The 63629-nt window shown below is 42.5% G+C and overlaps 3 protein-coding genes across 7 annotated transcripts; 2 read left to right on the top strand and 1 right to left on the bottom strand.

The window, feature by feature from the left end:
* The first annotated feature begins 7254 nt into the window (after positions 1 to 7254).
* On the top strand, positions 7255 to 26892 carry LOC125464983 (keratinocyte differentiation factor 1-like). Of its 5 annotated transcripts, XM_059654340.1 has the most exons (6): positions 7255 to 7398; positions 9643 to 9773; positions 15150 to 15268; positions 21984 to 23081; positions 23444 to 23518; positions 24100 to 26892. In XM_059654340.1, exons 4-6 carry the CDS (start codon positions 22001 to 22003, stop codon positions 24174 to 24176), a joined length of 1233 nt encoding a protein of 410 aa, XP_059510323.1. In that variant the 5' UTR covers positions 7255 to 7398; positions 9643 to 9773; positions 15150 to 15268; positions 21984 to 22000; the 3' UTR covers positions 24177 to 26892. The 5 variants fall into 5 exon arrangements, with proteins under 5 accessions (XP_059510323.1, XP_048413948.1, XP_048413944.1 ...); XM_048557991.2 differs by lacking the exon at positions 9643 to 9773 and having other exon boundaries at positions 21984 to 22982; XM_048557987.2 differs by lacking the exon at positions 9643 to 9773.
* A 2245-nt stretch (positions 26893 to 29137) lies between these two features.
* On the bottom strand, positions 29138 to 43333 carry nudc (nudC nuclear distribution protein). Its single transcript, XM_048557992.2, has 9 exons — positions 43125 to 43333; positions 39773 to 39850; positions 39396 to 39605; positions 37364 to 37450; positions 36356 to 36475; positions 34777 to 34971; positions 34208 to 34291; positions 32350 to 32468; positions 29138 to 30123 (listed from the first exon to the last, which is right to left on the bottom strand). The coding sequence occupies exons 1-9, from the start codon at positions 43203 to 43205 to the stop codon at positions 30072 to 30074; spliced, it is 1026 nt and encodes a 341-aa protein (XP_048413949.1). The 5' UTR covers positions 43206 to 43333; the 3' UTR covers positions 29138 to 30071.
* Positions 43334 to 48332: 4999 nt separating this feature from the next.
* On the top strand, positions 48333 to 50763 carry nr0b2a (nuclear receptor subfamily 0, group B, member 2a). The gene is given in 4 exon segments (XM_048557993.1): positions 48333 to 48805; positions 48808 to 49197; positions 50396 to 50415; positions 50417 to 50763. Coding segments are annotated over 4 exon segments (756 nt in total). The 5' UTR covers positions 48333 to 48675; the 3' UTR covers positions 50633 to 50763.
* The last annotated feature ends 12866 nt before the right edge of the window (positions 50764 to 63629 follow it).

Below are 63629 nucleotides of genomic sequence, written 5' to 3'. Positions count from 1 at the left end.
CAAGTTTCAAATCCAACACAAATTGATGAATTAAAATCTCTTGGCACTGACAGCTTCATGTATTGTGTATTATAAATATTAACATTGGGACTTTTTCAAGTGAATTTACAAGTTTACTATTGAAGCGTGGTCTAATGAGTCTCCTCATATGTTCAATTGGGATGGAGCAGGGTCCCAACCTGAAACATCAGCTTTCCTGCTCTTCTGATGCTGCTTGGCCTGATGTGTTCCTCCAGCTCCATACTGTTTTACCTCTGACTCCAGCATCTGCAATTCTTGCTATCTCAGGGTTTAAATTCTGCTGTTTTCCATGATACCATATGCGGTCAATGCTCCTTCCAGCTGTTCATAATTTGTACACGTCGACAGGGGCCCACATTACTTATTCCTCAGCAATAAAGTAACCCTTACATATGTTGTGCCTTTCACAACCTAAGGATTTGTTGCAGTACTTCACAGACAGTATTAAAGTGTGATTTAATTACTGTGCCGATGTAGGAAACACAGAAGGCAGAAGCCACAAACAGCAATGTGACTATGCCAGATAACCTGTCTTAGTGATGTTATCTAAGGAACAGAAATTGCTCAGACCACAAATCTGATCATCTCTGAAGCATCTCTTCAGTACAGCACTGAAATGTTAGTCTGGATTATGTGGTTCAAATCTGAGGACTAAGTCTCAAACCTACAACTTTCTAATATAGAGGTGAAAGAGAACTAGTACCGAGATACAGCTGACAGCTGTAACTGTGATCGTTAGAATGTATTTAACCGAGGGTTTCATAAAATGACATCAAGTTATACAAGAGATATTAGGATACATGACCAAATGATGGATCAAAGAGGGAAGTTTTAAGGAATGTCATAAACGAAAAGCAACATAAAGAGATGGAGGGGTTTATGGAGCAATTTCTGATCCAAAGGTTCACATTTGAGTCAAGAGATAGGGCAAAGCGGAAATGGCAAGAACCAATATGATATCAGTACAATATACAGCAATTGAGAATGTAACATTAATCCCATGGGACGTTCACCTACACATGGTATGAATACTGTTTCAAAGAGAGAAGTTTGTTCCCCTGGTCTCTCTGTTGTGAAAACACAGGGTAAAACACGTTCTATTAAACCGTCTTCACCACCCAAGTTAATTGAATTGATAACCACCTAGTGTGAGTTCACATTAATGCCATTTTACAGATATAGCCCAAGATTCAGAGATTTGAGAATGCAGAAAAACCAGGAATCTTAACGCAGCAATTCTGCATGAAGTCAATTTAATTACAGTTTAATGAGCTTTTGCTAATTCCCACAGACTGATCTGAAGTTTAGCCTTGGAATATTCACAAGCTAAACTCTAGTGTTTTTGTTGCAAATGTGCCCTCTATTATTTCAGTAGCAGCATTAATAGTAAATTGGTTTTAGCTGCCTACCACAGTAAAGGGAGGAACTTTGGATGAACTCATCAAATTGGTGGATATTCAGCAGCAGCTTAGAGAATGTTATTACTCCACTCTGAGAGGAATGTGAGGAATGTTGACTATGCCTGGAGGACCATCAATTCAATGAAAGAAGCTCTTTGGTTTGCCCGAAACTTATTGGTTTCCCAAAGCAAGGAGTTGACTTTGACCGAGTGTTGCAGACTGGCACATTTCCAAGGTCCAGGCCGACGTGCTGAGGGATGCACTAAAGCTTAGGGCAGCTGCCGCTAAGGTACAGAGGGGAAAGACCACTGTCTATGGTCTTTTCGCTAAAGTTAAGAGGGGGTCCATTCAGTTATCAGATCCTCTTGGTGCCACAAATGTATGTAAATATAAACCTTTACAAGTGAAAATTGTCTTTGGATAGAGTCAAACTCTGTTTGTTACTGTACAAAACTAAGCTGCTTTAGTGACTATGTGTGCATATGAAGGTGTTTTATAAATAAAGTATATTTTTGAAAAAAGTGTGGTTGGTGTTCACAGAAACGTTTGCTCAGCTTAACCAAGATTTTTCTCTGCGTAAGGGGATACAGACTTTAGAAACATGAATGATGTTGGGCTGAATCTTACTTTTTTTTGAGTTGCATTGACATTTTTAGAAGGATTTCCATCACGAGCAAGATATTTTTGCTGCATCTTACCAAACTCACCTCATTAACTACCAAACCCCACTCCATGGCATTCCTCACACCCAATTCCTACCCCATCTCACAATGCACCATTCTCAGAACAATTTCCCACTCAGGATATCCAGAATTCACCAGCATCCCTTGTACCTGCGCCAGCTTTAAAAGCCTGCTGCACAGATGGGCAAGCACTGTCAATCTGCATCTACCCTGCACAGTTCCTGACATTTGTCCTGGATAAAGCAGAATCAGCTTCCTGCTTTTAGGTGGGGTCCTGGAGGTCTTGCTGGATGGGGTGGTGCTGACGTGGGACTTCATCCTCCCCCAGGACAGTAGCACAGGCCGCGACACATGACCATGCCCAACGTGTTCGGAGGATTCTCCCTTCCACCACATCAGTGCAGGCTTAGCCTCTTGGAGAAATGTTCATCACTGTAGAAAGAAGGTCAATGACCCTCTTCACTCTGCCAGTGTAAGTGCAACCACCTTCTTCCCAATACCACCATTCACTCTATCTCTGCTACTGTACCCACCTCCTACTAAGGCTTGTGCTCTACCACTCTCACTGATGCCTGCATAATCTTCCCTGACTTACTGTCACCTACCTCAACCCCCAAAACCATTAGCCTTGCATGGCCCCTGCACCGTCCACTCACTCAGGACACTCACCACCTGTACTAACAGTAACAGCTGTGCCACCTGCTTCCTATAATCACCTATAACACCTGCCTCTGTTATTTCGGGGGTTAAATAGCCCGCAAGAGGCAGAATGAGTCAAGGCGAGTGATGGGCTGACTGCTATTGAGACCCTCCCTCTTATGTATTGACCATCCTGACTCTGACTGTTCCAAGTGGCTAACTGGCTATTTCCAACCCCCTGGGGGGATATCAGAGGGTGCCCTTGATTTACTGCACCAAGACCTCCTGAGTGAAGGCTAGCTCCCTTGACTTGACATAGCTGCTGACATCCATGATAAGCTTCCTTCCTCTGTGTCTGTACCAAATGGTACTGCAAGACAGAAGTAACTTGAGTCTTGTGATTCTGGCTAAGGGGGCAAAGCACAAAAAGGCAAACCTGGGATTCTATTAGCATTCAGATAGGCTCAAAGTGAGTGTGCTCTATGATGGCAAGCAAAGAACCTGGTGAAACAGCCTTTTCCAGTCTCTGAGTTAGGTTTATACCCTGAGCACACAGTGTTGCAACAGCAGCATTAAAATGATAGTTGCTAGTGCAGCCTGAGGAGCAGCATTTATGTGCAGAAGCAACTTGTAAGTGGATTGGAGATGCGCCACAAGCTACTTAAATGCTGACACGTCAGGTGGCAAATTTTGTGGACGTGGAGTACATGTGGCCAGTGCCCATTAAGTGCGCACTGAGATGTTGGCAGCCAGCATCCATCATGGAGATCTCCAGAGTAATGGGTGAGCTGGGAGGGTCCAATGACTAAACCACATTTAACTTTGGCAGAAAGACCTTAGATGGTGGTCTTTCCCCACCGCACCGGGGCAGCAACTGTCTCAAACTTTAGTGCATTCTTCAGCATGTAGTCCTAGACCTTGTCGCTTAGCACATCCATCTGGACAAATGGGAGTGTATTTCATCACATTCCTGGCTTGTGTTTGTGGATTGTGAAGTTTTGGGGAATTAGCTTCCTTCCCCGTCATATTGATTGTGGGAAATTTGATGGTAGTATGATTATTAAATGTAATCATTGGACTCTCTCTTATTGTAGATAATAATAGCCAGACAAGTTTGTGGCATGATTATTTGCCACTTACCAGTTCAAACACAGCTGTGTCTTGGATTTGTGCCATGTTGGCATGCACTGCTTCATCACTGGAGAATTTACCATTGATTACTAGCATCCTCCCTGTCTTTTGGGGGAGTTGAAGGGATAGTGGTAATGATACTGAACTAGTAATCAAGAGGCCCAAGCTAATGGTCTGGGGTTTGTATCACACCATGTCCATTGGTAGAATCAAAATTAAATAAGTAAAACAAAATTGGAATTGAAAGTTGGTCAGAAGGACTAGGTAGTCATCAACTCCCACCTACTGTTAGGGACGGATTTGTGGCAGATGCATTAGTGAGGATGAGGTCAAATATCTTATCCACTGTGTTGATTCTCACAACATGTATCGCAAACTACATTCATAACCACTCAGCCAGTTTGATCAGTGATTGTATTTCACCTTTTAGAGAACTAGGAAAAATATATTATAAAAGAAAGAGATTTAACAACAAAAGGTTAGAAATAGAATCCATACAGAATGAAATGAAAGAGTAAACAAAAGGGATTGATAAAGCTAACTGGAGACATATTACTGACCACCTAATATTGAAAAGGTATGGAAGCAAAAATCTCTGAGATGAGTAGAAGACACAGAACATTAACCATCTGAGATATTTACTATATCCAAAGGAAGAGATGGTGAAAGTGGGTACAAGTTGTGGAAATTTTACAAAATGTGCAAGACTCCTTTCTTGCTCAGAATGTAAAAGGGCCAATAAGGGAGGGCGCACTGCTGATTCTAGTAATGGAGAAATGAAATGGAGCAAATGAGAAGTGTTGGGAATATCTAGGCAACAGTTGTCAAACTAATAAGTTCAAAGTAAAGATTGAGGACACGAGCAAGACCAAAATAGTAAGTTGAAATAAAACAATTTCTAAGGAAAGGTAAGAGAACCCACATAAATATATTAGCAATAAATGCAATTAAGAAATAGTAAGGTTTTCTACTGACAAAATATAATCATTGAAATGGAAGAAATATCAACTACTCATTTTTGGTTAAATAATTATGTGGGAAACTAACATCGAGAATACAACATCAGAAAGAACAAATAAGAAGATATAAAGATATGCCATGTTGCAGCTGGACAGGATATTGGTGAGGCCATTTTTGGAATACTGCATAAAATTCTGATTGCCCTTCTCTAGGAATGATATTGTTAAACTTGAGAGGGCGCAGAAAAGTTTTAAAAAGATGGTGCCAGGACTGGAGAGTTTGAGTAATTGGGAGAGCCTGAGTAAAGTGGGCCATTTTCCTTGGAGTGTTGGAGACTGAGGGGTGACCTTATAGGCTTTTATAAAATGGTGAGGGGCATGGATAGGATAAATAGCCAAGGTCTACTTCTTCAGGTGGGGGAGTCCAAAACCAGAGGACGTAGGCTTCAAGTGAGAGGGGAACGATTTAAAAAGAATTTGAGGACTAATGTTTTCATCTAGGGGTGCTGTGTGTGTGGATCAAGGTGCCAGAGGAAGTGGTAGAGGCTGCTGGTACAATTATAACATTTAAAAGGCATCTGGATGGATTTATGAATAGGAGGAGTTTAGGGGGATATGGGCTAAATGTCAGCAAAAAGAACTAAGGTCTGATTGGTATGTCTGGTTGATGTGGATGAGTTGGACCTAAGGGTCTGTTTCCATGCTGTATGAGTCTGAGGTTCTATGAGATGTAGGATAGAAATGCGGGAAATGACATACAAACTTACCAAACATTAAAAAAATTTGCAAGAGATTTGGGAATTAGCTAAGGTTATTCCTGTAGCTGAAAAAAGATACAATTCCAGGAATGCAGATCAGTTAATGGTAGGATATATGATGGAATCTCTACTCGAAGATATAACAGAAAATAATCTAGATTTTAAAAAAGGGAAAGTGATGGTTAATTAAACATACTGAATTTTTTGAAGCAGCAGCAACAATGGAGAAGGGTACTGTAGCATATGTAATATATGAAGATTTCCAAAACATCTTTGAAAAGTATTACACGATTGATTCATCATCAAGGTCTTTACATGTGCAATCATGAGTTAATTATAGAATGGGAAGCAAATGTGGTTACAAAACAGAAGGCAGGGGTAGAAGGTAGATTGCAAAAGATGGGAATTGGTATTTCACAAAGATCGACATTGTTGTTCACCATTCACAAATGATTTCTACATGGGAATCACACACCGAATCCCTACAGTGTGGAAACAGACTATTCAGCCCAACAAGTCTACATAAACCCTCTGAGGAGCATCCCACCCAGACCCATCTCCCTACCCTTTCCCCGTAACCTTACAGTTCCCATGGCAAATGCACCTAACCTATACATCGCTGAACACTATGGGAAATCCACCTAACCCGCACATCTTTGGTCTGTGGGAGGAAACCGGAAACCCACGCAGACACAGGGAGAATGTGCAAGCTCCACACAGACAGGGGTGGAATTAAAACTGGGTCCTGACGCTGTGAGGAAGCAGTGCTAACCACTGAGACATCGACTTTGGAGATGATAACAAATTAGGGGTGTCATGATTGGCTCCCCTAAAATATAGCAGATATTACTAAGTGGCAGAATGTGTGTGTGGCAAAATAACATCAAAATGGAGATTTCTGAGGTGGTATATTTGTAAGAAATTTCACAAGCTCCTTGGAATCAATTGGAAAAGAGATCTGGGACAGATCAAATCATAAAAGTAGCAACATTATTTAATGAAACAGTGAGCAATGCACTGAGCTCATTTCCAGAGGGATAAAATTGAAAAACAAGCAAATTACTCTAAACTTGTAAGGAATCTTGTTAGACTATTCGTGGCGAACTAAGCACAGTTCAGGTCTCCACATAAGGATCTAAAGGTAGCTGCAATAGAAAATTCAAAAATATTGATGGGAGTGAATCTATTGTTGAGAGATTTTACCTGTCAGAAAATACTGGGATTGAGTCTCTTGCCACTAAAGAAAGAGAAAGTGGAATGCTGACCTAGAAGTTTGTGGATTTTGAAGAATATGGTAGTTAAAAGTGGAAATTTGCTGGCCAGATCAGATCCAGGGATGCTTACTAATGTATTCTTAGGAGAAATTTCTTTGCTCAACTGGAGGCCAGACTGCGGAACGTATTACCATGGCTGAGGCAAACTTTCTGGACATAGTTAAAAGTCAGACAAAATTTCAACAAGGGGTAATGGAAATGATATGCCGAAAGGTGTTCACACGGATCCACGGAGATGGAGCAGTTTGACCCAATGAATTGTTTTATTCCATAAACAGTGTAATATTTTCTACAAACTGCTCCTCTTTTACCGGGAGGGGGGGGGGGTTAAACACTGAATCGCGCTTCCTGTTTCATTTGTCCTTCCTGGAGCAGTGAGTGACGTCAGGGTTTACCTGGCCCAGGTGAGGATCCACCGGGATTGGGATTAGCACCGGGAGGCCGGCGTTTGGTTCGCGGTCACCCTCCGGGGCTAGTGCCAGGCACAGGCGGTGGTGGTCCGAGCGAAGCCCCGGCACTAGCACCGTGTTATGGTAAGCAACCGGAACCCGAGGCCCCGCCACAAACTCCGGCAAGTTTTGCTTCTGCTGAAAAGTTTTCGCTCTCAGTTTGAATGTGAGCAACGACGGTGGAAGTGTCACTGAGGGAGAAGGAAGGAGGAGGCCGGAGGGGAAAGAGGGTGTGAAGATCACAAATAAGTAAATGGGCCAGGCCACTCGGCTCCTCGAGCCTCCTGCCAACCCTTCCTCCCTAAATCAGGTGAACTGCTTGTGGTCTGAACTCTTGTCTGTTCGCCTTGACTCCCTTGTAAATCAAAATTCCATCCCAACTGTGAATGTGTACATCACTGCACTGTCTGGGGATACAGAATTTTAGGACTAATAACCCTCTAAGACAAGCAATTCCTCTTCATTTTGGTCTTAAATGACTTAATTTTAAATTGTAACTTCCAACTTTAGACCATCCCCTTCCCTCCTTACCAGAGAGGACATATTCTGCCAGCATCTATCCTGTTAAACTCCTTCAGAATGTTACAAATTTCAATAAGATCACTTCTAGGTTTTGTAAACTCCAGTGTCTAACCTTTCCTCATAAGCAAAAGGCCTCATCCCATTTTCTGAACTAGTCTCACCAATGTCCTGTACAGTTTTAGCTGAATTTCCCAATTTTATATTCCATCCTCCTTGTAGAAAAGACCAATGTTCTGACAAATCTATACTGCACTCTTTCCAGTATCATTTTCTAATTATTTTTGACACTTATGTGCTTACTTTCAGTGATTCCAGCCTTTGAATCCCACAAGTTTTAGCCTGTCACCATTTTGAAAATAACAGGAGCACTTCCTTTACAAATCATAGGCAGGGATTTTATATCCAGCTTACCAAGGGAAGCTTATTCATTTGCTGGTGCTCAGAGAGATTTTGATGAGTTGGTGTGTACAAGTGAATTATACATTTAGAGCTATTTTTGCCAGTTTGGGAGAAACTGTCTGGTTACTTTAGAGAGGGGAAGCTGGTGCACAACAAGTTTGGGAATTTATTGATAATACAGTGTGGAGCTGGAGGAACACAGCAGGCCAGGCAGCATCAGAGCAGCAGGAAAGCTGATGTTTCAGGTCGCGACCTTTCTTCAAAAAGACCCTTCTTCTGAAGGGTTCTGACCTGAAACATTAGCTTTCCTGTTCTTCTGAAGCTGCCTGGCCTGCTATGTTGCTCCAGCTCCACGCTGTGTTATCTTAGCACGAACTGCTGTCGCTGGAGTCTATCTCTGGGAATTTATTGATGATGTTTACAACTGGAGGCAGACAAAAACTCTGAATCCAGTCTTCTGTCTTTTGACTCAATGTGGCTATATGCACTTTCAGTCAGAATTCTAAGGCCAGGTAGTGTCTCCTTTGTACAGCATATAAATAGGTCATTCAATCCATAGATTTATACTGAACATTACACTTCAAACAAGACTTCTTCATCTAACTCGATTCTGGCTCCTGTTTACCTCGTTCCACTTGATTGTATCTAAGTCATTTGCCTCAACTACTTCCAGTTTGCGTGCAATTCTGGCCCTCCTGCAACAGGAATGATGTTGTGAAACTAGAAAGGGTCCAGAAAAGATTAATGAGGAAGTTGCGAGGGTTGGAGGGTTTGAGCTATTGGGCTGGGGCTGTTTTCCCTGGAGTGTCGGAGGCTGAGGCTGATCTTATTGAGATTTATAAATTCACAAGGGGCATAGATTGGGTAAATAGGCAAGGTCTTTTTCCCAGGGGTGATCATAGATTTAAGGTGAGAAGGGAAAGATGTAAAAGGGACCTAAAGGACAACTTTTTTTATGCAGAGGTTGGTGTGTGTGGGAGAATGAGCTGCCAGAAGAGGTGGTGGAGGCTGGTACAATTACAACATTTGAAAGGAACCAGGATGGGTATATGAATAGCAAGGGTTCAGAGGGATTTGGCCAAATGCTGGCAAATGGGACTAGATTTATCTAGGATATCTGTTCGACGTGTACGAGTTGGACCAAAGGGTCTGTTTCTGTGCTGGATGACTCTATAACTAAGGCCCGCTTTCAAACCACTCTGAATAAACAAGCTTTTTTTGTGAATTTCCCCAAATAAAACACAAAATTCAAGAAATTGTGTGGAGATTGAAAAACAGAGGTAACATTTCATGTCATCAGACTCTTTTTATCATGAACGATCATCATGACCTGAATCTCTGTATTTCTCCGCAGATGTTGCTTGATCTGCAGATTACTTTGATCTTTTTGTTTTGTTTTAATTTCAGATGTCCAGCATCTGCAGTATTTTGCTTTTGGTATATTCGTGACCTCTAATGCTGGTCATACCCACAATTGGACACAACTTCTTTGCATCTACCTGATTAAACCTTTTCAAAATCCTGAAGACTTCTATCAGGTTAACTCTCAAGTTTCTCTTTTCTATATTAAAAAAAGCACAGGCTGTACAATCTTTCTTTGTTGTGTAACTTTTCAGACAAGATTATCATCCAAATGAATTCATTTTTTGTGCCTTTCCCAGTTTGGTAATGACAGTAGCCTATGGCTGGGATCTGTGGCAGAACTGGATATCTGTGACAGGGTCTAGACTTCGGAGCCCCAGGGACCAGTACCTGAGTGACTATGACATCTCATAATGTTTCCATCTGCCTGTCTATCCATTTGAAATGTTGAAATTTGAATACCTGTTATCTTAACCCCATCTGTTCTTTTACCGCACTCTGCTTTGATTTCCATGTCTGGTTTCTGAAACTAGCCTGTCAATTTGATCTGATATTTGAAATAATTTTCTAAAGGCACCTGTTTGTTGACGGCGTTACATAAATATAACTTACTGCTATTATTGTTACAAGTGTTGAACCAGCTGAAATATTGTGGAATTTGATGAGAGAATCATTCTAAGAGATGGACAAAAATACTCAGCTCCTGAAGTGTCCTGCATGTTTAAATTGAATCACATCACCTTACACAAGAGGGTGAGACTACTAAAGCTTTGAAATATATATAGTATTGATCCATGCTGTTGGTGCTGCTCTATTTTGGAAGAGACTGGGAACTACACGTTGTAACTTGGTCATTGGCTGTTAAGACCTTTTGGATATACTGAGATTGTGAAAAATGCTGTATAAGCTATCTAATGTAAGTTTTTCTGTCTCTTTAATTGGATTATGAATATCTGTAAATATTTTAATAGGAGACAAGTACCATGAATGATAAAGTCTGAAATAACAGTAGACAATGCTAGAAACACTCAGCAGGTCAGGCAGTGTAGTAGGTGAGAGAGAAATACAGCTAATGTTCAGGTTGATGACCTTTCATGGATCCTCATAAGAAAACCTAGTCGACATCTCTATTCTACTGATCAGTAAATGATGGGCACTTGCATGGCAGAGCAATATCATTTGTTCCCCTGATGGAGATGGGGTCTTGATGTTGACTGTGACTAACTGAAACAAGGATGAATTTTTGAAAGATTAATAATGGCCTCTTGGGGTAGGATGGAATGGTAAATATAACCCTTAACCTGATGAGTATATCTGATGCACTGGGAGATGGAAGGGTGCAGAATAGTTTGTCTTTTGAAACACAGGATCAGAAATTACACCAGAAGTGTTTGATAGTCCCCAGCTCCTCATTTCACTCAGCCCATATCCATTGCCAGTAAACAGAAAGTACAGAAATGGGGTAACTGACGCAGGCTGAGACTCGGTGGGTAGTCTTCGAGTCAGTAGGTTCTGGATTCACGTATAAATCCATAGATTAGAGTGCGTAATCAAGGTTGACACAACAGTGTAGTATGGATGTAGCATTGCATTGTGTTAAAAGTGGTGCCTTTAAGGTGAAACATGAACTGAGACTACAACATCCCTCTTCAGTAGATGTAAACTATCTCACTGTCATTGGGATTGCTTCAGCTCTTGAGCATTCCAGGTAGGTCTATTCCCCTTATCCCTAATGTATTTTCCTCTTTCAAGTATTTATTCAATTTCCATTGAAAGTAGTTATATGTCTTCCACACTGTCAGGCAATGCCTTCAAAATTCTACCTTTTTTCTCGTTGCTTCTGACCCTATTGCCAATCACTTTGAATCTATAATCTGAATTTCCATTCCTTCAGTCTTTGGAAATAGTCTCTTATCTACACCAGCTAAATTTTTCATGATTTTTAAATACACACATCAAACCTCCTCTGAGTTTGTTCTACGAGGAGCAATCCTATCTTCTCTACTCTGTCCATGTAACTGTAATTCCTCTTTCCCAGAGCCACTGTAGTAAATCTCCAGAGCTCCCATGTCTGTGTGAAAGTATGGAACGTAACGTTGGACACAGGAGTCTGGGGGGTTGCAAACTACTGTTTTGCAAGTTTAATATAACTCCTGGGCTCTTACACTGTATGTCAGCTTCAAAGATTTGTATGAAAACCCTGCCCGTTTGCCTGTTCTTTCAAAAATGTGCCATTTATCATACATTGTCTATTCTTTTTTAATCTCCTAAGATGTATCACAAATCCCCTGTGCATGAATTTCATCTAACGCATGTCCATCTGTTACACCTACCTGTCAGTTTATTATTGTCCTCACTATTTGCTGCAGTTCCAATGTTTGCATCCCCTGTCAATTCAAAATTGAGCCCTGTATCCCAAAGTCCAAGAGCTTAATATACATTTTATTGCAAAGTCACTTGATCTCAAACCTTCTAATCTCTGCCTTGCTCATAAGATCATAAATAAGCTCAGGAGTAGGCCATTTGGACCCTTGAGCCTACTCTGCCAGTAAATAAGATCACGGCTGATCTGATGTAGCCTTGACTCCATTTTTCTGTCTGCCCATTGATTCCCTTATTCATTTCTTAGGGTAATACCCTGAACAATCAGGGTCAACGTTTTAAACAAAGGCTGCTGGTTAACTCTCAATAAGCATTAATCATGCATTATCTCCAGCAATACCTTTTCAAATCAGAGTACACTTGCTAACCGATCAACACACTCCTCTCATGCAATAGAAATGTTGCATTTGTCCTTACTTACTTACAAATTGACAATTTCTTACAAATTATCCCGATGAGTGCAAGATGAAAAGCTTGGACAAAATATGCATTTTATTAATAATGCTCAAGATCTGTACTACCAAACAACTATTTGTAAATTTCTTACTTCTAATCACCACTTTCTCCAGCCCCACACTTCAACCTGAGGTTCTAGGTTCCCCCACAAGGGGAAATACCATCTCAGCATCTATCCTGTTATGTCCTCTCAGATTCTTTTGTCTTTCAACAGGATCACCTCTCAGTCTTCTAAATTCCAATAACTACAGGCTTAACCTGCACAACCTTGCATCATAAGAAACCCCTTCATTCCAGGAAGCAACTTAGTGAATCTTCTCTGATCTAAACTGCCTCCAATTCGAATGACAGCTCCTTAAGTTCAATTCTTTTTCCCCCTGGCTGTAGATCTAAATGCCTTGGGACATTCAAGCCATTTCCCCTGTCAACGAGCTCCTGGCCTCAAACAGAGTCGCAGATGACATCCTATGTGATTGTGTCCCTCCTTATTTCCCTTTCCATTGTCCAGTCCAATGGATTCATTTTTACAAGTCTGATCAAACTGTCAATTATGACTGAAGGGACCTCAAGGATCTATACTTGGCCAGTCATCTGCCTGTTACCCCTCAGCAAAATCTTCTTTTACCATCTGGCAACTTTCATATCCTAACTCACAAAAGTCTTATTCTCTCAGTATTCCTGTGCTTACTGACCTACAGTGCCTATTGTTTGAGCAAAGTCTTGATTAAAATTCTCATCATTGCCTTCAAATCCCTCCCTGGCCTCATTGGTCCCTGTCTCTATAACTTCCTCCAACCCCTCAGATCTGCACTTCTCCCATTGCCCCATGCTCCACTATTGTCTCTGCCTTTTAACTTTTCATCCCCTCCTTAAAACCTATACATTTGCCATTCCCAAAATCTTTCTTTGATTTGGTGTCCACATTTTGTCTGTAGGGTTCATGCAGTTTTTTTTAACACATTAACAGTGCTATTGAAATGTAAATAGCTGTTGAGTGGGAAGCTGATTTGCTGTAGTTTTCCTTTGTGTTTTCGAATCTTTGTGTTATTAAAACAACAGTGAGTAACAGCCTTGATTGCCCGGGGCATGGATTAGAATTTTGAACAGTCTGTATGTATATTAGTCATCAGAAACCGGTTTAGTAACAAATGCCCACAGGTTAGAATCATACAATTATACGGTACAAGAGGAAATCGTTCAGTCCACAATAATGTCTGTGCCAGCTCTTTGAATGATCTGTCCATTTCGGATCCATGCCTCTCTTTTGTTTACCCCATTACCCTACAAGTTAGTCATCTTTAACTTTACATACAATTGCCTATTGCAATCTCCTGTGGAAGTTGCTTCTACTACCCTTAAGTCCAGATAACATCGAACCTCTGTGTGAAAACATTTTTCTTAATTTCTTCTCCTCATAGTTACATATAGCTCTTGGGGCTAAAGGGATCAAAGGGTATCGGGGACAAATGGGAAGATGGCAATGAATTAAATGATTAGCCTTGATAATCTTGAATGGCGGAGCAGGCTTGAAGGGCTGAATGACCTGCTATCGCTTCTGTTTTCTTAGTTTCATGTTTCCTGTCTAGCAGTATGCCAATTATTCTTAATCTGACAATTCTGGTCACTGACTTACCAAAGGAAATTATTCACCCCTCTTTCTCTACCAAAACCACTCCACATTTTGAATTCTTCTGTAGATCTATAGGCAGCACGGTGGTTCAGTGGTTAACACTGCTGCCTCACAGCACTAGGGACCCAGGTTAGATTCCACCCTTGGGTGACTGTCTGTGTGTAGTTTGCACATTCTCCCTGTTTCTGCGTGGGTTTCCTCCGGGTGCTCTGATTTCCTCCCACAGTCCAGAGATGTGCAGGCTAGGTGAATTGGCCATGCTAAATTGCCCGTAGTATTCAAGGCTATGTAGATCAGGTGGGTTATAGGGGGATGGGTCTGGGTGGGATGCTCCAAGGGTCAATGGAGACTAGTTGGGCCGAAGTGCCTGTTTCCACACTGTAGGAATTTGATCATGATGATGATTTCCCCTTGTCGTTCTTTGCTTTAAAGGGAAGAATACCATTTTGTTCAATCACTACACATAAAGTCCCTCAACATTGATATCATCCTGGTGAATCTCTTTTCTACTTGACTGGGGGCTTCCAGAACGAGGTGTCATAGTCTTGTGATGCACATGGGCCATTTCAGATCGAGATGAGGAGACATCCCTTTGCTCAGAGAGTGGTCAACCTGTGGAAATCTTTGCTGTCAAAGGCTGTTGGAGGCAAAGTCATTGATTTAAAAAAAAAAAATTTCATGGGATGTGAGCATCGCTGACCTTGTTTATTACCCATCCCCAGTTGCCCTTGAGAAGGTGGTGGTAAACTGCCTTCTTGAACATGCTATCAGTAGATCCACAATGCTGTTAGGGAGGGTGTTCCAGGATTTTGACCCAGTCATACTAAGGGAACAGCGATATCTTTCTAAGTCATGATGGTGAATGTCTTGGAGGGGAACATGCAGGTGGTGTTCCTATGTATCTGCTGCCCTTGTCCTTCTAGATGGAAGTGATTGTGGGCTTGAAAGGTGCTGTCAAAACAACATCTGCACAATTTCTGCAGAGTGTCGTGTAAATGGTACTCACTGCTGTTACTGAGTGGTGGTGGTTGAGGAAGTGATATTTGTGAATGTGATGCCATTCAAATGGACTGTTTTGTCCTAGATGGTGTCAAGCCTCTCGAATGACGTTGAAGTTGCACCCATCCAGGCAAGTGGGGAGTATTCCATCATGCTGTTGCCTTATGCCTGGTAGTTGGCAGACAAGCTTTGGGGAGTCAGAAGGTGAGTTAATTATTACAGTATTCCTAGCCTCTGACCTGCTCTTGTAACCAATATATTTACATGGCTAGTGAATATATTTAAGCAAGAAATATATTCCGAGAGATTCCTAGAGAGCAAAGATGTTAGGCGGTATGGAGAGAGCGAGAGAGAGAGAGAGACGTGAAATTTGGCATTTTAAATAGACCATCAGCCAGATGAATGCCCACCTCCTGCACCAGTTTTTCATTTTGCTGAAGTATGGGTGTCTAGAGTTGTGAAATAATCCGTGTAAAGCCCTGGCCAGTAATTTTAGCACGTTTGTGCATTTTCAACTTCAGTTTACAAATCTTGTATGATTTCTCAACTGCCTTATAATTTAGCTGCCGTCTTCAAACATCAGTGAAAGGACAAATGCAAAATGGGCTATCTGAGTATTTTACTGTTCAGTGAGCAAGCACCTGGGATGCTGGGGATTTGAAGCAGTTAGGCTACTCCACAAATTAGTATGGCTGTGGGAAGACAGTATAACTCAAGGTAGGCAATGAGCAAAAACAGAAATTGCCGGAGAAACTCAGCAGGTTTGGCAACATCTGTGGAAAGAAAACAGAGTAATGTTTCAAATCCAGTGACGCTTCTCCAGACACAGTTCTGAAGAAAGGTCACTGGACTCAAAAAGTTAATTCTGCTTTCTGTCTGCAGATGCTGCCAGACCTGCTGAGTTTCCCCAGCAATTTCTGTTTTCGTTTCAGATTTCCAGCACTTCCTGTGGCAACTCATTCCATACACGCACCACCCTCTACATGAAAAAGTTGCCCCTTTTAAGTCCCTTTTAAATCTTTCTCCTCTCACCTTAAACTGTGCCCTCTAGTTTTGGACTCACTCACCCCAGGGACATGATCTTGTCTATTTACCCTAACCATACCCCCTCATGATTTTATAAACCTCTATAAGATCACCCCTCAGCATCTGATGCTCCAGGGAAAATAGCCCCAGCCTCTTCAGCCTCTCCTTCAAACACAAACCCTCAAACTCTGGCAACATTGCTGTAAAAGTTTTCTGAATCCTTTTAAGTTTCACAACATCCTTCCTATACCAGGGAAACCAGAATTGCAAAAAGTATTCCAGAATTGGCCAATCAATGTTCTGTACAGTCACAACGTGACCTCCCAACTCCTATACTCTATGCTCTTATCATTAAAGGCAAACATACCAAAAGCCGCTTTCACTATCCTATCTAGATACGACTCCACTTTCAAGGAACAGTGAACTTGCACTCCAAAGTCTCTTTGTTCAACACCACTCTCCAGGACCTTACCATTAAGTGTATAGGTCTGCCCTGACTTGCCTTTCCAAAATGCAACATGTCGCATTTATTTAAATTAAACTCCATCTGCCACTCCTCAACCCATTGGTCCATTGGATCAAGATCCCATTGTACTTCTTCAGTGTCCACTACACCTCCAATTTTGGTTCAGATCCCTTTTAAATGTTGTAATTGTACCAGTCTCCACCACCTCCTGTGGCAGCTCATTCCATACATGCACCATTCTCTGCAAGAAAACATTTCCCCTTAGAAATCTTTCCCCTCTCCTTAACCTGTACTTTCTAGTTTTAGACTCCCCTACCCTAGAGAAAAGACCTTGACTGTCCACCCTACCCTGATGTGGAAAGGAAAGGTTGTCCCTGCTTTGATGGAGAGTCCAGGATGAGAGGACATAACGTCAGAATAAGGGATTACCCATTTAAGAAAGAGATGAGGCAGAATTTCTTCTTCAAGGGTTGTGAATCTGTAGAATGCTTTACTACTAACAGCAGTTGAGATTGGGTCATTAAATATATCCAAGACTGAGAGAGAGAGATTATCAATCAGTAAGGGGTTTCAGGGTTATGGAGAAAAGGCAGGAAAATAGAGTTTGTCAGATCGGCTATGATCTCTTTGAATGGCAGAGCAGACTCACTGCGCTGATTGGCCTATTCTGCTAGTATGTGTTAGGTGTTGTGATCTTAAGATTGATTTTAAATGTAGATGCAGTTATTTGGTTTCAGTTTGCAACATCATTAATGTCTGCACTAGACGTTTATCACAGTTTGAGTGTGAATGGAGAAATACTGTTGTGTGTTAACTTGCACAAGTCCCATTCACCCATGACCCCTGTTCTCACTGATGTATTTTGGATTTTAAAATGACCAACCATGTTAACAAATTCTTCCATGGCCTTATCATTGACTCATCGAGTCACACAGCAAGGAAACAGACCCTTTGGTCCAAATCGTCCATGCTAACCAGACATTCCTATCTGACTTGTCACATGTGCTGAGATACAGTGAAAAGTGTTGTTTGGCATGCTATGTAGGCAGATCATACCATACCTGCATCAGGATAGCAGAACAGAGTGAAGAATACAGTGGTACAGCTGGAGAGAAGGTGCAGAGCAAGATCAACATTAATATTTGCGAGGTTTGTTCGAAAGCCTGAAAACAGCAGGGAAGAAGCTGTTCTTGAATCTACTCATACTTATATTCAAACTTCTATATCCAATGGAAGAGGGTGGAAAAGAGTATTACTGGGGTGGGAGGGGTCTTTGATGCATTGGTGCTTTCCCGAGGCAACAGGAAATATAGATAGATGGAAGGCTGTTTTTCATGATGGATTTGGCTGTGTTCACGACTCTCTGTAGTTTGTTAAGGGCGTGGGAAGGTCAGTTGCCATACCACGTTGCGATGCATCTAGATGAGATGCTTCCTATGGTACTTTTATAAAAAATTGTAAGTTTTTTTTAATGGACATGTCAAATTTCTTTAGCCCCCTGAGAAGTAGAGGCATTGTGCTTTCTACACTGTTGCGTCAACGTGGATGGACGAGGACAGATTGTTAGTGATCATCACTCTCTGGACCTTGATGACTGAGACAGACAGAGGCATAGCTTCCACTCCGCTTCCTGAAGTCAATGACCAGCTCCTTTGTTATGTTGCCGTTGATGGAGTGATTATTGTCTTTACACCTTGCTGCTAAGCACTCCATCTCTTTCCTGTAACTCTGTCTCATCATTGTTTGAGATTCAACTTCAATGGTGGTGTCGTCGGCAAACCAGTAGAGGGAGTTGGGACAGAATTTGGCCACACACTTTTGTAAAAGGAATATGGGGGCTGAGGATATAGCCTTTTGATGCGGCTGTGTTGAGGATTATGGTGGAGGAGGTGTTGTCTCCTATTCTTACTGATTGTAGTCTACGGGACAGGACGTTGAGGATCCAGTCAGGCAGGGACCTATGTCTTGGAGTTTAGAGATGAGTTTATTTGGAATTGTGGTGTTATTAATAAGTAGGAGCCTGACGTTCCTGGGAATGAGTGTAGGGCCGGGGAGATGGTGTCTGCTGTGGACCTGTTGCTCTAGTAGGTGGATTGCAAAGGATCAAGGCAGTTTGGTAGGTTGGAGTTGATGTGAGCTGTGACTAACCTCTAAAAGCACCACGTAATGATGGAGGTCAGCGCCACTGGGCATTAGTCTGTGAGACACGCTGCATGATTTTTCTATGGCACCAGGATGATGGTTGTCTTCTCAAAGCAGGTGGGACTTCAGATCATAGTAAGAAGAGGTTAAACAATAATAACATTCAAAAGACATCTAGGTGGGTAAATGATTAGGAAATGTTTAGAGGGACATTGGCCAAATGCTGACTAGGTCAGATTGGGATGCCAGGTCGATGGTCTGTGTAATTCTTACTCCTGCCAGCTGGTCCACACAGGATCTGAGTGTCTGGTTGGGGACTCTATCTGAGCCAGTCACTTTCCGCAACTTCACTCTCAAGAAGGCAGATCTAACATATGCAGTGGTGACTGTGGGCACAAGTGTATCCCAGGCTTTGGGATAGATGATATTGTTTCACTGATCTTCTGTTCAAAGTGAGTGCAGAATGCATTGCATTCACCAGATAGGGTTGTACTGTTGCCCGTGATTCTCTTTGACTTCGCTTTGTAGCCTGTTATACCATTGTAAACCTTGCCACAAATAATGGGTGTCCGAGTGGTTGGTCTGGGTCTCAAGTTTGGTTTGGTATCGCCTCTTGGCATCTCTGACGATGTTGTGAAGGTCATCCTGGATTTTCTGTACAGGTCGGCATTGCCCAACTTGTATGCCTCCAACTTGGACTTCAGTTGGGAGTGAATCTCTCTGCTCATCCATGGTTTTCAGGGGAGGTGCATTCATACTGTAGTGTCCTCCACACTGGGGTGGCCTTCATGACACAGTCTCCTGTACTTGAGAAGACAACTGCAAATTGGAATAATGCTTTACTGTACACTCCAATTTGTTCCACAATCATAGTACCAATTGCAATCATTTCTCCACTGCAAAGCAATCATGACCCACTCTGACTTCACCCTTCAGTACTGATTTAATAGAATTCAGTACAAACTCATGATCTGTTGATTAGTCAGTTTGCAACCTTACGGTCTCCAGCTTGAGTTTCACAGCTTCAGAGAATAGCCTTGCTTCCATCTTCATTGCAACTGTTGTTGTTAATGTTTTTACTTTGGCATTTACAGCTCACCAGGATCGAACTCTGTTTTTCTTCAGAACAAAGTGTGGGGCTGGATGAACACAGCAGGCCAAGCAGCATCTCAGGAGCACATCCAGCCCCACACCGTTATCTTGGATTCTCCAGCATCTGCAGTTCTCATTACCTCTGTTTTTCTTCACATTTGTTCCATGACTGTCCCATTTTGCTCTATTGCAACATAATACCTTTGCCATTTAATCACTGCTGTGTTTCCCATTCTATCATAGACCTTGCCCTTTGTTCTGTCCTTACAACTCCTCCAAGCAACACTTAATCTCTTCCTCTGCCTCTTATCAATGTCAATCCCTGTTTGGTACTAAAATAGGTATGTCAGTCCAACATCATCCCTCGCCTGTCAAACCACTTAATAATTGGCTCAAGCCAGTGTTTATTTTCCACAATAGCTTTCCAGTCTACTTCACCTCTAATTATCACCATATTTCTTTATTCTTTCCTCTGTCAAGTTTAGTCAGTGTATCAATTTTGTTCTCCTTTGACTTCTCTTCTTGGTAGTCAGTTCTACATTCTAACTGCACACTGAGTAAAGAGGTTTCTTGTTATCACTAATAAATTGTCAGAAATTACATCCATCACATTACCCATGTCTACTTTGTTATATCAAAGAAATCAGTAAGACTGGTCTTCAAAGAATCATGGAATCCCCTATACGTTATAAAACGTATAACGCTAGTTTTGTTCACATGTGGAAACATTTTCTTAACATTTAATCTATAAAGCCCGTATGTTATCTTAAAGACCTTTATCACATGGCCCTTTAGTCTTCTCATTTCCAGAGAAAAGAGCCCCTGTGGGGGCCAGAATTGTGCATCGTGTGCCATATGTGTGACCTAAGGTTCTGTATATGTCCCAGTGGAAATGAACCAGTGTATTGCATCCCATTTTATGGCTTTGTTATAATTTGCCACTACTTTTAATGATTTGTGCATCTGAATTCCAGATTCTGTTGTTTTTGTCCCCAGCTTAGATAATTGTTTAGCAAGAAGCATGTGATTTCCTTATTCCTGGTGAAATGTGACATCCTCAGGATTAAAAATACTGAAGCTTATTTGCTGATAATATCATATTCCTAGTTTATTAATGTCTTCACTTAATTTGTCACAGTCCTTTATATTAATAGCACCCCAACGTGCTGTCATTTGTGAAATTTCAAATTGAATTTCAATTCTGAAATCATTTATGTGAGTAGTGAATAAGAGTGACCTCACTATCAATCCCTGTAAAATATCACTTGCTCTGTTTTGTCAGTGTGATTAACTACTTTTAACCCATATCTCTGATTTCTGTTTTGTACCCAGCCTCCCTTACATTCTGTTACTGACCCCTTACTCCACATATTTTGATCTTAGTCACGAGTTTCTTGTGCTGTAGGTTGTCAGAGTTCTTTTGGAAATCCAAATATATTACATCCATCACATTACCCATGTCTACTTTGTTATATCAAAGAAATCAGTAAGACTGGTCTTCAAAGAATCATGGAATCCCCTACAATGTGCAAACAGGCTATTTAGCTCATCAAGTCCATACTGAACCTCTGAAGAGCATCCCACCCCCACCTACTACCCTGTAATTCCCACAGCTAATCCATTTAGCCTGCACATCCCTGGAGAATATGGACAATTTGGCATGGCTAATCCACCTAACCTACACATCTTTGCACTGTGGGAGGAAACACACACAAACATGAGGACAACATGCAGACTCCACACAGACAGTCATCCAAGGGTGGAATCAAACCTGGGACCCGAACATTTTGAGGCAGCAGTGCTAACCACCGAGCCACCATGATGCCCTTCTGTCCTGCAATCCTTCACTTTTGAAATCTGTGCTGACTACTCTTGAATTTCTTTTTCACATTTTTGTAGCTGGTCAGTCAGTTCAAACTGCTTTCTAAAGGTGTCGCTAGTTTGACTGGCTGACACCATACAGTTCCTGCCTGGGTTCTGCATGTCACATTCAGAGAAGGGGATAAAACACCTTCAGATTGTATCCTGCGGTTCACTGTGCTTGCAGGTTATTATGGTGCCCTCTCAACATTCCTGGGGCTCTTCTAGATATCCTTGGGTTTACTCTACACATTTTGTCATCTTCTTTTGGTGGTAATGTGTTGGTCCAGTAGCCATGTGTGTTGTGTGATGCTTGTCCTCTCTATTCCACAGGTCCTTCAATCTAAGTCATGCAAGGAACTGGACGGAGAGCTGCTCCACAGCAGGCTGACAAGCCTGTGGCCAAACCTAGCCTTCTGGCCTCTCCAGTTCTGCTGCCAGCCTCTGTGGACTCGCTGAACCTGGAGGTTTATGAAGGCTCAACGCCAGAAAGTAGACGAGCTGAAAGGAAGGAAAGGAAATCACTGGCAAAAAGTCACAGGTGTAAAGCCGATCCAAGAGATTCAAATGGGAATAACTCGGAAAACATTGGGTTCATCCCAGGGTCAGTTGAAACCACAGAGGAGGCAAGTGTGTGCGAGTCATGTGGGCTAGGAAACTGTGTTACCTGGCAGACGGTTAAAGCAGTTTTCTGCTGTGTGGTGACCTGTGGAATTTATAAGGCTGACACTGGGGTTTATAATCCATGTACCAGGACCACAGAGCCACCGACACATGCTAAAGACATTGACAGTAACACTTTGCGGTATATTGAAAACCCAGTGACTCCCCCGAACTCTAAATCCAGGCCCACGAAGAAGGCTAATCTTGCGGGCAACAGTTTTAATTATTATGATGTCAAGTTGGGAGGACAGCAGGTAATCTGGAAAAATAACAGTCATACTCTGTCCACAGACTCATGCCACAAGGACACCCACCACAACTCTCAGCCATCAGAGAGCCCCAGCAGCATCTCACCAATCTCTCACAAACGAATTTCCGATGAATTCCCCTCCTTCCTGGAGGAAGATTTGGAGAACAACGAGCTAAACGTGTCTATGTCGAGTGCAGAGCTGGACGAGTACATCAACAAGAAGCTATTGGAGCTGTTCAGCATTCACCAGATCGACATGTTGGCCCAGTGTACCTCCGATACCACATTCATCAGCAAAAGCAGTGAAATCACTGAGCTCATTGATAGCATCACCAAAGGCTATAAGATCAATGAGAAGGATGCGGAATGCCGGATAGTGACCGGGATCGTTCGGATCAGCACCCGGAAACCCAAGAAAAGTAAGAAAAGGGGACCAGAAGAGCCAACTGAGGAAAGATTGATCTCTCCGACTCCTGCTGACCCCAGACCTCAAACTGAGACTATTTTGCCCAGTGAAGGTGAGGCAGCAGCTGCATTGGAGTTGCACTGTGTGGAGGGAGAGGAATGCACTGGAGCTGCCTTGAGAGGGAGGGTATTGCACAGGAAATGCACCCAGATTGGGGGGAGGCATGGATGCACTGAAACTGAATTTGGGGAGGGGCCAGAAATGCATTGGAGCTCCACTTGGGTGGAATAGAATGCGAGGGTGCTTATGTGGGGTTGTACTGGGCTTGGGCTATGCTGGCTATCTTTGCACCTGGGACACTTGTGGAGGGCTCTATTTATCTGCTGGTGGGCAGAGATGTGTTTTTGTGAGAGATTTGGCTGGAAGATGTTGTGATTGCAGTGCTGTGATTTCTGATCTTCCTCTTTTGTTAAGACCTTAACCTGGAGATTTCAGTGGTGGACTCGCTTGATGAGAGAGCAAGACAAATTCAGCGGCTGTGTTCACCTGGTAATTTCCAAATTACCTCTTACCCTTTTTTCTCTGTGTCTCTGCCCCAAATCCCCTGCCCGAACCTCATCCCTCCCTTTCTGTGTGTCTATCCCTGTCTCTCTGTACACCAACATCCTTGTCTTCCTCTCTGACTCTCTCTCTAACTTTGCCCCATCTCATTCTATTTTACTCTCTCCTCTGTGACCTCCCCTGTACTTTTTCCCTCTCTCTCCCAACCTGGCCTGACCTTGCCCCATCTTCGCTCCCACCTTCTCTCACCTCACCCCATCTTCTCTCTCTTCCCTCTCCCTCAATCTCTGACCTCACCCCATCTTCTTTCCGTTTGTCTTAGTCCACCACCTCATACCCCTCTGACTGTGTGTCCCACACCCAATCGCCCAATTTATGTGACTCTCATTCCACTCCCCTCCCTGCAGTTTGTGTACTGATCATTATCCTGTCGCTGTCCTGAGCTGTCGATTCAGACTCGATGTGACCATTCCCCATCCCACTGTGAACATGACCCGAACCCCAGTCCATAGTGCAGAATCCAATTGAGATCCCAACACTCACAGTTTCTCCCCCCTCTCTCTTTCCAGGTTTGCGTAAAGATGATTCTCTTCAGGATACAGAGACAGATTCATCAGGAGCCCCGCTACTTAAAGTCTATATCTAGGGTTTGAGTGTAGGACCTTCCACATTAACTGGACTTGGATTTTGGGTGTATATGACACTGAGTGGCCGGAGACTCTTGAGGCCAGTGGAAAGTGTGGAATTGACTCGGCTCTTGTTCGCTGTGAAGCTGATTTCCCCCGACTCACTACCAGAGATCTGCTCTGGTTTGGAGCCCAGTGTCCAATACTTGAGTCTGATGATGTTAACCTGGAGGAGGCCATTCTTCCTCTTGCTTGCACACAGCCCACTACCCCCTGCCCAATGCAAAAGAGGAGCCCAGGCTCAGTGCCAAAGGCCGGCAAGCAGGAGCGAGGCAGAAGAGGTGGCATTGGGTGAAAGTGGGGTAAATCACAATTCATTGGGTGCCAGCAAGATCAAATCTGATGTAAATACGGAACTGGTCAGTCGATTATGTTCATGCTGGGGAAGGTGAATGGTGTACAGGGGTGGTGGTTGGACAGTTACTTTGCATATTTTGTACATTGTTTTGCATCACTGGATAAGACAGTGAATCATGGTGAGGAATATTGATTTTAATAAGTTGCTTTTTAAAGCAACAGTTGGAACCTTGCCTGCAATTTGAAAAATGCCTCAATCCCCAATTCTGTTCATCTCAATCACGTTTTTTGATCCTGCATCTAGTCTCCATTCAGGACAGGGTTTATGTAATGTAACTTGATGTGGATCTCACAGGTCAAGTTTTCCTATACAGACCTAACCTTGGACTTTCAGCAAATATTGGGTGCCTGCAGCTCCAATGTGGCCGTCATCTTTGCCGATCTGAGTGGGCACCCAGACTGGCCAAATTTAGAAACTCGCTGAACCCCACAGATTGGAGAAAGGATTGAGGTTCGATCTGAGCTGAAGCTGTTATTCCCACCCTGGAAGGGACAACACTGGCTTCAAGTCACTTTCCTGTCATCCAACCTGTTGCCTTCTATAATATGATTGAGGGGAGGATCAGACTGAATTGTGATGTCCTACATTGCCCACTGTCCTCACTGTGTAGACTTATGTGAGCTGACCACTGGGATGAAACACTGGAGGGTGACTGGAAAGGTTCAGCTTTGCAGGAAGCTGTGAGGAGGCACAGTAAGTATGGAGATTGAGTAGAGGAATCCTGTGGTGCAGTGTATTTCTGAAATTGAAAATCCTGTGCTGCCTCTATCGGCCTACAGGTGGTGCTGTAAACCTGTAGTGAGGTCACTGTGACCATCAAAGTCCTGCCCGCTGGTGCATTAACAAATTACAGTCATTCCATTTTATATGTTCACCCATTGAAGTCCCTTTCCTCGGGTATGTTAACCTAATAAAGCCTTTTGCTCTATTAACCTATCTGTGCTGTGGGACACTTCTACAAATTTCCACTTTCACCATTATTTCACTATTCATTCTGTCAATATTTGTAGGGTTTTTTTCACCAGCTTGTAATTTTTGTCTGTGTCGTGGTCGTGTTTGTGATTTCCACTGAAAACCTCGTAACAAGCTGGCTTCAGTTCTACGGCGTGTAGCAGAAACCAGTCTGGATAAGTTTGCAGACAGTGACAAGGTCAGGCGTTTAAAAAAGTTAAAGGGAAGCTTGACAGCACCACCTCTCGTAGGAAGGTGTGATTACAGTATGACCATTCACATTGACAATTTTCATGAAAACGGACTGAGGAATTTATTGTAAGGTTGACGAAGTGGGTGCAAATGTAAGACTTTTAAAAATATATATATAATAGTGGTTATGCATTATTTTAAAGATTTCCTCTTTTATAAAATTCAGTTTTTACTCATTTTAACAGTATTTTGGATATTACCTAGTAGCATTGCATTTAATGTCACATGTAAATCTCTGTAGCTCAATCTTCTCGAAAGTTTTATATTATTCTCCCTGCCAGCTGACTACATAAACAACTACAGAAACTGTCCACTGTTATTATTTGTCCCAAATTTCCCAATGTTCTCACTGTGCTCTCTGTTCCAGTCAGTGAAGATTTTCTGCAGCTACGAGTCCAGGACTACATTCTCATTGAATTATTTTGTTCCCAGTTCACACAATTCTGTCAGCTGTTGATCGCTGATTACATAGCATAATTGAAGCAGCAGGAGAGGACACTATGGCTGTGTCCTGCCTGCAGTTGGGGTGCTGAAGTCACCTCTCCACTTCCCTGTGAACATAGATGGAGGTTCAAATTAAGGTAAGAGGTTAGAAGGAAGGCATCATTTTGGTAGAAGTAAAGTGATTTCCGGTAGTGGTGGAACACAGTGTGCAATCGTGTTTAAAGCAGGAGTTGCTCCTGGGCAAGAGGTTGCTTTTTCCTTCCAACAATTGTCAATGGGTTATTACAAACAATTATTTGCTGAGAAGCAGCAGCATTTGTTTAATAATTACCGAAGAAAGTAATCACTTTTTCATCTCCCATTGTTTGAGGTTCATGGGATATGGGTGACAAATTAACCGAAGGCCACAGTAATACAGTGGAACTATTAACACTGGTTAGAAATAGGTCACCATCGTGGGCACAGAGCTGGAGAGTATAAAAATAGCCTCCAGTAAAGAACACTCACTAGACAAGACATTATTGGAGTGAAACTCCAACATTTTATATGAATGTATTCAAGGTTCCCACTTTAGTTGGGAACTCAGACACCAACAATCCATTAGAAATAAGAGTGCAATTAAGATGTTGCTTTTAAGTTGCCCTCACTTGTCCATGTCTTCAGGTTCTCAAATAAATGGGATCTTGTCTGGAAAGTTTTATTAATAAACATTGATTTTTCCCAAGTGCTAACAAGTAATTTTCACTTCATGTGGTACGTGTTGCAGACCCAGGATTTCTAGCATTAAGCCATAATCTGTGCAATTGTGACCAAAGCTAGAGTATTACGATTATGCTGCATGTTTAAATTTCTAATTGTGATTACTGTAGTTGGATGGAGTGTCACAAGTGAGCTAGTTCTCAGTCCATTTCCTTTCCAGATTGGATGGCGGAGAAACATGGTTAACTTCCAGTGATCTGTTTCATGCAGTTGCAAACCAGTTTCATAGCACTGGAATTGGAGAGTGGTAAGTGGATTCTTCCATTGGCATTTCATAGGTTTGGCAGTGTCATCCAAGTAATTTCTTTATTTTTCCATATCCCATTTTCAGATCTATAAGGTGTATCTGTTAACTGCTGCTCAAGATCTATTATTCACTCCAGCAGCGTGTACCCGTAACAGTCAACCTTATGTATATGTCTTTGCTGTAGGTCCTTCCAGGCAGCCCTGTAAACTGATCTGAGTCATACCCTTTTCCTATAGCTCCATAATAGATTCCAAACTAACTGTAGTAAACCACCCTCTCCTCATACATAGCCCCATATTATTCCCAAACTATATCTCCCATTACCTTATTTCTCAAAATAATCCCACTGCTTTAATCTCTACATTGCTCAGTCAATTTTTTCAGTTGACCTGCTGTCCTCCCCCTCGCCAGTAAACATCCAGATCTCACAGCCATTGCTGGAAGAGCAGCAATGTTAGGGTAAGGAATGTAGCAGCTGATAGAATATTTGAGGTTTCTTGTGGTGGTATGTTCCCAGTTTAGTTAAGATGAAAAAACAAGATAAGATGATTCAGTATCTGAAAATGAATTTCTGGCTGTGTACACAGCCAGGGCCCCGACAGGTCACAGTAGAAAGAACAGCAATCGTTGTATGTGAACAGTGGACTTGGATCCAGCAGCTCTGGCTGAGTTTCTGAACTCTGCTCCACTAACCAAAACTTATCCTGAAACAACTGATTTCAGTTTATTCTTTTTGCTTAATATTTAATCAAAAAGGTGCAAGAAATATTCAGTGTTTATCAGAGACAACTAACAGGATACACAGCTCACATATTTCAACAACTCAAATTTATTTTGCAGGTTTAACAGTAAAATTTCCTAAAGTAATTCACAATATGCATGTCAAGAAAATTTACTGCTTTGACTAAAGGTTTTAAGAATATTTCTAAAGGAAGAGTGAGATTTTGATGGAAAACATTAAAGGTCTAGGCAATGAAATCTTGGCTCTGAATGATAGAACAATTAACCTGAGTGCACAGTCAGAATAGGAGCAGTCGCCATAGAGGGTTATGGAATTGAAGGTGGCCACAGAACAAAGATTGTAAAGGGACTTGAAAACAAGGATGCGAATCCTCAAAATTAGGGGGTTAGTGGACTGGGAGCTGGTGTAAATTACTGAACAGAGGGGCAATAAGTAAATGTGACCTGGTGCAAGTTAAGATAAAGGCACGAGAACTGTGGAAGATGGAAAAGGGGATGCTGATTGGGCACGCATTGCAATAGTCTAGTTTAATACTAACAAGGAATTTGACTTTCAGCAGTAGGTGGAGAACAGGCAGCTAGGTGATATTGCAGAGGTAGCATATGTGCTCTTGGTAACAAAAACAGTTTGGATCAGAAACTTGTGTTGGATTCATACGGGTTATCAGTTTGGTTCGGTCTCAAAAAAATACTTAATCCATAACGATTGTTAACACAATATCTAAACTTGAGCTCTGTGTTGATAATTATGCCAGGTAGAACAGTTTGCACCTGTATTAAGGCAGATTGTGGATCACAGGGCACACAATGGATTGAAGGGAGATGCTAGAATTAGGGCCTTGGTCCCTTTTCAACCCATTCTTCCCTGTCACCCCATTTACATGAACTTCTTTATTCCCAGTTTGAGAACTCTGATGTAGCCTGGTTCCACTACAATACAAGAACCCCCTAAAATCCAGACAGACCTTCAGAAGTTATGGAAGTAAAATGGTGCCATTTCAATGTGACACTTTCTTCTAGCTCTAGAAATAGAATCTTTACTGTCAGACCTTTATTATACTGTGCCTGTGCCACTTATACAGCCTCAACTTAGTGTACTGCCACTGAATAAATAAAGTTAAAGTTAATGTAGCTTATTACAAGGACAATGAACACAGCAAGACAACAGCTAGTGGCTTGACTTTATTGAGAAATGAGTTCCAGCATCGCGTCCAAGTGCATCAATGCAAACAAATTAAAATAAACATAAAACACACCCACGAGGACCAGCACTGCACTCAACAATTTATCTCGCCACCCTGTTACTGACCTGGAAACACAGACAAGGAAATGGAGAGCAATGACCCTGATATTTACAACACTTTGACCTTCACCTGGCATTGCGTAGCAGTTCAATCAACCGGATGACTTCAAAACTTAACACAAGGTAGCCCCTGGAAGCATATGTGGCAATATAGACACAACTGGGCTACAGCATATGTTAAGTAATCAGCAAAAAAATATCTGAACGCAAGCTCACCCTGCTTCAAATATTAGCAGGGGGACAGGTTTTGCATAGTGCTCATGGAAAGTCTCAATGAAATGGAAAGCTTCTACATATGTTCATTTGCAAAACGTTGATCAAAATGAGCTACTGCTACATGGAATGCCTATTTGAACTTCTTGAACAGGGAGAAATAACAAACCATTGAGCAAGTTCTGGGTAACACCTGTTTACAATGTGTTTAGCAGGATGTTGCTCAAACTCACTGAAAAAGGATGCATCTCCCTCAGTTATCAGCAGCAACAATCAAAGGTAATTTGAAAAAGTAATTAAGTTTACAACAAGCCTGCGAACTGGCATCACCAGAAGGTGCTTAGGTAGTTATGTAAGATCAGCCAGAAAATGACATTGTTAATGGGCAGCCAGTAGATGCCAGCATAGTGACTGCACTGCAACTGCCAGGTTCACAACTGCTCTCCACACAATGAATAACCCGAATGATTTACAAGCTCAGAAACCAGGTTTCAAGGCTTTAAGTGATGCTCAAAAAGGGCGTCCTTCCTGGAGAAAATCTTCCACAAGTTTGGGTAGCCCCTGCAGCTCTGGGGAAGATGCATTTTTTAACTGAATTTGGCCTTTGAGAAGTCCATCTCTGGGTGTTGCTCCATGAACCTGCAGAGTGTGGGGCACAGGAAGATTAGATCTGGTTTACATGTTTCAAGTACAATCAATTCATATTTAAATACAGAAGTAGAGCTCATTTAATACCACCAAACCTGATTTTCAGCTCCCACCATTTTGAAACCAAATAACTTTGCAAAACAGATCTCAAAACATAAGACTGTCTGCAACTATGACATGAGGCAGTGCATACTGCAACCTGTAATGTGATCACCATTGTCTGATGTTTATCAATTTATGAAATCCAAATGGAAAGTAGAAGGTCTGATGGTTTAGTCATGGTGTTTCTACCTCTGGTCCAGAATATCTGGGTTCCAGTCCCACTTGCTCCAGATATGTAATAACAACTGTGACACCCCACACACAAAAAAAAACTTAGAGCCTTGGGCCGGCAGGTTTGTAAGCAAGTTACTTATCTGTTGTAAGCAATTCTCAGGCCTGGTGTAGCCATGATGACACTGGCTGCGTTGGGGACATGAAGCAGGAGTTATGTTCTTTATTTATAAATTTGTCCTGATCTGGTTTGTTGATTTTCTTGGTCATTCTGAGAACATGGATGCCAGTTTCTTACCTGTACTTTTTGAATGCTGTTCTACTACTTTGCTTTAATGCCCCAATGGACAATCTAAACCATGACAGTACCTCTGACTCAACAGCTACTGCTGACTTGCGAATATATTTCCAGCATGTTCTTGTTTCGATATTATAATCAGTTCTAATCTCCCTTCTACAGAAGTGCAGATTCTAATATATTCAACAACACACCAGAAGAGAAATTCTGCTATTTTTCCCAGAGAGTTAGGACAGCTTGAACTGCAGGACAGTTGAAACCAGAGATAGGATTCAGCAGTCAATTGGCAGATTGATCCCATTGTTAAAAAGCACCGTCCTGTGTCTGATAGTGGAGGTGAGACAATGTCATAGCTCATTAATCTCTGACTACCAATAAGGCAAAGTAACCTGAAAAATAGCATAATGCAACACAAGTACTGACGTGACTGGGAAGAAGTCACATCCACAGAAGATATCAGTGAATTCTCAATTCCATTAAAATCAGTGCAGCTGTATATTCCCATCCATTCAACTCCAGTCCTAAGTATATATCAGAGTTCTGTAAGCCGGGAGACAGGCATTTTAACTCAAGATAGGGTGAAGGACCTACATTCAGTGCCATGCATGGTATCTTGGCTTAGATGAGTGTACTGCTTTGACTGCTGATATACAGTGAGCATTAGTGAGGGGGAATATTTTAAGTTTTCAGCACCTTTGGATTTTTTTTTCCCCCCGGAGTGGACAGAAGAGAAGGAAAAAAAGCAACAGATTGACAAGTCCCCTGTGAGCTGTCTCCGTAGCAAGGGTAACACAGCAAGAATTACCACTATCAAAACTATTTAATCCAGTAAAAACTTATCAATAACAAGTATGTGCATTTTGATATCGCCTCAGCATTTGTAACAACTCCGAAAGCACTTCATTTCATCGATTTCAATCTTTTGTTCTTGCTGGCTAATTTTATTTATGTCAGAACAGATGATCAAACAAACAGAAGAAAGCTTTAAGGATGCCTGGAGATGAAACTGATAGAGGGAAGGAATTTCAGAAATAATGACCAGGCAGCCAAACACATCACTGTCAACAGTGGTGTGACTAACACGGGATGCACAAGAGACGAGGACTGAAGGTTTTTTATATAAAAAAAGGAAAGGCATGGTCAGAATTGAAAACAATGTTTTGTTAGACTGGCAAGTCAAACGAGTAAACCAACGAGAGGTATGCCCATATTCTTAAAAAGGTATTCAAAAAAAGATTACATGCAAGAAGTTATTAAACAACATTAGAGAAAATTTAACATGGGGGGTGATAACATCAGAATGCATTGAGGACTAGATGTAGTAAAGAAACAAAAAGATCTTTCAGGGGAGGACATCAATTGAGATATGACACCTCACAATCCAGGTGTTCTCATGTCATGATTCCAACATGAATACATGCATTTTTATCAACTCATCCTACAAACTCGAGTGTAAGATAATAAAATGCGAGGCTGGATGAACACAGCAGGCCCAGCAGCATCTCAGGAGCACAAAAGCTGACCTTTCGGGCCTAGACCCTTCATCAGAGAGGCAATAGTAAAAGATCTGGCTACAATGCATTACAGACAGTTATGCCAGTCAATACAAATATGACAGATTATTAATGCTGCATTAGAGAACTTACTTTTTCAGTATGTCTTGTTTCTTCTGTTCCTCTGAAGTTGGAAGTCCCATGGCTTTCTGTCGTTGATCATACATCATCTTTTCTACCATGCTCCGTGTCTCACCATCCAAGTCTGACAACTATGGGTACAAACATTAGTTTTACAACAGGTCTGTACTCATTAGCATTAAAAGTTGGACTCAGCAGCGTTCAGTTCTTCTCAAGAGAACAGGATTACAATGATGAGGTTTGTTCTCAGGCTGTAGAAACAAGTCAAATGATCTGATAGCAAATTAGTAATGAACATTGAGCAAAATTAAAATATTATTGTATGTAATCAGACAGGATTCATCAGACAATGTTCAATGCTTTAGAATTCCACATGTTGTAACCTGAATTGCAACATTGCTTGTTTGAAAAGTAAAAAATTGGAATCTCTAAACCATCTGACTTCCTTTTTGAAGTTCTGTATAGTGGAATGAAGGAGGTGTAATGTTCTGCAGGTCAGTGAGAAGATCAGTGGTCGGTGAGGCCTTAGCAGGAGACACAAAGCTGGACAGATCCCCGACATAAAACTGAATTAGGACACACAAAGGTTTTAAGCACAAGAATGAAGGCAAAAAATTTAAAGTTAAATTATTGGAGGACAAGAAGTAACTGCAGATCAACAAGGATGGAGATGATGACAGAACAGGGTCTATTCAGATATAGTACAAACAGAAGTAGAGGCACTGGCAAGGAGGGCAGTTTGTAAACAGTCTAGAGAAGACACTAATGTGTGATATTGGACTTTGGTTAGTAGATTTTTGTGTCAAGGAATAGGGTGAAGTTACTGACTTTATGGAAAGAGAATTCCAGGTGGTTGATGGCACACTACTAAAGGTAAAGTTGCCAAAGTCCCAGGATATCATAGGCTGCTCTCACAAGAAAGAAATGACTGGTGGTGGTTTAACCTGAGCGTCACCAACGTTTCAGGTGAGGGGCAAGGTTGAGAAAGTGGGACCTCTATTGTGTCCTCAGCTGCTATGGAAATTGAACTGGTGCTGTTGGCTTTGCTTCACAAACCAGCTGTCCAGCCACCTAAGCTAACTGACCCACAACAGCACACTACTAACGGTGGGTTGACAGTATGTTGGAAGGTATTAAAGAGGAACAGAACTTGAGAGGATGGAGTGGTCTGGAGGAATTTAAATACAGATAGAATTGATATTGAATGAGACACACAGCTTAATGCCAACCAGTGAGAGGTTTACAGGCAAAGGAACCTGGTGCAGAGTGACTGGCAGACATCCCAAAAGAGCAGACTGTCAAAATCCATAGGGACACAGTTAGCCTTGCACGTTAACAACACTGACCTGAAGGACAGCAAGCAAACCAATGATAGGAAAATTCTAAGATGAATTATGAAGAAGCAAAGATACGTTATCTGCAACAAACAGGTTGGAATGAAATTGGACAAGGGCAGTGCTTCTGAAGAGTTTTGAGAATGGCAAATTGTTGTTTTAAATAGGATTGTTCATGCTCTGAGTTTAAGTTAAAGTTACAGTCTGAAAACTGTAACAAACTCAATCAGTTGCACCATACCTCAAGTGTTTGAAATAAATATCTCATTTTGTATGTATGAACTTCATGGGCAAAAGGAAACAGTGACTGTGTCTCTAAAATCTAGCAAGCGATTCATCTTAAACAGTGGATTTAGCAATTCACATTGTGATCTTTTTCTCTCAGTTGCAGTGAATCAAAGTGAAAATGCAAATTCTAGGGACAGGCTGCTTCGATGTTACAGAAAGCCTGACAAATAACAAACCACTGCATTTACCCAACTGACATGTCTGTCTCCATGTGACAGAACTAGGGCAGGGAAATTAAAAATACTCACCTTTGAATTCTCAGGGTTAATTTTTTTGGTATTTAACTCAGGATCTGTTGTTACTACTTTGTTCCACCATTCCATCTTATTGATCTGAAATTAGAAAAAAAAAATCCTACTATTCTGACACAGTTCACAAAAAAACAGCTTGAACACAACTGGAATTCTCTACAAATCCTGTGGGCAGTTTAACCTCCTCAGCTGCAACAGGCTAGGAATTCAATTATAACCTTCATCCCTATAAACGTAATCCAAAAAGGTAGAGAATCTTAACCATTACCTTCTAACTAGGAATCCCACAACAACCCTCACCCACAGCCCAGTGCACTTCTCACCCAGAGACTGGGAATTCCAGAATAACAATAAGCACAGACAAAGATTCCCAGTTTAACTCATACTCATAGCCCTATGTAAACTTCACCCAGATTGGAGATCCTATACAACTGTATACTTGTGTACTCTCCCTCTCAGGGGCAGACCACAGTGCCCAAGTCCTGAGCTGTAGAGTAAATTAAGAGCCAGGACATAGGAATCTCCAGAGTGGGTTTCATTCTACCCACAAGTCAATACCAGCTCACCTTCTCTAGATGTATATTAATGCTTTTTCCATCCTCTAGCAGCCATGAGCTTTCCTCCACCTTCACATCATTGAACATCTCACCATCGATCACAGGAGGGTGGCCTTTCAGACCCACTTTCAAGTGGCGTCTTTGGATCTCTACAATGAGATCCCGACTCTTCAATCTGAAGTTGACTTGGAAAGGAACCAGGAGCTGGGTGCAAGACAACGAAGAACCATAAAAATGACTATTTAGCCATGTTGAGTTATTCAATCCAACCACCCAACTTTGTTACCAAGGTCTACAACCCACTTGAAATCCATCCATTCCTACTTCAAATCTTTCACAGTGGTAACAGGATTTATTGCAGTATGGAATATTTTAATATTGGTTTCCCAAACCGTGGCTCATGACCCTCTACGGGGTTGCAGAGGTCAGAACTTGAGTTAGGAAGTGCCCCTTCTCCAATACCATTAAAGCAATTTTGGAGCAGAGGCTTCCCAATCTGGATGGTCTGGCAGGACAGCCTTGGACCCAATAGATTCATGTTGACAAATGGCAAGGGACAGATGGTGAACCCAAATCTCATTGGAAATTGCTTACGATTGAGTCTGTGTGCTGATGTGCACACCAAATTGGAGGCTGGCAAGTGTATCTAACTCACTGCCTGAATGCAGGAGTAACTGGGACGTCACTGCCTAGCTAACTCAAATTGTACTGTATTTCTGGACTGTTGGACTGTTTTACGAAGTACTTACCCAAGGATAATAGCTCTGCTTCAAAGTCAATGCAACTACAGCAAAACAGGGAGATAAAACAGGATGAGTGGCTGCTGGTGGAAGGAGTTGGAAAGAGGGATGAGTGGGTTAGTGAATGGGAGAAGAGTGGGAAGAAGAAGTGTTAGTTTGTGAGTAGGGGGGTAGGGATGAGGGTTAGAAAGTTTGCTGTATGTATGTGGTGAAAGGAGACAGGCCGATTAGACTTCTGTGTAGGGTGGCAGGAAGAGAGGGGCTTCACAGAGTCTTTGGATACCAGGGAATACAGAGCTTAGTTGAAACATAAATGAGTATTTTCTTTTTCTTAAAAAAAAAAAGTACTTTACAAGCTCAAAAGGACATATTTATACAACTCTTAAAAAAGTTTGTTTATGGGATGTGGGTATCGCTACCTTGGCCAGCACTTATTTCCCACCTCTAATTATCCTTTATTATATGTTGATCACCAACTAGCTTTGATAGTTGCAAAATGAATGTTGCTTTAGCATTTTATTGCTGACTTGTTTGTATTTGCTGGCATCAATGGTCACAGCTAATTTTCCAAGTGCCAAAATGTAATCGTGTTAGACATCGAATATACTAATAGCTCGCTAAATATAGAATTATTTTAGAGATTACCTCCAAGTATTTTTTCCCCTAGTTTATATGTATGTGACCAACCCACCACTAACATTTACTTTCATATTCTCACTGTGAAGATTTCCAATTTCTACTTTAGCATAAAGATCCTCTCTACTGCCGATATATTTACTGCATCATTTCTTGCCTCAGTCTGGCCCTGTGAGCACCGTGATAAAGAGGGTTTGGGAAGTGACACTTACATCAACCTCGGACAGGGTCTGGGTCCACCGATAGTTTGGCAAATCAGCACCGTTTCCAGCATTGGGCTTCAGCTTTCCTTTATCCTTCTCATCCTCTTCACCTTCAGACTCAGATTCTGCCTACAGGAACATGAAGGATCGCAATTGGATTGTCAGAATAAAGGACACATCTATGCAGGAGCATAAACTGCAGTTCTCAACACGCGAGGAATATTTTATAACTGTGTGCATGGCTGTTAGACAGACAGAACAATAACAGAATAACATCATATGTGGTCACAGAGAGACCACTGCAGTCATGTGCAGGGATTTCATAACAGATCTGGTTGTCAGATTCCACATCATTGAAATTGCAAGTTTTAACCAGATAAAATGAAGGAAGGAAGGAATGAGAAATTTAAAAAAACAAAAATTATAAAATAAAATTAAGTTAGAGGCACAGGGTATGAAAGTTTGACAGACAGCTTATAAGTGGTCTCAGTCAATGTTATGTCAAGTATGCCACAGGGATTTTACAAGAGGCAGGTTTCTACAAATCTGCTGATTGCACGGAGTTATGAAAAGAAGTTAGTGGAAAATATCAATATGTGGAAACAGGCCTTCAGGCAAATAGTCAGAACCACAGTTACCCATCCTGGCACCACCCCCAATGTCTTTTGCATGTCTTTTCAATATCTTCTGCATATCCCTGCTTGACCTAATCTAGAAAGTGCCACAAAATGTTGACTCTGGAATTGAATCATACAACCATTCAGTAACTTATGCTGAGAAGACTAACACACTTTGTGGTTGCTACCTGAAAGCATACAATTAAGATCAGATGGGTGAGGCACTGAAGATTAGCAAGAGTTTAATAGACAAGGCGGCATGGCAGGGAGAAAAGATCTCAGCAGATCGACAAATTAGCACAGAATTTACAGATTTTTAAATACAACACTGCCTCTCCTCCCAAAACCCAACAAACAAATTTCCTTCTCCTTGTTCCACATTGTGCAGTTGAATCAATACCTGTTTTGTTTCCAGTTTTTCTGAATTCTTCTCCCCATTGATTGTGACTTCATCTCCTTCATTTTCCAGTTTCTTATGCTCCTTTTTCTAAATGAAAAATGCAAAATACGCATTCACATCATGGCATACCTTGGGTTCACTGCACGCAGAAGCATGGAAATAGCTCCAGGCTATGTCTCCAGTGAGAGACAGCTGCTGGGTTCCCTGGTACTGAAAGTGTCACAGGCATCTGTCAGGATTTACTGAGCTGTATTCATGGCAATGTTGTGCATGTAATTATAACCAATATCAATAGCTGATTCAGACATGCAGTAAAGACAAAAAAGGTGGATTGGAACCCATCGTTAATTTCAGGGGATGATGGTGGAGTTTGAAATCCAACATCATTTAAATTCTTATTTAAATGAGAAATGAAAGAAAGGGAATGAGTTTCAGGTCACCATTTCAGTTAACTGTCAGATTAGAAGTTAGCCAACTGCTGCATTTAGGGTCACATGGGTTGTGACAACCTGTGCAAGCCTGTCATGGTCCCAATGCCAGCTAAAAAAGCTAAGATGTTCATCTAAAAATAGAGCTTCTACCACAGATCACCCCAAGTGTTCCTGAGCTTCAACAACTTCACTTATGGCCCTTACAGTTACCACTGGGAGTCAGTTCACCAGCTGGCTACATTTCAATGCAACTGGGAGCATGTCAAGATTCTCCACCCAAACTCATTCACCACTCCTCTGAACCCTTCCACCGCAATGCATTTCATCCCACACAATTCCCAAATGAGGTGCTCTCCCACAGTCACCAGCACTGGCTATTCACTAAGTTGCATCAGGATTGGATTGGTGGCAAAAGCCTCTAACCTAAATACAGGAGGTAGAATTTCCCATTTCCCTTGTCCCTTTATCTGGGTTTCTTCCTCATTAGCCATTATAATGTATTCGGCTTATTATAAATCTGAAGCACCTACATCACATTGTAGCGAGAAAGCCGTTCAACCCCTCTGGCCTGTTCTACCATTCAACTACACCATGGCTGATTTGCTACTCTGCTATTACCAACGATGTTCCACTCTTAAAACTTCTGTTTAATGAAATTATCAATCCCTGTTTTCAAAATTTTCAAATGACCTCCAACCTTAACAGCACTTTGTAGGGGACGACCGCAAAATTTCCATTATGCTTTGAATGAAAAGTACCTCCTGACCTCAGTTGTGAGTTTAACTTTTAAGCAGAAATAAAATATGTTGAATGTTGGAAATCTGAAATAAAAGTGAAGTGACATAAATACTCAGGAGGACTGGCGGCATCTGTGGCGAGAATGAAGGAGTAACATTTCAGGTCAATGTCCTTTCATCAGAACAAGACATTAAACTTGAAATGTTGACATCTGTGAAGTGAGGAATAGAGTTATCAGACCAAAGTATTTTCTGTTTTATATCTAATTTTAAAGTTATTTTCTTGGTCTGGACTGTCCAGAGGAAGTAATTTCTCTCTATCTGAACTTAAAATGCAATATGAAAAATGGGATGTACTAAGGGTTTTATGTAAACTTAAGATAACATAACTGCTCTGATGAAGGGTCTAGGCCCGAAACGTCAGCTTTTGTGCTCCCGAGATGCTGCTTGGCCTGCTGTGTTCATCCAGCCTCACACTTTATTATCTTGGATCCTCCAGCATCTGCAGTTCCCATTATCTCTGAGAACATAACCCTTTTCAGTTATTTATATTTGAAACCATTAAACCTTCTACTCCTCTGGAGTTCATAGCTTCTCACCATTTAAGAAAAAAAGATCTTATCTACTTTCCTGCACCTTTTTGCTCTTGTCTGCATTATTAACAGTGCCAACTAACTTGGTATCATCGGTCAATTTAGGTTTAGTTTTCTATCACTTCAAAAGTTATTCGTTTACATTGAAGCTTCAAGATCCCTGTGCATTATTCACATCTTAACACAACTGCATGCCATTAGCCCTACTCCTGTCTCCTAATTCCATACACCAATTCTAATGGTGCAATTGGTCATTAGATGATGTACTCACCTGGTCAATCTCCTTCTGCAATTTCTCTGCCTCCTCATTAGTCAGCTCCTTGATCTTTGGCTGCTTCAGTTCTGGTTCAGATTTCTCCTTCTCTTGTATAAGCTTTGCCCGTTCCAATTTTTCTTTTCTCTCTGCTTCCTTTTTCACCTCCTTCTCCATCTGAACCTGTATTGCTAATTTATGGTGGCGTTTGAAAGTGTCTGTGACCAACTGTGGAAAACACATGATCAAAATTATCAGTTAAGTGGGATTACACCATTAATACACTAAAGAGGTCGGGAAAATTACCAGTGGGAAATTGAATTGAGAAATGAAAATGAGGAGCAATCCCCCACCCTCAGAGAAATGGAGATATAATGAAACTCCCAAGTACTCACTTTGTTAGCTGCTCCCTGCTCTCCACCAGTAAAGAAGTCGGTTTTGCGCCTCAGAAAACTGAAGAATGTATCCACAAGCTGGGGGGGAGAAACAAAAAGCTTACGCTCTTAATTAGACCCACTACACTTGAAAAGGTTACCTGATGTACATTCGAGTCTGAATCCCACCATAGAATTGGAATCCAATGAAATCTGAACTCAAAGTCTCATGGGGACCATAAACCACTGTCAATTTTTTTGTAAAAATGTACCTGGTTCATTAATATGTTTTAGTGAAGCAAACTGCCAATCTTAAGAGCAAAAGAACTGCAAGTGCTGTAAATCAGTAACAAACAGAAATTGTTGGGAAAGCTCAGCAGATCTGGCAGCATCTGTGAAGAATCAGAGTTAACATTTCAGGTCTGATGATTCTTCCTCCATGACGCTGCAAGACCTGCTGAGCTTTTCCAGAATTTCTGAAACTGCCAACATTATCTGTTCTGGTTTACGAGCAACCCTAGACCCACAGCAATGTGTGTGATTCTTAACTGGTCTCACCTTTATCAGCCTCCAGAAAGGAAAAAGACGGAATGAAGCTGGACACCTGGCATCAACTAAGGCACTACAAACATCATCAAACAGACTTATCAACACTACAAATGCCCCTTAGAAACATTAACACCCAAATATGAAAAATCACCCAGGTATGTCCTGTACACAAAACAAATTTCAACCTGGCCAGTTACCGTGCTGTTAATCTTCAGTGAAGTGACAGAAAAGGTAATCAGTAGTGTTATCAAACAGCACTTGCAATGCAATAATCTGTTCACCTTGAATACCATGGACAACTCTTCAGAATCTGAAGTAGTCCATATCCAAAGGCAGCAAGACCTGAATAATATCCAGGTTTGGGCTGACAACTAGCAAGCAGCCAGGTCACACAAGTTATCATCTACAATAAAACAGAATCTAACCAAGAGCCCTGGCATTCAATGGCATAACCAATGAAACCCCCATTATCAACATCTTGTGGGTTACCATTGACCAGAAAGTTAACTGGATTAGCCATATAAATACCGTGGCTACAAAATGAGGTAATAGGTTAGGAATCAGACAAAGAGTAACTCACATCCTTACTTCCCAAAACCTGGCCACTATCTACAAGGCACAAGTCAGGTGTGTGGTGGAATTGTCTTCATTTGTTCAGATGAATACACTTCCAACAAGACATGAAACACCAAAAAGGACAAAGCAGCCAGCTTAACTGGCACCACATCCACAAATATTCACTCCCTCTACCAGTGAGACACAGGAGTAGCAGTGTGTACCATCAATGAGAAGCAACACAGAAATGCACCAACCCTGTTCAGACACAGTCTTCCAAACTTTTACCTTTGACAAGGGCAGGGACAGCAGATACATATGAACACCACTACCTGCAAGCTTCCCTCCAATCTACTCACATCGTTACCTGGAAAAATATTGCTGTCCCTTCGGTGTTGAGTTAAACTCTTGGAATTCCCTTCCTAATGGCATTGGACCATTAATAGACCTACACCAAATGGATTGCAGCAGTTCAAGTGGGCAGCTCACCACCACCTTCAAAGGCAACTAGAAATGGGTAATAAATGCTGGCCCAGCCAGCATCACCCACGTCAGCTTGGAAATAAATCAATTTTAAGTTGTTTGATGTTTGAGTGCAGCTTGAGGCACAGATCGCAGTGTCCTGCTCGGTGAAGTACATGGTACAGGCAGTAGATGACATACAGCAAACTCTATCATTTCCCTCAAATGACCACAGTGAACTGGACATTTCACCATTAAAGATAACAAGGTGTAGGGCTGGATGAACACAGCTGGCCAAGCAGCATCACAGGAGCAGGAAAGCTGACATTTCGGGCCTAGACCACCATTAAACTTCTCTTTCACTCTCTAGCAGGCGTACTGTCATCACCAGTGGTTACACCAGTAAATAAAGGGAATACTCCTACTGATGGAGGCAGAGACAATACATAACAGATTGGATACAACATTCAGGCAGGCTCAATGGCAAAAACTGACCAAAACCAACCACCAGAGAATTGAGAGAGATAATGGGAACTGTAGATGCTGGAGAATCCAAGATAACAAAGTGTAGACCTGGATGAACACAGCAGGCCAAGCAGCATCTCAGGAGCACAAAAGTTGGTGTTTCAGGCCTAAACCCTTCATCAGAAAAGGGAGAGGAGGAGAAGGTTCTGAAATAAATAGGGAACGAGAGGGAAGCGGATCGAAGATTACAAGAGAGTTGCAGTGGGAAAGAGATCCCCTGAGGTTTGTCCAGAGGGAGGAGGATAACTTCTTCACGTTAGGCATCCCTAGAAGAGACTTCGCAGTGGGGTTAAAATTGTATTAGAGATAATGGGAACTGCAGATGCTGGAGAATCCGAAATAACAAAATCAGGCATGTTAGAAGGACATGAGTTCAAATATCACTTCAAAGACTTAAGTCATAATCCAGATTGATGCTTCCAGTCTCTCTGTTAGCGGGTAACACCTCTTGGGTGGGTGGGTGGGGGGGGTAAAGATTGGATGGATATTTTGATTTAAAACAAGGAAACATCCTATGCGATTCTGGTCAATATTTATCCCTCAACTACAGGGACATTGAGTCGGCAATCATTTATTATTGTTTGTTGAAGTTAATACATGAAGTTTACCAAAACCATTTCCTATATTAAATATTAAGTACGCTGCAAAGTCGTTGAGATGCCAAAGGTCTTAAGTCTGTCTTTATTTTTACCACTGGGCAGATGTTCCCAGACACTGGGAACTGGGGGAGATCTACCCCCTGGCAGAACGAAGGTGGAAGAAATTACAGGATCCGCCACAAGAAAAATTAACGCGTTTTAAAAGATTCACCCCCTTGCCCCGTCCCAAAGCAGAATATAAGGGTAGCCGTGGTGCAGAAAGAGGGTTATACTCCAGATGGTTGGGGGTGGGGGATATGTCGAGAATCCGCTTTCTCTCCTTCATTCCCGCTTGCCCCCACCCCCCCGGAAAGTCAGTAGGGTGGACGATCCAACCCCAAGCAGAATATAAGGGGCTGCAGAAAGAAGAATGAAATGGGTTGGCGGGGATGTTAAGGATTCACTCCTCTCCTTTCTAGTGACGGCTGTTGGGGGTGGGGGATGAAAGCAAATCTATTCCCTACATCTGGTTAAATATAGGGAGTGCGGAAAGAGGAATATATACTCCCAGGTGAAAAGGTGGGTGAAGAAGTAGCGAATCCAACCACATCAAGCGGAACGGAGTAGAGGCGGCAAGTGGGATATACCCACGGTGGGGGTGGGGAATCGGCCCACACCGGGGTAGGGCAGTATCTCCTTCATACCTGGTGAACGCCTCCTTCATGTTGCTGGGCCATTGCCAGCAGAATGCCATCGAAACGATCCTCGCCGGATGAGTCCCCCATCCTTTCTCGGAATCAGCGCTGCTCCCCTCAGGCTGACGGATCAACCACGCGTTACAGGCCCCGAATCACTCACCCGGAAGTCGTGCCGCCGAGGTCAAGTGTTGATGGACATGTTTTTCAGCCAATCATCAGACGCGTCGAATCACGACGTGTGACGTCAAACCAATAGATTGAAGGTTTGTGTGGCATGGGGGGGCGCGGTCACTATGGAACATTCAAGAATAGGGCCCTAGCAACCCGTGCCTCAACAAAAGCCTCAGTGGCGCGGACCTTTGTGGTGCAGGAGAAATCTCGTTACCTCTGAGTTAGGCAACGTCTGCTCTGGAGGTGTGTAACAACATCTCGGAACTGGTTAGATAAAAGCACCGTACTCGATTGTGTGGCTCGAAACTGGCTAGGGGTTAGTTAAAATGCCTCTTCACAGAAGTGTAACAGCGCAGGAGTTCGTGGTGTCTGATTCGATTTTATTCCCTAGGGCAGGCCTTCTGCCTGTGACACTGCGCGTTACTTGTCTCTAAGTAATTATCCAATGCCTCAACCACATTTCTTGGCAGTACATCCCATGTCTTAACTACTGACTAAGTTTTTTTCCCACCCCTTGCATCTTTTGCACATCACTTTAAATTTATGACCTCTTATTATTGCTTTCTTTTGTAAGAAGGAACAACTTCTCTCTATCTACTACATTCAACCCGTTCATGATTTTGAAAGCCTCTATCAGATGTCCTCTCCGTCTTCTTCGAAGAGAACAGTCTTAACCTAAATCTATCCTCTCAACACAAGCTTATCATTCCTGGAACCATTCCTGTCAATTGCTTCTGCACTATCTCTAATACATTCGCATCTTTCCTATAATATTGTATCCACAATTGTACACAATATTCCAGCTGAGGCCTAACAAGTCTGTTGTCTAATTGCAACATCATCTCCCTGCTCCTGTAACTTTATGTATTTATTAATAATGACAAGATCACAGTATGCTTTCTTAACATATAGACTCAGGCCACTCGGCTCCTTCGTCCCCTTCAGAACTGTACCGCCTATTTTACGTTGTTTTTAATGGGGAGTAGCCAGGAAAAGGATATAGAAGCTTGTGAAAGGCATAACTCAGGAACCAGAGCAGGTCAAAGGGTGGGAGTTCTAAAGTAATTAATACTGCAGTAAGTCAGTAACTCTCACTTGTGTGAGGAGAGTTTGAGAATCTTTGACTGAAGAATGACTTTTAAGATTATGGAAAGGTGGAATACAGCACATGCAGCTGAGGCCAGAATTAGGGGATATAAATGTAATCACTAATAACACTTGGGAATTCTGAATAAATTCTCTGGATAAATTCATTTGTCCAAATAATGGGAGCAGTTATGATTTCTTTTTCATGGATAGGGTGTAGACATCATTAGAAAGGCCTCCAACACACCCTATCCTCTTGGACACCACCTCAAGGCCTCCTACCCTCCCTCAACCTCTTTGTCTCCAACTGCCATCGTGACATCAATCGCCTCAACTTCTCCCCCACAGAACGTGCAGCCCTCTGCTCCAACCCTAACCTCACTACAAAACCCGCGGACAAGGGAGGCACAGTTGCCGCGTGGCACACTGACCTCTACATCGCCGAGACCAGGCACCAACCCTCTGACACCTCCTCCTACCGCCCCCTTGATCATGACCCTACCCCTGACCACCAAAACGTCATCACCTCAAGTGACCTCCCACCCACAGCCTCCAACCTCATTGTTCCCCAACCCCACACTGTCCATATCTATCTCCTACCCAAAATCAATAAGCACAACTGCCCAGGTCAACCCATTGTATCTGCCTGTTCCTGCCCCACTGAACTTATCTCCACTTATCTCGATTCCTTTTTCTCACCCATGGTCCAGGAACTCCCCACCTACATCCTGACACCGCCTGTGCCCTCTACCTCCTCCAAAACTTCCGATTCCCTGTCCTCAACACCATCTTTATCGTGGACATCCATTCCTATATGCTTGCATTCCCATGCAGATGGCCTAAAAGCCCTCTGCTTCTTCCTCTCCCGCAGGCCCGACCAGTCCCCCTCCACTGACATCCTTATCTGCCTAATTGAACTCTCCTTACACTTCACAAGTTCACCTTCAACTCCTTCCACTTCCTACAGACGAAAGGCCATGGGTACCCTCAGGAGCCCAAGCTATGCCTGCCTCTTTGTAGGATACATGAAACAGTTCCTCTTCTGTGGCTACACTGGCAGCATCCCCAACCTCTTCATCCATTACATCGATGACTGTATCAGCGCTGCCTCGTACTACCATGAGGAACTCGAACAGTTCATCCACTTTACTACTACCTTCCACCCCAAGTTTAGGTTCACCTGGACCATCTCTGATACTTCTCTCTCCTTCCTGGACCTCTCTGTTTCCATCTCTGGTAACCACCTGGAAACTGATATCTAGTTCAAGCCCACCGACTCCCACAGCTACCTAGAGTACACCTCCCCTCACCCACCTTCCTGCAAGAATGCTATCCCCTGTTCCCAATTCCTTCACCTCTGCTGCATCTGCTCCCAAGATGAGGTGTTCTGCTCCTGGTCATCCCAGATGTCCTCATTTTTCAAGGGCTGCAATTTCCCCTCCATAGTGGTCGAAAATGCCCTCGACCACATCTCTTGCATTTCCTGCACCTCAGCCCTCACACCCCCTCCCCACAATAACAACAAAGACAGAATTCCCCATATCCTCACTTATCACCCCATCATCCTCCAGATTCAAAGCATCATTCTCCATTACTTCCGCCACCTGCAATCTGGCCTCACTACCAAGGATATATTTCCCTCCCCACCCTTATCTTCCTTCTGGAAGGACTGCTCTCTCTGCGAATCCGTCATCCGCTTCACACTCTCCACTATTCCCACCACCCCTAGCACATTCAACTGCAGCTGTAGGAGATGCTGTACCTGCCCCATCACCTCCCGCCTCACCTCCATCCCAGGCCCCAAGAAAACCTTCCATATTTAACAAATGTTCTCCTGCACGTCCATTAATTTGGTATATTGTTTCCAATGTGGCCTCCTCTATAGCAGGGGAACCAAGCGGAGGCTTGGAGACTGCTTTGTGCAGCACCTACACTCGGTTCGTGACGAATGACAACACCTCTCAGTTGCGAATCACTTCAACTCCCTCTCCCGCTCCTTGAACAACTTGTCCATCCTGGGCCTCCTCCAGTGCCATTATGATGCTACTGGAGGAACACCACCTCATATTCCACCTGTGAATCCTGCAGCCCAAACATCTCAATGTGCACTTTGCAAGCTTCAAAATCTCCCCACTCCCGACCAACCCCTAAGACCAGCCCCTCCCTCATCCCCACCTCCTTGACCTGTCTGTCTTCCCTCCCACTTATCCGCTCCTCACTGACCAACCACCATCCCAATTCCCTACCTATGCCGTCCTGTACTGGCTTCATCCCCGCTTCCTTGACCTGTCTGTCTTCTCTCCACCTATCTGCTCCACTATTCACCTTCTATCATCGCCTTCCCCCCTCTCTATTTATTTCAGAGCCCCCTTCCCCTCCCCCATTTCTGAAGAAGGGTCCAGACCTGAAATGTTCGCTTCCCTGCTCCTCTAATGCTGCCTGGCCTGCCGTGTTCATCCAGCTCTACACCTTGTTAAATTAGCAAAGCATCATTTGTTGTTCATGCCTCACCTTTGGGGTGGTATTATTGGACTATTAATCCATAAATTTAGCTAATGTTCAAGGGAGATGGTGGAATTTGAATTCAGTAATGAATATAGAATAAGGGTCCACTAATACCAAAAAAAATTGCTGATTGTTGGAAAACCCATCTGATTCACTAATATTCTTTAGGGAAGAAAATCTGTTATCCTTACTTGATCTGCCCTACATGTGACTCCACACCCACAGCAATTTGGTTAAATTTTAACTGGGCAATTAGGGATAGGCAATAAATGCTGGCCTAGCCACAGATGCTCACATTCCATGAGTGAATAAATTTTTAAAAATCCTTGAGAGTAGTTAAGAGTCAATCATAATGATGTGGATCTGGAACTGTAGGTCAGACTGGGTGAAGGCAGTAGGCTTCCTTTCTAAATGGCATCAGTGAACGACATAGGTTTTAACCTCAAATCAAATTATCCAGTCTTTATCAAACTGCTGTTTGGATGCTTTGTTTCCTACAATGCAATGGTGAAATACTTTGGTATATCCTGAGGTTGTGCATTGTACAATTACTAATAAATGGCTTTTTTTTCATGTGTTCCAGAGTTTTGCAGACAATGAAATACCTAGTGGTCACCTATTGTCTTACATAGATTGCTTCACCTGCACTGTTGCATTTTAAAAGCGATGTTCTCATTGGGATAAGATAAATTTCTCCATACATTTGAGGTCACTTAATGCTTTCTGAAAAAATATTTATGCATAGGCATTTTCTAATAGAGACTGAAAACATAAGAACAGAAGGAGGTCTCTCAATTCCTCAAATCTGTTTTGTCATCCTGTTAATTCATAGTTGATCTGTTTCTCGACTCATTTTTCTTACCTTTGCTTCTTATGCCTTGATACACTAGCCTAACTAAAAAAACTATGAACCTATTTGAAAATATCAGAACTGAAAATCCAGTTTGCCTTCTCTCTGGTGCAACAACTGTGAAGTCAATCATAGCAGTTCTGTTGCTGGATTGAAGATTAGCAAACAACATAGAGTCAACTTGAATCAGAACATTGCACACTGTGAACTTTCTCTGGCTGTGCATTTACTCGTGTCTACTTATGAGCTTGATTGAAACATAGCAGTTTGGAACACTTGGTGAGGGTGTGGTTGCTTTATTAATAATACAGTAATCTGACATCAGATAGAATTGTTTACATGTTCATTTGCTTCAAGGCTACATTCAGCAAATATTCCTTATCTAATTACCCTGATATCACTTTCTGTAACTGTGTTTACCTGATTGGTGTTCTGTTATTGGCCTCTTGCAGTCCTTGGTGCACTGGTACAATGTGGGTTTCAAGTCTGTGTACACAACATCAGGTAATCGAAATAAGCCACTTCCATCTGTCTGACCTGCTGTTTCATTGAAAAAAATCTTATCTGCTGCTGGCCGGCACCAAAGAGATACATCCCTGGGCCAATTAGTTACTGTGAGCTTTTTTTTCAATGAAAGCTGCTTGTTCTTTCTGGCCAAGGTCACTTATAGTCTCTAAATGAAACAATATAAATAGTCTCAGGTATAAGCAGCTCATTCGCTGCCTGTGGAAGCTTGTGCTACATTGGGAGCTGTAGCCGAGCCTACCTGATCTTTTCTCAGCCAACTCTTGTTCAGCAGAGCTCTAAAACTAGTTGTTTGAAGCATTAGAGAATTTGAGGATTTTGGTTTCCAGTTAAAATTAACACTTCAAACTACATTTAATTTGTTAACACCATTACAGAGAGCTAAATTCCGAGTGATCCTGGTTTGGCAGTGAGGCAGTTATGGCTTGTGTCAGTGTTCTATCTGATAAATGCCAGTGTGATTCTGGGAAGAGACAGAATGCAATCTTGTACACCATCCTGAGCCAACGTGGAGACTGCAAGTTCTCACATCACAACTGCTTCTATGAAGTCAGGTTTGCTTGAAGACTCCCCGTGTTACCTGTCAGGCAGTATCCGATGTATTGGCAAAGACAGTCGCTTTTATGAGGAACCTCCCGTCATTCCATCATCTTCCCAGATCAGACCAGCTGCTGCTGCTGGAGAGCTGCCGGCTGTCCTTGTTTCTGTTAGGATTGGCTCAAGATAGAGTGAGCTTTGAGGTGATAGAGACCCCAGGTCACAGCATGCTGAGGAGAATCTTGCTGAATGGACCAAATCTGCTCAGGACAGAAGAAGAAGGGAGTCGGCAGCCAATGCTTGCTGGTGTACACAGAATAAAAATGTGTCTGAACAAATTCCGGGGCCTGGATCTTAGTCCTAAGGAGTATGCGTACTTGAAAGGAGCTATCCTTTTCAACCCTGGTAATTATAACAGCCTTTGTCTTTATTCCAGTATGTGTAATGAACCACAGAAATTGTAATGCTGAAGTGCTTTATAAAAAAAAGTCTCAAATTTGCCCCCACCCCCTTGAATCCAGCAATAATTCTACCACATCGTAGTAAGGGGTTAGGACCAGACAAGGGTCAGGAATCAGGGGATCTCTGTACTTCCTGGATAAATAACTAATGTGATTATTTCCTCACTTCAGAATCATCCATAGGTAAACCCCTCCACACCCACAACATACTCTTCTGCTAAGCTTTTAAGATTTCCAGTACTCATTGAGTCATAGAGGTTTACTGCATAGAAACAGGCCCTTTGACCCAACTTGCTCACGCCGCCCAGTTTTCACAATTAATCTAGTTTGCCCATGTTTGGTCCATATCCCTCCTTTCCTTATCCCATCCATGTACTTGTCTAAATATTTCTTAAATAACAACATTGTACTTGCCTCCACCACTACCTCTGGCAGCCCATTCCAGACACTCGCCACTCTCCAAAAAAAAACCCCTGTGGATTTTTTTGATCTCTACTATCTCACGTGAAACCAATGCGCTCTAGTTTTAAATTCCCCTATCATGGGGAAAAGCTGTTGGCTATCTACCTTATCTATGCCTTTCATGAATTTATAGACCTCCATAAGATCACTCCCTCAGTCTACTACACTCAATGGAAACAAAGGCCTTATAACTCAAACCTTCCAGTCCAGGTAGCATCCCAGTAAATCTTTTCTGCACTCTTTCTAGTTTAATATTATCCTTTCTATAGTAGGGCAATAAAACCCCAGGCAGTAAACGTCTTGTACAGCTGCAAACAGACATCCGAACTCCTTTACTCAATGCACCGATCCATGAAAGCAAGCCTGCCGAAAGCCGCCTTCACCACCCTGTCTACCTGTGACTCCACTTTCAAGGGACCTATGAAGCTGTACCCCTAGATCTCATCAGATTGCCCTGTTCAGCGTGGGGGAGGCGGGCCTTGGTTATGGATCGGATCAGACAGCGAGATGGCTTTAAACACTGAGCACGCTGGAAACGTGAAACAAATCCGCAGCCAATGTTTGAGTCAGGAAGCAGGCTCCCACCCGAAACATTAAACTTTTGATTCCAGCGGCTAATGGACGTGCCGAGCTTCCGTTTCCTTTCGCTCTGATCTCATTTGTGCTCTCGACTTTTGCAGACCTGCCTGGACTCCGAGCTTGCTGGCTACATTGAGAGCCTTCAGCGGGAAGCGCAGCGCGCACTGTATGAGATCGTGGTGTCGGCCAAGGGCAGTAGCCATTTCGCCTGTATTTTACTCGCCGTGCCCGCCCTGAAAACTGTCAGCACCGGACTCATCATCGAGCTGTTCTTCAGGCCAGTGATCGGGACAGCAAACATGAAGGAACTACTGTTCGAAATGTTATATTCCCAGTGAGGAAATGGGTTCATAGGGTCTGACTGCACCTCACCTCAGCCACTCACTCACTTAGCGCCCAGCCACATCACTTGCCATTCGCTGGTTATCCATACCAGGCTCCTCTTTCTCCATTGATAACAAAGTGTGGAGCAGGATGAACTTTCTCTATATTGTTTTGTATTAATTTAGTTTTATCCTGAATAAAATTGGTTTGCTTATTTTGGAAGACTGGACATTTTATTAGAGACAGTTTTACTGTGACAAGACTCTTGTTTCCAATTGAAAGAAATCCTCAAGTTTTAAAAATAGGCATTTAATTCAGTTTAATATCAGTGGCAACCATTGCTAATTGATTTCCATCTTGTACCATCTGGGGCCAACTGGCACATATCTAATCATTTTGGAAATTCGTCCATTTGTGTGTGGGTCATTTCATGCTCAGGAGTAAGAATAGGCTACTCAGTCACATTAATGCAAAATACTGCTGTTACTGGAAATCTTGAAATAAAACAGGAAGTGACCAGAAGAAATATGACCTAGAGTAGGCCATTCAATCCTTGAGCCTGCCATGCCATTCAATAGAATCATGGCTGATCACACATTTCTCACATCCACTTTCCTGCCCTTTCTCCATGACCCTCGATTCCCCTTCTGATTGAAAATCTACCTCAGTCTTTAATATACTTTCGGACTCAGCCCTCCACAGGTCTTTGCAGCAAGGAGTTCCAAAGACACACAATCCTCTGACAGAAGATATTCCTTCTCATCTCAATCTTAAACAGATGCCCTTTATTCTAAGACTATTCTGTCTGGTCTTAGATTCTCTCATGAGGGGAAACATCCTGTCAGCAGTTATGCTATCAAGCCCCTTAAGAAGCCTATATGTTTCAATAGGATCACCTCTCATTCTTCCAAACCCGAGTGAATTGAGTCCCAATGTGTTTAATGTTTGCTCATAAGACAATCCCTCTATATTAGGGGACATCCTAGTGAGCTTCCTCTGAACTGCTGCCCATGAAATGATATAATTCCTTAAATAAGGGGACCAAAGCTGCTCTCTGTGCTCCAGATGTGGTCTCACCTGCACCTTGTACAGTTGCATTAAAACTTCCCTATTCTTATACTCCAATCCCTTTGAAATAAAGGCCCACATTCCAAAAAAGAGGACCTTTCTGATTACTTGCTGCATCTGTGTGCTATCTTTATGTCATTTATGCACAAGTATCCCTAAGTTGCTTTGTGCTCCAGCTTTCTGCAGATTTTTTCCATTTAAATAATATTCTGTTCTTTTGTTCCCTCAAAATGAACCACTTTGCATTTTTCCATATGAAAGTTAATTTGCCAACTTTTTGTCCACTTACTTAACCTATCAATATCTCTGTATAAACTGTTTGTATCCCTTTTCACCTGCATGCTAGAGAAACTCAGTGAGCTGGCAGCATTTGTGGAGAGAAATACATTTAATGTTTCAAGACTAATGTGACTGTTTAGTGGAATACAGTTGGTCAGCCCATTGATACTATTCAGGCGTCAGGAAATTAAAGGTGTCATTTCCTATCTATGAGTTAGGGCTTTACAGTGCAGTGATAGTACTATGTTTGAGTTCCACTTACTCCAGAGATGTGTCGTAACATCCCTCGGTGGATAGGTTGATTCATTTACAAAAAGCTCTTAACTGCACAAATTGAAATGGAGATTGCATAGTGCATGGAAAATTGCAGGAATTTTTCCCATTGTGTGTACTGGCCTGAGCACCTGTGGTCACTATTACACAAGCAGAAGATTGTTTTTCTATTTATTCATCGGATGTGGGCGTCGCTGACTGGCCAGCGTTTCTTGTCCATCCCTAGTTGCCCTTGAGAAGGTGGTGGTGAGCTGTCTTCTTGAACCACTGCAGTCCTCCTGCTGTGTATGGACCCACAATGCTATTAGGGTGGGAATTCCAGGATTTTGACCCAGTGACAGTGCAGGAACGGTGATATGTTTCCAAGTCAGGATGGTGAGTGACTTGGAGGTGATGGTGTTCCCATATGTCTGATGCCCTTGTCCTTCTAGATGGAAGTAGTCACACTCTGGAAGGTGCTGTCTGAGGATCTTTGGTGAATTTCTGCAGTGCACCTTGTAGACAGTATACACTGAGCATCAGTGGTGGAGGGAGGTTGGCTAAAACTCCATTAAGAATGAGGATAATTCAAAGGAAGTATTTGGCATATCTTCACTACTTGAGGCTCAGGAAGCAAGTCTGCAGTTATACAAATTAGCAAAGACAGCTGACACTTAAGCTGAGCTGCAGAGTTCCACAGTGCTATTATTAGTGAAGGTCAGAAATCACACCAGCTTATAGTCCAGCAGGTTTATTTGAAAACACAGCTTTTGGAGTTTTTCTCCATCTTCACGTGTTAGAGAGAGAGGTATTAACAGACACAGGGTGGCACAGTAGCTCAGTGGTTAGCACTGCTGCCTCACAGCGACACGGACCTGGATTCAATTCCACTCTTGGGCTGTGTTGAGTTTGCATGTTCTCCCAGTGTCTGCGTGGGTTTCCTCCAGGAGCTCCGGTTTCCTACCACAGTCCAAAGATGTGTAGGTTAGGTGGATTGGCCATGCTAAATTGCCCATAGTATTCAGGGATGTGCAGATTAGGTGGGTTATAGAGTTCTGTCTGGGTGAGTTGCTCTGAGGGCCTGTGTGGACTCATTGGGCCAAAGGGCCTGTTTCCACACTGTAGGGATTCTATGAGATAAGTAAAAGATCAAAGGGTCATACCCCTGATGAGAATGTTCTGAACAGACATAAGGTGCTGTTAAATCTTTAATCAATTAGAAGGTTTTAACTGATTAATATGAATATGTATATCCCCAAATTCCTTTGAAGTAGCTATCACCCCAGTCCAACACCGGCACCTCCACATCATTATTACTGAAAATTAAGTTCTGATGAAGAATTGGGGTCACTTTTACAGACTTGTGTGCTAAGAATGTGCAGTGCTCATAAAGTAGTGTACCAGCTAGATATTGTGAGTAGCTTATGAAATTCCTATGGTGGGTCATGTGGGAATACAGACAATGCAAGCATTTATAAACAGATATTTTACATGGCCGCGAATTCATAACAACATAGTGCAGTTCTGTAAAACATATCAGTACTAGGTAAACTTCAACAAATAATTAAACCAGAACCTTTGATTCTTATAACAAAGTGTGGAACTGGATAAACACAGCAGGCCAAGCAGCATCTTAGAAGCACAAAAGCTGACGTTTTGGGCCTAGACCTTTCATCAGATTCTTCATTAGATTCTTATAGCAGCTTTTGAAGAATCATTCAGTTGACTTTGTGTAGATTGTGAGGGACCATTGCTAAAAATGAAAGCAGGACATCAGTTTATCCCTACAGTTATGGTTATAACAACCCTAAGTCAAGAAGTTATTCTTTTAAGGACAATTACAACTAGAATGATAGTGGAAAAGTTAACACAGTCTTTTATTTGTTCTGAATGACCAAATGAGCTACAATTTAATCAGGATTCTACTTTTTTGTGTGAAGTTTTCAGACATCGTCAGCACGCTGGGTACAACACAATCAGAGTCAATGGTGTGTCATCTGCAAATACAGGGAGCTTTGGAGATGTAACATCAAATTCTCAAAACCATGATTAAAGCACGGAAACTCAGGTTTGGGGCAAGGAATTGATTTCTTCGTATTTTCTACGAGAAATTTCTCAATGATTCCACCTAGGTTTAGCCCATTTAAACTGATTTACGGCTCTGAGATTAGAAATCCATCAAAATTGATTGAGAAGAATTTCTTAAGACAAAAAGACAAATCCTTAGTTTTGGATCACGTTTCCATCTGTCTAGAAAGACTCACAAGATCATGTAAGATATCACAAGACCATTGAAAAGTTTCACAAGCAAAAATGAAAGAATAAACATTCTTCAACTATAATGTTTCAAGTGGGAAATGAAGTATTGGTAATGTTGCCTTTGCAAGGTGAACCTTTTAGAGTAAAATTTAGTGGTTGATACAAATACATAGGAGGCGTAATAAAGTAGCTTATCTGAATTTTTTATTCACACATGGGATGTGCGTATCTTGGCTGGGCCAGCATTTATCAAACATCCCTTAATGCCCTGGAAAACATGGTGGTGAGTTGCTTTCTTGCTCTGCTGTAGTCCAGGTAGGTAGGTGCAGGTGGTTGTAGGTAGACCTACAATGCTGTCAGGTAAGGAATTTCAGGATTTTGACCTGATCGAGTAGCCATTTTATTTATATGATAAGTCTAATTCAGTTTCTGGTTAATAGTAACCCTCAGGGATGTTGATTCTGGGGGATTCAGTGATGAGAACACCATTGAATGTCAAGCGATAATGCTAAAGAATCCCTACAGTGTGGAAACAGGCCCTTTGGCCCAACAAGCCCACGTTGACCCTCAGAGCATCTCACCCAGACCCATCCTCCTGTAACCCACCTAATTTGAACACTATGGGCAATTTAGCATGGCCAATCCACCTAGACCACACATTTTTGGGTTGTGAGAGAAAACCAGAGCGCCCGGAGGAAACACATGCAGACACAGGGAGAATGTGCAAACTCCACACAGACAGTTGCCTGACGGTGGAATTGAACCCAGGTCCCTGGCACTGAGAGACAGCAGTGCTAACTACAGAGCCACTGTGCCACCCTAAGGTTAGATTGTCTCTTGTTGGAGATGGTCATTGCCTGGGATACTTCTCATTGCAGGAAGAAAAATCGGTTATGTCACATAAAAATGTTTAAACAGTATCATCAGAGGGAAGAGGATAAGAAGGATCTCGTGGTAAGAATAGTGGAGGATGACTAAATCAATAAAAGTGAAGTAGAAGAAGAGGTAGATAGTTCTCAAAGTAAACCTCCTACAATTTGATTAGCCAAAACAGAAACACTGGTACAATTAGATGCTATTCTTGTATTTTGAGAAAGGACAAAGGGAGAATCTTGTGAGATTACTTGGGAAGTATAAAGTAATCTGCAGAGATACACCTGGATAGAATACATTAGCTGGACAGGATTTACGTGTGTTTTGAAAGGCAAAGACTGATTAGGCATAGTCAACATAGCTCTGTGCATGGGAAATCTTCTCTCACTAACTTGATTGAGTTTTTTGAAGAAGTGATTAAAAACATTGGTAAAGGCGGAGAGGTAGATATTGTCTATATGGACTTTAGCAAGTGTTTGATAAGGTTCCACATGGTAACTAATTAGATTACATGGAATGCAGGGTGAGCTAGCCAATTGGATGTAAAATTGGCATGAAAGTAGGAAATAGAAGTCATAGTAGAGGGTTATTTATCCGGTTGGAGGCCTGGAACCAGTGGTATGCCTCAAGGATCAATGCTGAGTCCATTGCTTTTTGTCATTTAGATGAATGATTTGAATGTTAATATAGGAGGTCTGATTAGTTTGCAGATGACACCAAAATTGGTGGTGTAGTGGCCAGTGAAGAAGATTATTTCTGAGTACAACAGCACCTTGATTAGATGGGCCAATGGGCAGAGGAGTGGCAGATGAAGTTTAATTTAGACAAATGCATTTTGGTCAGGGCAGGACTTACACAGTTAACGGTAGGATCTTGGGGAGTGTTGACAACTACAGCCTAAGGTGCAGGTGCGTAGTTCCTTGAAAGTGGAGTTACAGGTAGACAGGGTGGTGAAGAAGGTGTTTAGCCTTCATTGGCCAGCACATTGAGTATAGGAGTTGGGACGTTATGTTGCGGCTGTACAGGACATTGTTGAGGCCACTTTTAGAATACTGCATTCAGTTTTTGTGTCCCTGAAATAGGAAAGATGTTGTTAAACTTGAAAGGTTTCAGAAAAGATTTACAAGATGTTGCCAGGACTAGAGGGTCTGAACTAAAGGGAGAAGCTGATTAGGCTGGGGCTATTTTCCTTGGAGTGTCGGAGGCTAAGGGCTAGATGTTTATAAAATCATGGTAGGGTGAATAGCCAAGTTCTTTTTCCTAGGTTAGGGGTATCCAAAACTAGAGGGCATAGGTTTAAGGTGAGTGGGGAAAGATGTAAAAGCGACCTGAGGGAAGACTTTTTCATGCAGAGAGTGGTGCATGTATGGAACTTTGTTGCTGCCAGAAGAAGTGGTGGAGGTGGGTACTATTACATTTAAAAGGCATCTGGTAGGGTGCATGAATAGGAAGGCTTAGTAGGGGTAAATGCTGGCAAATGGAACTGGATCAGTTTAGGATATCTGGTCGACAGGGATGTGTTGGACTGAAGTGTCTGTTTCCATGTTGTATAACCCTATGACTCTCTATAATACCCCCAATACCATCTCCAACATATATACCACCTCTTCCTAGCTACAATCCATTCTGAAGAAATAACGTGAAACGTTAACTCTGTCTTCTCTCCACAGATGCTGCCAGACCTGCTGAGACCAGCAATTTCTATTTTTGTTTCAATTTCCAGTATCTGCAGTTCATTGGCTTTTTTGATAGTATTAATAGGGTTGGCAGTGTTCTGTTCTAAGATGGATCTACTGAGGTGTATTGGCAAGTGCTATTAACATCAGGGGTTATAAAGACACTTCTGGTATAACCTATTTGGGATGACAATCTCAAATTATATAATTTGTGTTCAAGAATGCCCCTTTTACATTCCAAAGACTTATGAATCAAGTTGTAGCTGAAATATGTAATGGTGTAGTTTTCTTTAGACAATTTTATGGTGCATAGTAATTAATGTATAAGAACAGTATGTAAGGTAAGACATGTTTAACTAATTACATATGGATGGCTTCATGATAAATTTAACCAAAAGCAAATTTGTGAAAGCAAAATTGACTTAGCTATGATATATCATTGGACAAAGGGAAGCGTTGCCAAGAACATTGAAAGTGAAGACTCTGACATAATTCTTTGTTCCTAAAACTAAATGAGAAATCATTTGATTTCTTGGAATGTGGATTTTACCAGATGTTTGTGTTTAAATTCAACACAATAATTGTACCCGTAATGAATTTAAGAAAACAAAACAAACACAAGTGGCATGGTTAGTAGAATTCTAGGCAGCCTTTGAGAAGATGAAGGCACTCCTAATACAAGAACTAGTGCTGGCTGTCTCTAGTTTTTCCAGATCTCTTAAAATGGCAATTGACGTAAGTTACCTGGGGGTAGGTGCATCCCTGTTATAGGATGAACATAGAACATAGAACATAGAACAGTACAGCACAGAACAGGCCCTTCAGCCCACAATGTTGTGCCGACCATGAGGTATGTTGCTGAGAAACTAAATCAGTATCAGAGAAAATACTCAATCATTGAAAAAGAGGCTTTTGGATTATTATTGGCACTTCAAGTCTATGACTGACACAGCAACAGAGAAACATTCATCTATACTGATGATAATAAGTTGGCATTCATTGAAAATGTTAAAATCCAGATGCGAGACTCCTCTAAAGCTGCTTGGTCTGCCGTGTTCATCCAGCTTCACACCGCGATATCTCAGATTCTCCAGCATCGGCAGTTTCTACTATCTCTGCAAGACTATTTAGTTTGTTTTTGCAACTATTTAATATAAAGATTATTCTCATTGCTGAGAAGCGTAATGTGGTTGCAAATGCATTGTTCTGAGTGTAAAATGATGGAATAAGTTAAAGGTTTAAGAAATGCCGAAGGTTATATAAGGTTCAATAAAGGGGGAAAAGAAGGATACATAGCTGTAAGTCTCATCTTTCTTTGTATGTGTGACACCTTTCTTGTGATGAAGTGCAGTTTTGAAATCGCATTTCATATTTCATAAGGATGGAGGCATGTAAAGACGACATCTTTTTACTGTTTAGAGAAAGACTATTTTTCAAACCAAGGACTAGGGACGGAATTGTTGCACTTTTGAAAACAAGTTACTGGAATTATTATGAGTTTTGTTGACACTGTTACTTTGTTAGCAGTAGAGGAGGTGAGATAACTGGCCACATTACTGTGATATGTGTGTGCAGAGAGTGATTCAGCTGGTAACAGATAACTGATGATCTGTACAAATGTGACTGGTTGTGGATGCCAAATGTCATCTGTCTGATGATAACCCTCTGATTAGCAACTTCAGGATATGATATAGTGACAGACGTTTACAGTGTGGGAGAACCCTCTGGACTGCTGTGTCTGTATTTCTCAGCACTAAATGTATCTGAAGTTAGAACATAGAACATAGAACAGTACAGCACAGAACAGGTCCTTCAGCCCACAATGTTATGCCGACCATTGATCCTCATGTATGCACCCTCAAATTTCTGTGACCATATACATGTCCAGCAGTCTCTTAAATGACCCCAATGACCTTGCTTCCACAACTGCTGCTGGCAACGCATTCCATGCTCTCACAACTCTCTGCGTAAAGAACCTGCCTCTGACATCCCCTCTATACTTTCCACCAACCAGCTTAAAACTATGACCCCTCGTGCTAGCCATTTCTGCCCTGGGAAATAGTCTCTGGCTATCAACTCTATCTATGCCTCTCATTATCTTGTATACCTCAATTAGGTCCCCTCTCCTCCTCCTTTTCTCCAATGAAAAGAGACCGAGCTCAGTCAACCTCTCTTCATAAGATAAGCCCTCCAGTCCAGGCAGCATCCTGGTAAACCTCCTCTGAACCCTCTCCAAAGCATCCACATCTTTCCTATAATAGGGCGCCCAGAACTGGACGCAGTATTCCAAGTGCGGTCTAACCAAAGTTTTATAGAGCTGCAACAAGATCTCACGACTCTTAAACTCAATCCCCCTGTTAATGAAAGCCAAAACACCATATGCTTTCTTAACAACCCTGTCCACTTGGGTGGCCATTTTAAGGGATCTATGTATCTGCACACCAAGATCCCTCTGTTCCTCCACGCTGCCAAGAATCCTATCCTTAATCCTGTACTCAGCTTTCAAATTCGACCTTCCAAAATGCATCACCTCGCATTTATCCAGGTTGAACTCCATCTGCCACCTCTCAGCCCATCTCTGCATCCTGTCAATGTCCCGCTGCAGCCTACAACAGCCCTCTACACTGTCAACGACACCTCCGACCTTTGTGTCGTCTGCAAACTTGCTGAAGTTGAAGAAAGTCATTTTTTTTCTCCCACTGGTTGATGTAAGTTGTTGTATTTGACCAGTGACCAAGAGACTTTGTAATTAATGTAGCATAGCCCTGTGACTTCTGTGAAGAAGTGAAATGAGCTGGAGGAAGGATTTCAAAGAACAGGAAATCTCAGGAAGCAACAGGAGTAACTCATCAAACTGTGTGGACTTGTGCTATTGAACTGTATTCACCCCATTTTTTTCCATCTACCCATAATACCTGTGTTTTTCTTTATTGTGTGTGTCTGTCTATATGCGCGTATAGGAGATCAAAAGGGATTACTTGAGTTTTATATTGGTATTTCACAGTTTTACTTACCAATGGTTAGAACGTACTGTTCAGAATTCTTGATAATTATGAACACCTCGTCAGCACTTTCTGAAAATTGATTCCATTGGGGACTTTGTGTACTTTGATTAAACCAAACCATTAACTTTTACAGTAGTGGTGGTATTTGAGAATCAAAATAATTTCCTAAATGGATTGTAATAATATCAAGATCTAAAACATACAGCAGGACAAAGTTTGAATCCATTTCTCAACACTGTCCATTATAGGAACTCAACATCAGAGAAAATACACACCAACCTAAACTCTCTGAGGTTTTACTTAACTGACTTCTTATAGTTGCTTTGCATGGACTGTGGATAAAATTTAATCAATCTTTACCAAGCCTGTTGATCTACATTTCCTCCAACTTCTCCGCCTGCTGTGCAGAATTCCAAAGTCCTTGCACAGCAACAGCTGAGAAACTGAGAGTAAATGAGTTGGTCTGCTAATCTGCATGCATGGACACTCAGAATAGCTGTTGCAATTACATAGCTTAAGTGGAAACATTGCTGGTGACATGAGCTTCTCTCAAATCTGAGAACTTAAACTTTCTCGGTTCTAATAACCTGCAGATTTCCAGCCAAAGTTTTCTGATTTGGAAGTTTCACAAACTAAAACCAACTGCTAATGTGACTTAATAAAATGTGAGGCTGGATGAACACAGCAGGCCAAGCAGCATCTCAGGAGCACAAAAGCTGACGTTTCGGGCCTAGACCCTTCATCAGAGAGGGGGATGGGGGGAGGGAACTGGAATAAATAGGGAGAGAGGGGGAGGCGGACCGAAGATGGAGAGTAAAGAAGATAGGTGGAGAAGGTGTGGGTGGGGAGGTAGGGAGGGGATAGGTCAGTCCAGGGAAGACGGACAGGTCAAGCAGGTGGGATGAGGTTAGTAGGTAGCTGGGGGTGCGGCTTGGGGTGGGAGGAAGGGATGGGTGAGAGGAAGAACCGGTTAGGGAGGCAGAGACAGGTTGGACTGGTTTTGGGATGCAGTGGGTGGGGGGGAAGAGCTGGGCTGGTTGTGTGGTGCAGTGGGGGGAGGGGATGAACTGGGCTGGTTTAGGGATGCAGTGGGGGAAGGGGAGATTTTGAAACTGGTGAAGTCCACATTGATACCATATGGCTGCAGGGTTCCCAGGCGGAATATGAGTTGCTGTTCCTGCAACCTTCGGGTGGCATCATTGTGGCAGTGCAGGAGGCCCATGATGGACATGTCATCAAGAGAATGGGAGGGGGAGTGGAAATGGTTTGCGACTGGGAGGTGCAGTTGTTTGTTGCGAACTGAGCGGAGGTGTTCTGCAAAGCGGTCCCCAAGCCTCCGCTTGGTTTCCCCAATGTAGAGAAAGCCGCACCGGGTACAGTGGATGCAGTATACCACATTGGCAGATGTGCAGGTGAACCTCTGCTTAATGTGGAATGTCATCTTGGGGCCTGGGATGGGGGTGAGGGAGGAGGTGTGGGGACAAGTGTAGCATTTCCTGCGGTTGCAGGGGAAGGTGCCGGGTGTGGTGGGGTTGGAGGGCAGTGTGGAGCGAACAAGGGAGTCACGGAGAGAGTGGTCTCTCCGGAAAGCAGACAGGGGTGGGGATGGAAAAATGTCTTGGGTGGTGGGGTCGGATTGTAAATGGCGGAAGTGTCGGAGGATAATGCGTTGTATCCGGAGGTTGGTAGGGTGGTGTGTGAGAACGAGGGGGATCCTCTTGGGGCGGTTGTGGCGGGGGCGGGGTGTGAGGGATGTGTCGCGGGAAATGCGGGAGACGCGGTCAAGGGCGTTCTCAATCACCGTGGGGGGGAAGTTGCGGTCCTTAAAGAACTTGGACATCTGGGATGTGCGGGAGTGGAATATCCTACTGCACCTCCCAGTCGCAAACCATTTCCACTCCCCCTCCCATTCTCTTGATGACATGTCCATCATGGGCCTCCTGCACTGCCACAATGATGCCACCCGAAGGTTGCAGGAACAGCAACTCATATTCCGCCTGGGAACCCTGCAGCCATATGGTATCAATGTGGACTTCACCAGTTTCAAAATCTCCCCTTCCCCCACTGCATCCCTAAACCAGCCCAGTTCATCCCCTCCCCCCACTGCACCACACAACCAGCCCAGCTCTTCCCCCCCACCCACTGCATCCCAAAACCAGTCCAACCTGTCTCTGCCTCCCTAACCGGTTCTTCCTCTCACCCATCCCTTCCTCCCACCCCAAGCCGCACCCCCAGCTACCTACTAACCTCATCCCACCTGCTTGACCTGTCCGTCTTCCCTGGAATGACCTATCCCCTCCCTACCTCCCCACCCACACCTTCTCCACCTATCTTCTTTACTCTCCATCTTCGGTCCGCCTCCCCCTCTCTCCCTATTTATTCCAGTTCCCTCCCCCCATCCCCCTCTCTGATGAAGGGTCTAGGCCCGAAACGTCAGCTTTTGTGCTCCTGAGATGCTGCTTGGCCTGCTGTGTTCATCCAGCCTCACATTTTATTATCTTGGAATCTCCAGCATCTGCAGTTCCCATTATCTCTGCTAATGTGACTTGTTCCCTGAACTGCTCTGTCTCTTTAAGCTTCATGTTTAGAAATATGACTCAATTATTGTCCATAGTCATATTATGAAGTTTAAATAGTTGAACAATAGATTTAATATTGTACTTATTTCTCCCCAAAACCATTTAAAATTATTGCTCTAGTTTAAAGAGACAAACAAGCCTTAAAGCTCAATCATTCATCTTATTAATGACTCTGGGCTTCCATTCTCAGGACTTGCTGACTTTTTTTCTCTCTTATGTATCACTCCTTTCTCCTAATACGCCAGCAAAGCACATCCTACAGCTCTGTATAAAGTCTCGGTCACCAATATCTGCTGCTCTATCCTGTTGATGAAAATTAGATCTTTGAAGCTGAATTGCTGCTCAGGGAACACCAGTAACAGTTAAAGACAGAGATAAGGCAACTTTAAGGACATAAACAGAATACTTTGGATGCTGGAAAACTGAACCCGAATACTCAGTGGTTAGGCAGCATGAGAAGAGAAGAAATAAAGCTAATGTTTCAGTGTGATGGGTTGATAACTAGTGATATTGACTGAAGGATAAATATTGGTCCAGGCCGCGAGGGACATTATCCCCTCCTCTTTTTTGGAATAGTGCCATATGGGATTTTTAATATTGACCTATGCAGGCATCCAGGCCCTTGGTTAAACATCTTATCTGACAGCCAGAAACTCTGGGTCCATGTAACGCTCCAGGACTTGACCAAAAACGGTGCATTATTATATTATGGCCAAAGAAGTTTAGCACCAATTTATAAATGCTCCACAAACAATCCTTACTCAGTACGTGGACAGGCCGACGAGGGGGGAGGCCATTTTGGATTTGGTGCTCGGCAATGAGCCAGGACAGGTGTCAGATCTCGTGGTGGGAGAACACTTTGGCGACAGTGACCACAACAGCCTCACATTTACCATAGCCATGGAAAGGGAAAGGAGCAGTTACCAGAGGAAGATATTTAACTGGGGTAAAGGTAACTATGATGCTATCAGACAGGAGTTGGGAAGTACAGATTGGGAGCAATTGTTCCACAGAAAGGGC

The sequence above is a fragment of the Stegostoma tigrinum genome, chromosome 24 (assembly GCF_030684315.1).
Source record: "Stegostoma tigrinum isolate sSteTig4 chromosome 24, sSteTig4.hap1, whole genome shotgun sequence".
Classification (NCBI taxonomy): Eukaryota; Metazoa; Chordata; class Chondrichthyes; order Orectolobiformes; family Stegostomatidae; genus Stegostoma; species Stegostoma tigrinum.
The sequence above is the reverse complement of the archived record's forward strand: the minus strand, read 5'-3'. Positions and strand labels throughout refer to the sequence as shown.

Excerpts from the sequence above, each read along its gene's own strand:
- LOC125464983 (XM_048557988.2), top strand. The coding sequence starts at position 22,001 with ATGCAAGGAACTGGACGGAGAGCTGCTCCACAGCAGGCTGACAAGCCT. Across the intron at positions 23,082-23,443 it reads GACTATTTTGCCCAGTGAAG|ACCTTAACCTGGAGATTTCA; the intron begins GTGAGGCAGCAG and ends TCTTTTGTTAAG. Across the intron at positions 23,519-24,099 it reads TCAGCGGCTGTGTTCACCTG|GTTTGCGTAAAGATGATTCT; the intron begins GTAATTTCCAAA and ends CTCTCTTTCCAG.
- nudc (XM_048557992.2), bottom strand. The coding sequence starts at position 43,205 with ATGGGGGACTCATCCGGCGAGGATCGTTTCGATGGCATTCTGCTGGCA. Across the intron at positions 37,451-39,395 it reads TGCAGAAGGAGATTGACCAG|AAAAAGGAGCATAAGAAACT; the intron begins GTGAGTACATCA and ends TTTTTCATTTAG. Across the intron at positions 34,292-34,776 it reads TTAATATACATCTAGAGAAG|ATCAATAAGATGGAATGGTG; the intron begins GTGAGCTGGTAT and ends TTCTAATTTCAG.